Here is a 56,723-nt window from a genome sequence, read left to right as displayed (position 1 = left end):
CACAGTGGGGGGTGTTTATCTGTTTCTGTCATCAGTAACGCCACAATTCCTAAAAAAAAGCATGACTGGGAGATTTTTAGCATTATTTTCTTAACACCTAAAACACATCATCCCCATTTCAAAGTGCTGGTAGTGGCAGCATTATGCTGTGGGGAGACCTCTCTGTCCCAGAGTGCCTCTGGTTAAAGCTCTTCCTTCAAACCTAGTAAAAACTATATCAATAATCAGAGATCAATCTGAGTTGAACTTAAAACGAAAGAGCCTATTTTGTTGCTGAGGTACTAAATTGACTGCAAAGAATGACATGAATTATTTTCTAATGACTCGGGGAAACAATTACAAAATGCTCCTAAATGATCTTCGTCATCATTAATTTATGTAACTCCTGTTTTTGTTTGTGTCTTCATGCTGGGGGTGAAAACACTACGACTCTCCCAAGTGTTTTAAGGGGAAAACGCAAGCGGTTAAAATGAAACCTGCTACTTTCTACCAGTTTTTCTTTCTTTTTAAATCTGGTTTTAGTCTCTTTACGCCTCTGTAAGGTTTTCGTACTGTTCCTGATTTCTGGGAATCAAGACGTTGGACTTAAAACGCGTTTGGGGACTCATTTGTGTTGTGTGTCCTGTCCTCCCATAGTGACATATCAGCCCACATACAAAGCAACAAAAGGGGGAGGGGGGGGGAGTCTGATGCCATTTTTTAATTGCTCATCTCAGAGGTGAAGGAGAACAAAAAAAAAAAGATGAAATAAAAATACATTTTACAGATTTGTGTTTATCGGAACTCCGTTATTCCTGCTAGTTAGTAAGTAAAACTATTTATTCAGCAGCTTTCAAGATAAAAAATCACAAACAAACAAAATGCATACATTGAAAACAAAATTGAGTAAAAGCTGATTTAAAAATGTTTTAATTAAATTAATGGCCTGATTGCAGCAGGAGGTACAAACTTACCTAGTTATTGATCATGGCGTCTCCTGAAATGATGAGAATTATCCTTGGATATTTATATTTTCTTTTTCTTTTAATTAAAAAAAAAAAAATTCTGTTACATTTTTTACATTAAGCCTAAAACGCATAAAGCCCAACTAAAAAGCCAGTAGTGGCAGCATCATGCTGGGCGGTCACTTCCTTATTTCTGTCAATGAGCAACGTCTTCGCTAAAAAGAAATGCTTTATTTGACAACAGTAGTATCTCTGTACAACTTCACTCTCCAGTCTGAAGTGGTCTGGACTTTGGCACCATTAGTGATCCTTTGCTGCATAAATATAAGAATTGTTACTTAAATTTATCATTAGCTATTCGCAAAAAACACAGAAGAACAGACAACATAGAAACCCTGCAGATGAAAAAAGGAAGAGACAAGGATTAGGGGTTAGGGTGAAGTGGTCACGCATTGGCACAAAATGTTTAAACCTCATGATTTTCTCACAAAAGGCCACATTTTCACATTTTGATTAAAAAACAGGTATCAGCTGTAGTGTTCTTTGCTGCAGTAAATATTGCTGAAGAAAACATTCACACCTGAAGATTTTTACAGTCTCACCATTTGAGCTGTTCTTGGAACAACTAGAAAAGTTTTAATTTTATTGTTAATTTCACCCTAATTCATAAGGGATCAAAATTATACATACCCACCTCCAACATTTTGTCAAATGCACTTCAACCACAGAGAACAAGGTTTTGGTGTAACTTGAGCAGAAATTTTGATCATCCTCCTTGGCTGAACCTGTAGGGTTCATTCGAATAGTTTGGTTCATTCGAATAGTTTGGTTCATTCGAATAGTTTGGTTTCTTGTCGACGATGTGATTTTAAAACGTAGTTCAGATATTAATAAACAAGATTCAAGTCGTCTTTGGGGAAAAGTGTTCTAGTAGGTTAATGTTTTATCCATTTCAACATCAGTGTTTGGTATAATTTTCCAGTTGGAGACAAAAATCTGACCCAAACTGTTTTCCTCAGATGAAAAATAATTTGTTAGGGTGTCTAAGTGCAACCCTGAAACCAGTAGAGCTCAAGCCAACCAGTAGCTAAAGGAGTGAGGGCCAGGCTTTCAAACCAAACAACAAGGAACCAACTGTGATGCATGGTAGTGGTGGAGTCATGCTAGTTTTTGTTTTGTTTTTTTTAAGAATGGCTTCAAGCTTTCTGAACATTAATGAACGACGGCGGGTCTGTGCCAGGAACGCAAACACTTTAAATGAGAGATACTGATAAGAAGACCGGTCCGATATCCAGCCAGAACCAAACAAAAACCTTGAGGATGACGAATCCTGCAGTTCCGGGGTGTCCAAACTTACTAAAATTAAGCAAACAAAGAAGTTCATTTTTTTGTTTTGTTTGGCAGAAACTTTATCGTAGATCAAAAACACAGAAAGGATTTTGTGCCTTTGTTGTCTTAAAAGAAAGGCATCTACTTTTTAAAAACCTTTGGCTTGAATGAAAAAATCTATTCTCGAGTATAAGAACAGGATTTGGATCACTTTCCATCAAAACGCTCACTATATTTAGCCAAGTTTAATAAATTAGTTAAAAGCAGCTGATTTGGCTGCAGCAAAGTCGACTTTTCAGTAAAAGGTTGTCGACTACTACTACACTTTAATACTTTATGTTGTATGTAACATCTCCCACTGTAAGGAAATGTTGTTGTCCAAATGGGGTCAGAGGTCAGGAGGGGCATTTTGGACACTCCAGCTGTGGTTTTAAAAAAATTTCTAAATTTTAGTGGAGGTGTATGTATATATTTGAGCCTGTGTGCGTGTGTGTGTGTATGGAGAAAAGTTTGAATTTGTGCTCCTTTTCATGCTTTTAGGAAGTCATTGCATTGGATGTTTTCTGGGTAAACGTAAACCATCAAAACGATCAAAGTGTCGGAGTCGTCCTGATGCAGAACCAGCAGGACTGCAGGTCGTAATTAAGGCAGTTTTTAAACATCTGTTTAACAAAGTGCACACATTGTCTAGCGCTGAGTCTCCTCAGACCCACAGGTCCAGGTCAGTCCGTCCACACAGAAGAGCTTCACTTGTCCTTATTTTTCTCCAGTTCTTCCGCCAGCGGCGCCGTCAGTCGCTTCATCTGCTGGTCCACTTGAGCTCGGCGGTGTTTTCGGACCAGGCTGCCACCCGCGAAGCCCAGGGCGCCCCCTCCCACAGCAGCAGCCACCCCAGCAGCTTTGAACCCGGCCAGCAGGCCGAGAGGGCCTCCCAGCACGCCGCCCAGCAGCGCCCCGGCGACCGGCAGCACCGCCAGCTTGTAGCCCGCCGCCTGGAGAGACATGAAGACGAGATACGCTCCGGTTTAATTTACCTCTCGCACCTTTAGAGACGCCAGGACTTTGTGGCTTAAAGGCGGGCTGCGACAGGGCGAGCGTGCATCTGGCCTTTCATGATCACTCATCAATCCGCACGCAAGGTTGAAGCCGAAGTGAAAATAAATAAATAAATAAAAAATACAAACAAGCCTGCATGTGTAAATATAAACGGACGCATCAAAGCCTTTTCATTATCTTCATTTAGGAGAAATCAGAGAGATGTGGGGCGCGTGTTATTACAGCTGTTATCATCAGAGTGGAAGGTGCTTTTTGCTGATGGCAATTAATGATTGATTCTCTGACCTCTCCCACACAGACACCCACACGCACCCACACACACACACACAGACACTCACTTGATTAACACTCGCCATTAAATTAATCTAGTTCAAAAGCCAGCATTGCTTGTCCACATCCCTGTGGCAGTCGAGGGAATTTTAATTTCATCTGAGCTAAGTTAAAAGGACTCTGGCTATAGAAGTTGTGGAGGAAGGAGGAAATGAGCGGGTTGTATATATATATATATATCTGTGTGTGTGTAATACGTGTTTGACCCGATTACAGATTACAAGCTTTCAAACAGGTTAAAACATCTGACACCCTTCTCATCTGTTTCATCTGCTCAGCCTCTACGCCCACCAACCCGGCTCACAGCAGGTGGGAGTTTGTTTGTCCTCTCCCTTAATGCTAAATTTCTTTTAAACAACCAAATTAAACGTAATGCTTTATTTTATTACATTCAGCCATAAATTACATTTAAAATGTTCCCAGTTGTTATTAAAAACCCACCACAGACACATTTTTGGTTTATTTTCTCAGAAGTTTAGTGTACTATTGAAACCAAACCGCTACTGAAATAACACTGTTAAATTGACCTGCTAGATGTTTTCTTTCTGTTTTGTTTTTTTATGTTTTTTTTTAAACGTGGACTATATCCAAGCAGTGGTTCAAATCTCATCTACTCATTACTCATACAAAGCCAAAAAAAGCACTGCCAAAAACTAAATTTAATGAACCAACCCTGTTGTTTAGCCGGGGTTACTGGCACCCTGGCTAAAAAAAAAAAAAAGAAGACACTTGAAAAACACTTGAAAACACTTGAAACTTTTATTACAGCAGCATAATCTCACACTAAGAAATAATGTTGGTTTGTTTTTTTTCCCCAGAAGCACTTGGTGCTCACATTCATAGAAACCCTAAAATCCCAATAAAGTAAATACAACTAAACAGTTTTTATTATTATTTTTGAGAATTTGTAGTCATCAGTAGTCTTTATTTATTGCATGTTTTAAAAGGCCCAGGAATCAAACCAGCGGCTTGACTTTGCGTTAACGCTCATGTTCCACAAATATGAGGCGACACAGATTCCTATTCTCCTAGTCACTCTTCAAAATGGGAAAGTTAAGAGAACATTCAAACATGTTGATTTTCATAAATCAGTGAAAATATTGTACTTATTCCCTTTACCATTAAAACAACTGGAACTGTGACAAACAAGGCTGGACTGGGACTTACATCCAGCTTAATGTCAGGACGAGGGAAGAGAAAAAGTCTCCAAGGATCATCTTTCTATATGGGATTATGTTACAATAGAAGATTAATTTAATCTCGACTTTTCTGCACGTCTTTAACAGGGAAGCTTTGCCGTGCCACATTTATTTTGTTCATTTCAGAGAGCTTTACACTAATAATTTCTCATATTTGTAACTTTTACATAGGCAACAAAAACTGACCATTAAACAAATCCCTCAGACGATGAGCAACTCAAACCTTTTTAAAAAGTTTCACTTAACCTTTTAACTGCCATGAGGACGCCGGCGTCCCCATTGACCTGCATGTGACTGTATTTGGACAGTTGAAGGGTTAAGAGGAAAGTTTCATGAAGGAATGTTCTTCTGTTTTTCTATCTTTGATTTTAAAATAAATACTTCAACAGGGATATAATTAAAAAAAAACAAGATTCATTCTGGATAACAAAGGGAAAAAGTTCAATATCTGTAACACAGATAAGGGCCAGTGACTTGTCCTCTGATTTATACGGTGGGTTAATGTAGCTGAACTGGGAAATGACAACATATTTATTTAAATCAAACACACACGCGCCAACATGTGGGTCCTGCCTTGCTCGCCTTGTCCAACGTCTTCATCACTCCCCCGCCCCCGTCTTTCCCCTCTCCTCTCTCTATTTCCTTAATTGCAGCTTTCCTCCATGTTGGAAGGGATCGATGGGGACGAACGCAGTGGAATGGCTGGGAGGCAAAGTGCCATCGATCTCCCAAACACCACACACACACACACAGGGGGATCATCGGGACATAAACACACAGATACATAAACACCCACCTTCCCCAGGCTCTTGGTCCCCTCCTCCACGTTGGCCGCGGCTGTGTTGACGTTGTCCTCTATGCTGTCAATCTTCTCCTGCTGGGACTGAAGCACAGAGGAGCACATTAGCACACACTCATATTCCAAGGTGCACCGACACACACACACACACACCCACACACACACATACACGCGCACACACGCACCTACACACACAGGTGCAGCGACCACCTGTTGTGTTCAAAGATTTATTTTCTGACTGACCAAACTCTGCTCTCCTGCGCGATGGAGGCACGTGCGTTGGTATATTCGTCTGGGATTCGGTCACACTGTGTGTGCTATTGTGTGGAGCTCATGAAATATTCAGAGTGGCAGCTGCGTCTCGCTCCATGTGAGGACTGGACGGACACAGGGGCCAAACAACAAGCAGAACACAGAGCTCTGCCCTTCGTTTCCTCTTCCTCCTCAGAAACAAACCCGCGCCTCCTTCGCCTGCTCTTACTGCTCCTCTTACAACACAAAAAGGGACTTCCTGTTGCTTTCTGATGATATTCTGCTCATTCCTGCAGAGGTCTGCAATATCCACCAGCCTCAGAGTTACGCTAAGCTGCTTTGTCGTCGCTCTCTCATCTTCCAGGCCGTTATTGTTTTCGTCTTCAAATCTGAAACTTTGGAGCCTGGCAGAAGAACTCTGGCATAAACTTGTTTTATTACAATAACTAGTTTGATTTCTTCTAAAAGAAGTGACGAGTTCCTAAAAAAAGCTTCACAAAGCACTCTTATGATCTTTTTGATAATATAAAACAAGGCAAAACGTGCACACGCAACTTAGATTGCACATAACACAATAACTAAGTGGTTCAAAAATATACTCAATAGTTTAATCTATAAAAATTTGCTTGAAAACACGAGTCAAAAACATTTGTTAATATAAAATGAAAAAAAAAATGCAAATTTTAAGTACCATGAAAAGAATTGCTGAATTTAAATATTTCCCAAAATAATTTAATATTAAAAAAAATATATTCTGTAGATTTGAGAAAATTGTAAACCTCATAAAATTGGCGTAGGTAAGTTTAAGATGCACAAAATCTAAATAACAGAGAAACACTGGGATAATCGTTTGTTTGTTTAAATACTTAATATTTAAAACTGACAATTTGTAAATAAAAATAAAATAAAATAAATGTTTTGCAAAGGAGTCAGGTATTTTAGAAATTAAGATTTATAATTTAGGCTGCACTAAAGATGGGGCAAAAAGAACCGTTGGGCGAAACTTGTTTTTTCAAATCAATCTAAAACACATTTTAATATTTTTCCGAATTGATTTTGCTTCATAACACAGCAGGTTTTAGTTTAATAACTATTGAAAAAAATCTAAAATTTAAGTTTGTAAGAAATTTGAGATGTCTGGAGCTAAACAACGCTGGAACTTTTACACACATTTTTAATAGTTTTATGTTTTTTACAAAATAAAATTCGATTTTTGTACATAAATCCAAGATAAATCCAAAGATATTTAAGGTTAATATCAGATTAGAAAAAAATACAAATGATTCCTCTTTTAGTAACAAAATCAGGAAACTATTCAACTTCGCAAATGATGCAAAAAAAATAAATAAACAACCCGTAAAATGACACAATGGTAAGTAAATTTTGACGAACTGTAGATGGGCTGATTTTATTTGGTTCTTTAAACGCATTTGTTAGCCAAGTAGATCATTCAACGCTTAGAGATCGGTGGAAAGTTCTGAAGAGAAGGCAGACGAGTAAAGAAACTCAGCCGCTAACGTGACAAAAACAAAGGAACAACCACACACTCACTCAGTGTTTCCACTGTGGCTCAGCCTGCTGGAATATAACTCCCCAAATAACATCTCTCACCCGAGAGACGCCACAACATGTCTATGCTCTTTTGCCTCCCTCTGTATTATTTTTTCTCACACTGCTACATCCTCACTCTCTCTCTCTCTCTCTCTCTCTCTCCTTTGCTAATCTCTTCTTCTCCCTGCTCCTCTCACTCTTTCCCTGAGGAAAGAGATAATCTGAACCGTCTGTTCTCCACCTGCTCTGTCGCATCCCTCCTCTCCCCACATGACAACCTGCCGTCCTCCCACCGAATCCCCCCTCCTCCCTCCCTCTCGTCGACTCCTCGGCGTCTCCCCAGGACAGGCCCTCCGGGGCCCCGGCATGTTCTCTCCTGAGCTGATCTCTGAGGACGCCGCTCAGACGCGCTTCCAGGAAACGGTGCGGCTGAGCGGCTGAGCGGCCTCCGTCACTCTTGAGTTTGCTGCATGTAGACGGGACAATGCAGTCGATGCGGAAACGTGAACGTAGGAACCTGCAGAGTGTTTTTACTCACATGGACAAGCAGGGAGAACTCCGTCACCAAGCCGCTCAGTTCCTTCAGGTCCTGAGGGAGAGAAGGGTTAAGGTTTTCTTTTATTTCAGTTAATTACTTATCAGACAAATCTACTGCAATATCTAATGAAAATAAACTAAGCATCCTTCTCACTGCAATCGCCTCCATTTTTCCTATTTTCAAGAATCAGTTTCCCTTTTTAGAGTTATACCTCATTACACCGTGCTGTTAAAAAGAAATCACCCATATTTGCTTTTAAGCCTTTCAGACCATCAAACTAATTTTTAATATCAGATAAAAATGCGACACGCAGTCTCAGAATGATGCACTGCAGAAACACAAAATCCAAAAAGTATTTTGGGTTTCTGTTATGTTTGTACTCTTAAAATAAGACAAAACTAACTTACAGGGAAACTTTTTAGCAAGATGTAGGAAAAGTAAAAGTATTAGTTCCACTGGCAGATTATTTCACTTATTATAACACATTTTCCCATATAAGTGAAATAATCTGCCAGTGGAACAAGAACTTTTCTTAACATCAATATTAGGAATTACTGATTTAAATCGGGCTCCTACACATAACTTCAATGTTACCTGTAAGTTGGTTAAAAAGTGATTAGCCCTTGTTAAACAATGACTTAAATGTGGTTAAACACATGTAGGGAAATGTAGGTTAATTTTCGCCCGGGCCTAATTACTAGCAGACCTGTTGAATGAAGAAATCACTCCAACAGAACCAGTCTGAGGACTTGAAGCAGGCCGTACCACACATCACGTCCCACATTAAAGAAACTTTGGTACAAACTAGAAACAAAGTAACTGACTTTGATTAGTCTGGAAATGGTAACGGAGTCACATTTACTTAAAAAAAAACATCCTGATGATCATCAGCAACTTTGGGAAAATATTCGGTGAGCATTTCAGGTAAAGAACATCACTACCAGTGAAACATGGTGGTGGCAGTGTGATGATCTGGGCCTCTTTGCCAGTTTGATCCTTGAATTTTGCTCTCCAGAAGAAAACCCTGTGAGCAAATCCAGCCACTATTTCTCGACCTCAAGCGTCCTTGACCTCTACAGTGGGATGATCTAAAGGAAGTTCACCTCTAAACGGCTCAAAGTGATCCTCAAAGTGATCCTCAAAGTGATCCTCAAAGTGATCCTCAAAGTGATCCTCAAAGTGATCTAAAACAGACTTCAAGCCTCTACAACGTGGCTCAATTAAAACAATTCAGAAAAAAAAGGGGGGCCAAAATTCCTCCACCGTGATGCAAAACCCTCATTTTCAGTTATTGCAAACGCTTGACTGCAGATGTTACCACAAAGTGTGGCACAACCTGTTCTTAGGGTATGAAGGTAATTGTTCTGGGTTCTTTTGTGACCTCCTGGGTTGATGAGCAATAGTTTAGTTTTGTTAGCCTGGACACCCCTGGAAAGGCTCATCTTGATACCATGTTTTCTCCATAAATGCATAATGGCCCTCAATTCCTCAGGAATGGCTTCATATCCCTTTTCCGACTGACAAGTCTAAAGTCATTTGTTCCTCAAAGACATACAAAAAAACAACAACAAAGGAATAAAACTGAAGACGTCTGCTAGGGGGTAAATACTTTCTCACATAAGAGTTTAGAAACGCTCGTTTGTCCTCCAGACAATCTGAATAAAGATATTTTCTGTCATGAAGTCGATCTTTTTAACGAACGCACCTCTTCCAGATGATCCCAGGACTCGGACGCATTCTGATCGGCCGGGATTTCTGGAAGCCGGAGTTGAATCTGCAGGTCCGACAGCGGCTCCTCGTCTTCCTCCTCCAGGTCGTGGCAGCTGCTGGACCGACTGACGGAGGGCCGAGTGTCCGGCGGCGCCGCGGGGACCGGTGGGGGCGGGTTGGAGTGCAGGAGCAGGAAGTCCTGCGCTGCGGCTGACGCTCTCTCCCTGACCGGCTTTACAAGCTCCTCCAGAGCTTCGGCGTCTTCAGATCGGACCCGGCTGCACAGCTGCTCCATCTCTCTCATGTTGGCTCTCAGTTGCTGCAGAACCGCACATAACTCACAGGTTACTCAGAGCGAAATCTCGCTGTGGTGCTTAGAGGAAACTAAAATAAAGTTAAAAGGAATTAAGTACCTGAATTTTACTAAAAATAAGAAGCAAGACAAGCACAACTTTTGGTTGTTACGGTTCAGAAGTAGGAAAAGAAGGAACCTAAATTACGTTTTGGTTCAAAAAATATTTTTACTACTGATTCCAGTTTTGCAACAGAGCCTATTTGTTCAAAACATTGCATCTTGCGTGATTCCACTTGTTTTTAAATATAAAACACCGAGGTGCTGAATTCGTTCAAAGTTAATTTCACCTGTACCCTTCAAAATAAGACTCATTTTAGGGCAACTGAAGGAGGACTCAAGCTTAACCTGAGTTTTCAAAACAAAATTATAAATGTGTCCCATCCATAACAGGCGGTTAATGTAGATGGAGACTTTTTTATCTGGAATCAGGGTAAAATTATTACCAACATGATTTCCTTAAACTCTTAATTACAACACAAAGTATTCATCTCTTTATGACGAAGCTTTTACAATAAGCAGAGCCAAGTCTATCCAAAGGTTTTTACTGAAAAGCAAACAAGTTTTTATATAATTTATTAAACTTGGCTAACTATGTGGCACTGTTGCCTAGCAACAAGAAGGTCTTGAGTTCGAGTCCCAGCCTGGGGTCTGTCTACCTGGAGCTTATGTTCTCCCTGTGCATGCGTAGGTTCTCTCAGGGTACTCCAGCTTCCTCCCACAGCCCACAACACGACTATCAGGCTAACTTTCCTTTAACAGAACTAAACCAGTCATACCCTGTCCTTTAAAAATAAGCCTTCACGTATCTTTATTATGTATTTTTCAGACATATAGTGTCATTTTATAGCATATTCAAGAAACTATGCTACTTTCAGTTGTCATAAAAATGTTGTATATATCAAACATGGCTTGAAGACATGCGGCAAATATGTGGGTCGCGTTATCCCATACGCCACCACAGCACGCCCAGGCCTCTGTCTCTTTAAGAAGCTCCTACTCTCCGTATTCACTTTGCTATCACAACGCTTCTCCATGTTGCCGTTTACAACTGTTCTTAGGTCAGCAGATGAGCAGTTCCACCAGATGTTTGCTAATTGCTGCTGCTGCCGCTAGTCTGGAGGAGCTGAGTGGCAGAAGCTGGGCTGCAGACTCCAAGGAGGAGCTTTTGATTGAGCGAGCGTTTAGGCACGCTGAAGATTTGTCAAACATGCATGAAAGAATCAAAGCAACACTCCAGGCATGTTTTTGATGAGGGAATAACGTTATAACAAGATATAAAGTAAAAAAAAAAAAAACAAACAAACATAGATTTTACGTGATACCGCCCCTTTCATCAAAATAAAAGCCTTGATATTTCGAATAGTAGATTATTGCAAAACGAGATCTCACATCACTAGTGGATGAAAAATTTAAACTGCTGTCCTTTCAAATCAAAGCTCATTGGGGATCTTCAAAATAAAAGCCTTTCCATAATTCATTCATTACAAAGATGAACTCCTCATTCCTTGTGAGCTTTTGCTCATCGTTTACAATGTTTGCTCAATGTTGTGTGTGTGTGTTTTTATACGTGTCTGTGTGGGGCTGTTTGCTTATGAGTGAGGAGCTTAGTAAGGTTTAGATATGAGGCAGGGGAACACGGGAAATGGCCCGAGGGTGACAGGAGGATTACATCGCAGCCATCAGCCCTCCTGGCCGAAGAGCGACCCGGCCTTGTCGGGTCAACGTCCTGCCGATAACACATTCCTTTAATTACAGAACATGAATAAACATACGCCCACACCCATGTCTCCACACGCACGAAGCCGAAAAGACAGACTGATTAACATGGAGGCAGACGGGTCGGGCACCTGTCAGCCTGCAAATGAACCGGGTTGGTAACGTGAGCACAAATCCTCACCTAACACATGAAAGACGAGACATTTCATGGATTCTGATTTAAAGTCCACCCATCAGTCCACCTACCCACCAACATCCAAAAAAGAAAAAAACAAACAAACAAACAACACACGCCAAAACACACACAAACATCTAAAGCAGCAGCCCCTAAAACCGACTCTGACTTAATGACTTGAAGACACAGGAAAGCACTCCGTGAGCACTCCCCGAGGGGTGAGAGGAGAGGTGTGTGTCTGTTTGGAGTTATTTCACCTTCAGAGACACAGAGGCTTCCAGGCAACAGCATCCCCCCTCGGGGGTCTTCACACCAGCCAGGTGAACAGGAACGCCAAGAACTACTTACCACACGCAGGAATTGAGGTTCTGGTGGAAATTCACTCTATCTCTTATTTAGCTTTTTAGTTTTTTTTCATGTGTGGAGAATAAATGCAAATTTATTCTTGACATATTGTAAAAATATATTTACACGAACCACAGTGTAAATATATTTACACTATGTTAACATATTTACAATTATTCATTTATTAATGAATAAAAAACAATTCATTAATACATTTTTGTTATTATACTTAAGGGGGCAGTATTATGAGTTTTCCATGTTAATAATGCCATTTTATAGCACAATCAAGTAGCTACGTTATAAAGATATAAAAATGCTCTAAACATCAAAAAGGCTTAAAAGAAATTTGCCTTCTTAATTTGACGCCTTGAAATTGGGCCTCTGTCTCTTTAAAAACTCCTGCTCTTTCTGAAACTCCGCCTTCAGGAAGTCAAAACAACACGGCTCCTCTACTCACCTTTTAACAATGTTTTTACCAGCGTTACACTGAGAAGTAGCTCATTTAATGAGCTCAGCAGATGTGCAGTTCCACCAGGTGTTTGCTAACTGCTGCTGGCTAGTCTGAAGGAGCTGAGTGGGGAAGTGGTGGAGAAGGGCTGCTCTGTGAGGTGGAAGTTCAGTAGCTTGAAAGGCGCTAGCTCTAGTCAGGTGTTTTGCCCAGCTGAATAGTTGCCACGGGAGATTAAAGGATTTCTCAAACATGCATGAAAGAATCAAGGCAACACTCCATGTTTAATTTTTAAGAAGGGATGACAGTATAACATGATGTAAAGCTTGAAAAAAGTTGATTTTTCATTATACTACCCCTTTAAAATGAGCAAAAAGGGTAAAGAATGTTTGAAATTTGATTCTGAATCAGAAAACAAACTTTTCTTTGACTTGACTTCAGAAGGGAAATTTAATCCTGTTTTATTGGAGAACTGCCTAGAGACTGAAGTTGGGTTTTGAGTTTCAGTCTCTAGATGTTAAAGCTAATAGAGCCAGATCCTTGAAGACCTGCAGCTGTAATTGCAGTGACCTTTCTACAAAATAAAATGTGTCATTTTTTTGTCTATCATGTAAGGTGCTGTAGTTTGTGGTTGCACTATGACAGAGTTAAAGCCACGCTGACTGACTGTTCACTTTACAGATATCAAACTGGCCCTACAGCAGAAAACTAACCATTATTTCCTTCATGTAGATGCTGTCTGTACTTAAATGGATAAACCCACCAATAGCTGCCCTAAATCTGCTCTTTGATCTTTAAATCGGAAAACGTGATTGAGACAAATGTGGAAAATGTCAAGATCTAAGTTTAGGAGGTCACAGGCCTCAAGTGGTTTATTAAACAAATACACTCTGATGCAGAGACATATGGGGTTAAGGGACTCTAATTGGCAGTCAGTTAAATTATCTTCTAAATAAAACCGGTTATTCATTTAATACGCATGCTTTAGATGCCTTCCCTGTCCGTTTAAAAAGTTCTAACATACCTGAACAGTTCTGCTGGCATTTATTTGCTCCTGATGGAGGCGCTCCCACTGCTGGCCCTGTTGATACTGGGAACACAAAAGAGAAAACATGCACCTCTCCCCACTGTGGCAGCATCCTGGTGTGATCATGTGTCCAGGCAGACGCGAGTCCTCACCTTCAGTATGTTACTGTGGTGTTTCTGCAGCCTCTCCAGGTCCGTGGGCAGAGCTACTTTAATGAACTTGTTGATGGGTCCCTCCAGGCGCCTCAGTGTCAGCTTGATGCCTTCCTCTGCCATGTGTCCCGCTGAGTGTCCACAGCCGACGCCTCTGTGTAACTTCCACGCCGTACCTGCTCGACCGAATCTCACTGCGCCTGCACACTGCAAGCACCAGCACAGCTCGATTTTTATTAAACACACAGTTCAAGTGAATTAACTTCACAACATTAGTTTATGACACTGAATCCTTGACAACTAATTTAAAGTATGAAACAGAAACATTCGTCTATGGCAGGTAACTGTGTGGAGAACTGAGTTTACATCTGGAAGGAAGGAAAGAAGGAAGGACAGAAGATGTTATGTTTTTCTTTTAAGAAAGAAACTGAACTTTTAAAATGTAGTGCATTTCAAAGTTTGTTATTTTTAGTCAGTTATAAAAACACATTCAAATTTTGTCCTTCTCAGTTCGGAGGTGCTAAAAAGACGTTTAAAGTCAGGCTTTATAGCCCATTTGATCAATCCCAACCACCTTGTAGCCACCTGTAGGCATCAATAGACATTTTTATGTGCTGCAAGGATTCAGTAAGCTCTGCACTGGTGGCAGCATGTGTCTTGAAATGCCCTCCTCAATGAGAAACAGTCATTGAATACCCTGAAGATTTCTTGATGGCTACTCACATGCAAAGTCATTGCAGTGCAATAAAGTTTGCTCTGGTTTCTGTGGGTAACCAAGAACACAACCAGTCAATGATTTTAAGGACATTCAAACCTCTTTTATGAGAATTTGCCTCTATATTTGATTAATAGAGCAATTTCAGCTAGACTTATCAAAGATTTACCTGTTTACATAATGACTGTATTATAATTAAGTTAACCAATCACTTTAAATGCTTCCATAAAAACCAAAAAATAACACAAAGCTCTTGGTCATGAAGGTGTCATGGTGTCACTCTCAACTGTTGCGTTGCTATTTTGTCTTCCAGAAGCCTGTCAGAGATTTCTTAGCTTAATGTTTGCTTTAAACCAATGTGAATCAGATTTATTGGAGGTCATCTAACAGTCTTTTGTTATACGGATGTCTTATTCCTCAGCATGTCAGAAAGAGGACGCTCTTCTCGAATGTGGTTGCTACAAATATGAACTGGTTTATGATGGTTTTACGCTACATTTTCTGAGGATGCCTCTATAATTTTACGCTAAAGTTTTATTTATGTTCTTGCGGCATCGGCAGAAAAAAGGTTATTATTATGGATTGTAAACCTCAAATAAAAACATAACTGTATTCTGGTATTTACACAAAAATTAAAACCAAACAAATGTAGCAGAATCTATTTTCAGTGTTTTGTTGGTTTGGGCTTTGTACAGTACCACCTGTATAACAGACTGATACTAGCTGGTTGTTCAATCATGGTGTCTTCTGTTTTTCTTCCACTCAATTTTCCATCATTCTGTTTGGATACAGAACTAGGCATTAGTTTTTCTGGCTGTCTACTGGACCGCTGCCCAGTCAGCAGTCTTCCCCATGATTGCGTAGGCCATAACATAGCATTTTTGAATTAACTACACATTTTCATTGGTCCTATGTGATATTCTAACGTTCCAGGGACTGATCTTTGTGTTTTTATTAGCCATAGTCACTAAAATGAACAGCAACAAATCCTTGAAATAAATTACAGTGTTTTCTAATAATTCTGAACATAATTTGAGTTTCATTAAAAATTATATTTTTAATCATGCTCTAATTTATTCACATATTTTTTCAGCATCATGAATTTCAAGCACACTTTAAGGACACTGAAATGGTTGTGATGTGTATTGTGATGTGTATCAACATTTTATATGCTTAGTACATTAATATATCAGAGATTAATACTATGACTATGAATATTAGTATCCCTACAAATAAAACAATATTGTATGACTACTATAGTATGTAATAAGCTACTAGTTATATATGTGGTTATATAGTGGGTTGTTTAGACAACTACCAATAAAACCGAGTGATATCAAACATAGTTTTTAAAACACTTTAAATAACCACAATGGTAAAAATATAACTACTGTGAAAGTGTTTGTATATTTGCACTTTTTAAAGAATGCTTTTCGCTCTTTCCTATTTCACAGAAACACCAATCACTTAGAAAGTTTAAGTTAAGGGCTAAGAAAGAGGAAAAGCTATTAAGTGAGAATTGCAACCTTAACTCTTATTGGTCTGAAAGTTGATTGGAATAAGAAAATAATAATAATAATTCATAAATCTATTCCCAGGTCTTTCCTAGCAGAGGTGGCAAACGTCGTATACATACAGAAAAACTATTGGATTCTTTTCTTTTGTTCATACCTTTGTTCTGTCGCCAATTATTAAAAACTAAAGTATGTTCAGGTTTATTTTAAAGCTACAAAGTTGTTATACGTGTATAAAAGAGCACAGTTTAAAAGACAATATTCCTTTGGAAAGAACGTTGTAGGAATAATTACTTGGCCTCAGGTATTTTTCAGATTAAGCTGAATTAAGCAGCAGTGAGAAAAGAAACCTATTCTGATAGATTATTTTTTTAGAGACCTAATTATGCAAACAGCAACGAAAATCCGTAGCAAATCATTTTAAGAGGCGAAACATTCCCTGTTATTATTTTTTCAGTTTTTATTTCCTGAAGCTAAATCAGGTCACATTTCATTAGCCTGACTGTCGCAAAAAGGTTTAAACAGAAAGTGAAATTAAATTATATTCGCTGACAGCTCAGAGTGTAAGCTTAAAATAAAGGACCATATCAGTTTGAGGCAAGCTTCCTGAAATATTTAACTAGCATCTTTAATAGAGACAAAAAGGCGTTAATTAACCCAAATTATCCTGGACAGATTGTAAACATCAAAGTTAAAGGGCAAAATGCGCCACTTACCTGTCGGAGTACAGATCAGTAATGTGACTTATACAACCGAACCTCGATGTGAGCCTTCATACTGATCAGAAAATTAACTTTCACATACAATAGGATTGATCAAAAAACTATTTCGCCCCAAATCAGCAAGTTGTATGTAAACAATTCTCTTCCCGGTGCAGCACAAAAAAGTTACCGACCTCAAACGGCGCCCACAGCCAGTTAGTTCCCAATATATTTTCGGGCAATTTTGCTCCTAAAGCTTAGATTTTAATTATTTATTTATTTGTTTCTTTATTTACTTACATATATAATTGTGTGACCTTCATATTAAAACACATATAGAGAACTGCAAAACTAGTAATATTTTTGAATTTCTTCTAATTTTGTCACATGACAAACACAAAGCTCCATGTATTTTACCGTGACTTTATGTGATATTACAACGCTAAGATCTACATAAATGTACAATTGAAGAAAAATGACATGAGGATGTATTCAGTTCCTTTCACTTGTATATCTTGAAATAAAAACAAGAGTAGCCAAATGCCATCAGTAGTTCTCTTTGTGTGCACTGATGTTAGTATAAAATGTAGCTGTTCTGTGACGCAAGCAAGCAACTCCATAAAGACCAAAGAACATAACAAACAAGTCAGGGGTAAAGTTATGAAGAAATTACATCAATGCTCTGTACAGCACAATATGGCTCTACAAAGAATTGACTCAGGCAAATGAACCCTATGCACTTCAAATTTTCATTTGCAACCATCCATTATTTTTCTTCCACTTTAAATTTATGCACATCAAAATCCTATTAAAATACATTTAAATTTGTGCTTGCTGAAAACCACGTTTTCACCTCTATTTTCACAATTTGTTTTGCATCAAAAGAAGAAGGTAAATCCAAATCCGCAACAACAAATACGTCCTGCCCCCTCTAATTTAGTACACAGTATTGCACAAACAAGAGGTTAACCATTTCTGATGATTTGCTATTTAAACTTTCACTGTCAGTTTTGATCCGCCCTCTCAGTCTGCAAGTCTGGGAGTCCCCCAGAACAATTGTCACTCAAATGGACAAATCGCACTCACAGACTGACAGACAAACGCACACAACAACTGCAGCAGATGGGTACAACACCAGGGGAAATCCCCTGCAGCTGGGGACGGCGTGCTTCACTGCGGCCCCTCGCATGGAGCATCCGCTGAGGGAAGAGTGTGTGTGTGTGGGGGTTGGCCTAAATGTCAAAGGTAAAAGGTGCTGAAGAATGGAAACATGCAATAGACCCACTCACACAGACTGATCTCAGAGTAGAGGAGGGGGAACCCCAGCCCTTCTCTCTGACTGTCTTCAAAACACAACACAAACAAAAATCTCACACTTAATGTCACTTTCCACAAGATTTATACTGTTCATACACACAGTAGGTTGAGACAGCGTGACAAAAACAGAAATGTCATGTGAATATGACTTTCAGTGCTGAGTTATATTGGGTTTGCCCTTTTATGTCAGCTTGTTTGTGCTCATAAATATGAACGAAACTGAATTCTTATCACCCTGTCATGTGTCCAACATTTTACATGTATGACCACACAGAACAAGAGTGGAAATTCTGTGGTTGCAACGTCTCAAGATCTCGAGCCAGACGCCGCCCACCTAAAGTAAGAAGCGCTAGACAGCGGCAAAGAGCTACCCCTTCCTTCTGTACATGAGTTATTGCTTCTGCTTTTTCATTTCTTATTCAACAAAACATATGTACAACAATTTAATATGTTTTAGATATTAATTTTTGCTCTAAATAATCTGGAAAAATCTGCAACTAATCATTAATTGTTATGTTATGCTCTACAGTCACTTTAAAAGATGTATTGGTCCAACTCATATCCAATAATATACTAATGCTGTCATGGTAATAAAAAATAGATTTCCTTTAAATTTAGTTCATGACGTTTTAATTAATATTTTGCAGCAATTTTGCTTTTGTCGTTTTAATCTTTACTCATGTCTTCATTTTCAGTTTTGACAAATTAAGATTATATAATAGTTGTTTGAAAAGGAAATGGTTTTACAAATGTTTATCAGGTAGTTTAATGGTCATCATGTCATTTTGAACATCCATCCATCCATTTTCTGGTCACCCTGGTCCCTAATGGGGTCAGGAGGGTTGCTGGTTCCAATCTCCAGCTGCGTTGTGGGCGAGAGGCGGGGTTCACCCTGGACAGGTCGCCAGTCTGTCGCTGGGCAACACAAAGACATACAGGACACACAACCATTCACACACACACACTTACACCTAGGGAGAATTTAGAGAGCCCAATTTAGAGAGACTCCCACAGTCCAAAAACAGTCATGTTTTTGGACTGTGGGAGGAAGCCGGAGAACCCGGAGAGAACCCACCATGCACAGGGAGAACATGCAAACTCCATGCAGAAAGACCCCTGGCCAGGAATCGAACCCAGGACCTTCTTGCTGCAAGGCAGCAGCTCTTCATTTTGAACATGTTGGGATAAATCAACACTGTGCATTATTCCGGGACATTTATTTTGTTAAAGCCTGCAATCAGGACTTCTTTGAACTTTTCTTTTCCTGGATTTCCTCATTTTTAACGGTATATGTCTCGTCATCAACAGCTGATCTGTTTCTGCTGATGAAAAACGTCCCCACAGCATGATGCTGCCACTGCTTTATTGCGGGAGCGTGGTGTGTTCACGGTAATTATATATTATAATATTAAAAAACACATAGCTTTTAGTAAGCGTTGACTAGAGCCTCTTTACTTCGCATGTGTTTCATTCATGACTTTAGTCAAACTTTAAAGGAGACTGCTTGGCTTTCTTCTTTCTGCTTTACTGTGAAAGCAGATTTTCCATCTGCACTGCAGCTTCCCAGATGTTGACCTGAGCTGTGCCGTCTGAGATGGTCAACGCTTAGGATATCATTTATTACCCCAACTCTACTTTAAACCTTTTCGAGACACAGGATGTGACACAGGATTCACTGAAGAGTACCAGAGTTGACGGGGTTGAATATAAATGAAAGCAAATACTAATAAATGTTGAGAAACTTCTTTCTTTCCTTCACAGTTACACACTCCTTTCTGTTGCTTCATCACAGTAAACTCTAATAAATTAAAGATTGTAGCGTGACTAAAAAAAAAAAGGTTCCGTCCATATGTGTGTGTATACGTGTGTGTGCGTGCATTAGGCCCACAAGGACTCAGGTGTGGTTTGCTGCAGTCTACTCCGGGAGGTTCATCAGCAGGAGAGGAAGCCAGCAGGGAGCTCTGCTCACTTAGTTCCTCTTGAATCTCTGTTTTTGTAGAAAGGTGTGATTAACACACCCTGACGCCTCACAGGCGCTTTTCCACAGCAGACGCATTGACATGTCGTAGTAGAGGAAACACAGGTGTTACTAATAAAATTAGAGAAGCATGCTTAATGCGCAGGTGCTCTTGTGTCTAAATGAGCGTGTAGCACTAGGGATCTGAATCAGCAGCATCCATTATGTTTTTCTCTTAGACCAATGCAGAGGCTTTAATGGTGAATTTTTTTAATTTTTTAATTTTTTATTTTTTGCAACATCCAGAAAGAATGCAGCTCTTTTACAACTAGTTAGTCAAAAAAAAAAATAAATAAATAAAATAAATAAATAAAATAAATAAATTCAGCTGCATTAAAGATTGCATTAGTCTCTGCGTAATAAATTTGTATGCTGTGGAAATATTTATAGGATGTTTTTAATAACTTTTTAAACCATAAAAGTCTCTAGTAAATTTATAAACACTAAAAAGTCACTAAAAGTCATACTTATTTACAGATTTATAGATTTCATCTCTCAAGTTGTCTGAAAAATGTCTTATTTAAGAATAGTAGTCCTGTGACACAACTTTCTTTGGTTTTAACTGAGTTTTAATCACTAACTTGACCTTATTTAAAGTTGATTACTTCAGTTTTATTTCAAATCAATTAATTTTCTTCTTTAATTTGTTCTGTTGTTGTGAATAATGCACTTTTATTCAGGTGTATTTTATGTTCATATTATTTGTGATTTTAGCTTAAACACACATTTCTTTCCTAGGCTTCTTTCTGTCTTAAGAGTTAAGGTTGTCATTGTATTTTTTTATTGTTCTCTTTTAAATCTGTTGAAGATTGTGCATGAAAAAGTTTCATGCACAAACATTGTAAAGGTTTGGTCCCTCTATGAACCAAACCTTTACAACTTCTTTTCCCCAGATACAGTTCTTTTAATTTTGCTGATGTAGTTTTATTTATTTTTTTTTACAATGGTTAGCGTTATGTAAGTTCTGGATACAATTACACTCTTGGTAAAGTTTTGTATTTTTTCTATGTTAGATTTTTAAAAGTTGGAACAAGTTTGTAAAGATTTTTGAGATTCAGTTTTACTTCCAGGCGATAATCTTTAAGTGCTCAGTATCTGGAATATGCATTTATTTATTTGCATATTCCCTCCATGAACCAAACCTTTACAACTTTCTTTCCCCAGATACGGTTCTTTTTATTTTGCTGATGTAGTTTTATTTATTTATTTATTTATTTTGCAGTGGTTAGCTTTATGTAAGTTCTGGATACATTTACACTCTTGGTAAAGTTTTGCTTTTTTTATTGGGAGGCTGGGGGGAATTCCATACTGAGAAATAATTATTTTCAATAATTATCTTTCAGCAATAAAAAAATATATATTGAGTGCCAAAACTGTAACTGGCACTGCAGGTACTTATCTTTTCTGGGACGTAATGTTGCCTTCTGAAGCAATTTGATCTACACCTTTTGTCCAAAAAGTTTTATATTAATGATGAGATTACAAATTATAGACTTACAGCTTTAATAACCCTCCTCTGAATGTGAGTGTGCATGCATAATTATTATGTATATCTGAGGGGCCCTCTAATTAAGACTCTGGGTATCTGCTACCTGTCAGCGCAGATCGATTGGTTGGAAGACTGGCAGCTCTCTTTCTTTCTGTGTGTGTGCGTTTGTGTGTGCGTGTGTGTGCACTATGCAAATTTCAGCACAGTAAACTTTAGTAATATTTTTCCAAAACGTGGAGGATTGTCAGCTTTTTGCGGAAACACTTTTACAAGACATCACAAAAATGATCTTGGTGTCATTGCTGTGTTTCTGCATATTGATGAGACTCAGTGGGATTGTTAAAACGTTGCACATATTATTTTATAAAATACAGCCACAGAGAATAAAAACGGGCATAAATATTATACTTCCTATTATTAAAAGCCACCTGATATTTCTACCTTCTATATAAAAGGCATTAAACTACAAGCATGTAGATTATGATTTCAGATCACTCATTTTATATTTTGCACAAACACAGAGGTCTCTTGTATCCCTTCCAGCTGAGACTTTCTTACTGAAGGATCTGTTCACTATTTCCCTACCAGTTGGTATCCATCACTGCACCATTTGAGAGAGAAAGAGGGAGAGGAAGAGGCAGCGCGGCTGCGTCTGTGTAGGTGCTCTCAGTGCTGCCAGTGAGTGATGGCAGTGACAGTATAGACGGCGTGTGCTGTGAAATGTCACAGTGCCGATCGATGTTGTTTAACGAGGCTAGAGGCTGATCTGGACCTCATGCTAACATAAAGCTCTCCTCTCCTCACTCCTCCTTCCCCTCTTCTCTCCCTTAATCCCCCCTCTACTCTCTGTGAGCGTCCGAGGGTCCCTGCGGGGGGAGAGGTGAGGCCTGTTACCTGTCAAGAGGGTTTGGCTGTGACAAGAGAGGCACACACACACACACACACACACATATATGCAGTGCCTTGCAAAAAGTATTCAAACCCCTGGAAGATTTTCCGCAGTTTTAAAAACAAAAACTTCAAAATATTTTATAGGGATTTAATGTGGTAGATCAAATCAAAGTAGTCCAAAGTTTCAAAACGTTGTGAGGTCGAGTCTGATGGTTTGCTGTGAAAAAGGCTGAAAAGAAAGGTGACAAAGTTTTGAGAAGCATCGGGACTCTGGAACTACTGACTCCATGTACTGATTAAGGATGCACCGCCTGAAGTTTTCTGGCTGATCTTCGAAAAGCCTGACCCCCCGATTCTGATTTTGGCCAATACTGAAAATATAGGAAGGAAGTCAACAGTGGGGTAACTATTGTTAACTGCAAACATGCAGACATGACCTGGAAGGTCTGCCAGTCTCTCTCAAGGCAGAACAAAAGAGGACAGTGATTATTTTTAGACCTTTGCTGAAGCAGATAAGATCAGTGAATAAGATCAGCTTCAGATTTAAGTATCAGCCCATCACTGATTTCCAATAATTAAGGAAATTGGGGCCGATTTATTGGATGACTGATTTATCAGTGCACTCACTGATATTTGATATTTTGACATTTTTGTTTTTCTTCTGTACAGCACAGATTTGTAACCTGTGTCTTGAAATGTGCCTCATAAATAACAGTTCGATTTTCTTTTTTTCGCTAACATCCCTAAACTTCAATCTAACAAGACATTGCCTTCAACATTGAAGCAAGGAGGGCATTACAAAAGACCCGTGGTAACTTTGGAGGAGCTGCACAGATTTACAATTAAGGTTAGTAAATTTGTTGACAGGACAACCATTCAGAGTAAAAATGGAAAAGCGGTGAAATGAAATCTGTTATTGATTGAAAGCCAATAAAGTCTGCAGGGGAGGAAGTTACTGTGGTCAAATAGGACCAAAACCATTTGGCCAATCTGCAAAACACCACAATATGGATGAATAAACTCTCCCAAGAGTGAAACATGGAGGTAGCAGCGTAATGCTGTGGAGTTCTTCTCCCTCAACAGAGGAAGGGAAGCCAGTCAGAACTGAATTCAGGATGGTCCTGGGAGAAAGGACTTTTACAAATTATTGTCTCAGGCGGCTGGTTACAACCATGTGCCACAATTTTGTGATAGATTGTATCTCTGTTCCCAAATTAGTTTGTAATTTGCACTGCATCATTGGGCATTAAATCTTTTTACACATTGGGTCTGGTTTCACCTGCAATAAAGGTCTCTGGGTTGCGCAGACATTAAAAACACAACAAAGTGTTACTAAGTGACAAAGTGAGAAACAGTTCAAGGGGTATACATCCTTTGACAAGAAAACAAGTTTGTGTTTGTGCCTTGAAATGCAAATGTTAAAATGTTTTTGTATTTCATGAAAGGTTAATAACAAAGAATCACAACACAGGACGCAACGGGTCAGAATAATCAGAACTAGTTTATGATTTCAAAGTGCTGAACAGAAAATCCAGTGAACAAAAGAGAGGAAAAAAAAAAATATATATATATATCGAACAGGAAACTCAAACCAAAGAAGTACATTGAAAAACAGCAAGTTGTTTTCTTTTCATTTCTCTTCTTTTTAAGAAAAAAGAAAATGCACAAGTTGTACCACAATATTTGAAAAAGCTAAAAACACTTCAAAATATTAGTTTTTATTTATATATATATATTGTGTATATATATATATTTATATTATATTTATATATCTATAATTTGCTTCGTTCCTTTTAAAACTGCTGCTGTGAGGGTGTGAGTGGGCGGTGGAGGCCTGGGGAGATCCCCGCGCAGCAAACGCAGCCAGAGCCGTTTTTTTTAAATGCGATGGCAGCTCTCGGCAGCTTGCACCACGATCCAGACCGCTCTCAGGCTCAGGGACTCCTGCACAGCATCCATGACAGAAATGTAAAGGAAAAAACAAAACAAAAAAAAAAAGAGCACAAACGTGGAATGTTTAACCAGCGCCTCCACAAAACTCCTCCCTCCTGGATCTGTCGAACGCCCTGCGGCCAGAGCAGCCAGGGCGTGTGTCTGCATTCGTAGCCCTTCCTTCTCTGTAAGTGCTTTACAAGCCAATCTGTGACCATGTGCGCTCCTCCACATGTTCAACCCCAATCTGTGATTTTAAAATGAGATAATAAGAGAAAACAAGAAAAACAACAACAACAACAACAAAAAAAAACGACACAGAAGAGCGTGTACAAGTCTGGGTGACTCAGTCATGGATCGTTTAGTGCACAGTTTGTCCTTTGCTGCGTAAAAAGCCACACGCAGAAACAAAGTCTTTGTATTAAAATAATTTAGAGTTTGAAATTAGACCTTCCCTCCACCGTGTCTTCCTTTTTGTGGTGAAATTGCACTTTGTAATTAAGAGCCTTCCTCGTTAGCCACTTCCACATGTTTACGAAATACTTGTACGTGTTTCTGCCCTTCATGTCTGACCTCTGACATTTCTCTGCACTTCAGTATGAAAACACCCCCCTTCCTCTTATCAACAGGAGCAAACTTGAGTCTCACAGGGGCACGAACAGCTCAGCAAACTTTCTGCCCCACAGAGACTTGACCTTTTCTGAAAAGAAGAAGTCCTTGGACAGAATGAGCGAGGCCAAAACACAGATCAAAACAGTACTCATAAACCCTTCTCTCTCTTTTTGTTTTTGCAAAAGTGAGCTGCCACCCAGATGGAGAAAGGACAGGAACAAGTCATTCTGCTGTGCAACTCAGCTTCATCATCCTCCCCCACAAGACAAAGAGTGGAGGATCAAATAAAAGGTTGCAAAGCGTCTTTGAGTTATTGTCTATTTTTCTTTCTTTCTTTCTTTCTTTTTTTTTTTTACAGATGAAAAGCGTCTTCGTTGGTTGTCCGTTTGGTTCACACACCCCCCAGCCCCCCACTGAGCAAGAGGCTTTCGATTTGCTCTCTCAGCTCTGCGTCGGCCAGAACGGAGAGTCTCTCTTTTTCTCTCTCTCTCCCCCTTTGGGGAATCGGGGGGTTAAAAGGCCTGAACAGGACGTCGACGTGGGTTTATGTCACCGCGCTCAGCCCGAGTCCTCAGTAGGGCAGGGTGTCCAGGAATCTGTCGATTGACGGCGGCGGCGGCACGAGGTCCTCCAGCTTCAGGTAGAAGATCCGCTGCAGGCCCTGGGTCCTCTGCGAGCGGAGCTCTGCCCTCAGGCCCAGCACACGGCTCAGAGGAGGCGCGGCCTTGGTGGAGGAGGAGGACGCCCCGCAGCCCAGGTGGTCCCTGAGACAGCAGATGACTTTATTCTGCAGCTCCTCCACGCGCTTCGAGTCCTTCAGACCCGGGACTTGATCTGCAGTAAGAAAACAGAAAACATTAGAGCTGCAATTTACACTGCAGAAGCAAACTTTTTTTTTTTTTTTTTTTGCATGCAACTTGCATATATTTTATCTGAATTTTCATGAAGATATGTTGTTGTGATGCATGGTTTTCTAAGATTTTTTTGGAAATAATAACAGACACTAATAAAAACATGATACAGAGAAAGCTTTATCTCATTTGGAAACTTTGAAACCGCAGCCTCTTGCAAAATTATCCATTCCCTTGAGCGTCGCTGTTATTTTTTTTTACCAGGGTGGAACCACAACGAGCCTCTACATCCAGCTTTTAAAACCTACAGGCTCACTCTCTCCATTTCCCATCAAGTATCTTCTGCAGAACAGTAAGAATTCCCGCACTATGATGCTGCCACTGCCGTGCTTCAACGTGGAGGCAGTTTGCTCACCGTTGGTTTTCCCCTGCTTTTAATGTATCCCATGTATGTCAAAAAGTTTAGTTCAGTCTAATTTTCCACATGTTTGCTGTGGCCTCCTGTGCCACACTTTTCAGATTTTTATTTGTACATGGATGTTGAAAAGCATTTATATCTATTTTTTTCCTCTTCATAATTTTGAACTACCCTGTGATGGTCCATCACAAGCGGCCATTTTTGTTCCTAAAGTCATTTTTGTTTCTGTACAAGTGTTAAAATGCTACAAAGAAATGACAAAAACTAAGCCAGCGGAAAACAAAACCCACACATTTATGTATACATCAGAGGGTAAAACAGCATTAGCCTCATCTTGTTTTATATTGAATTGCGCCTCATTAGCCCGTATAGCTCATGTTCTTAACAGCCTTACATTGTCTCATTCACTGCAGATCAATACGTCGTCTAACCTAATAAGCCTCCTCCACATTGTGTAGACAAACACACACACACACACACGCAAACACACACACCCAGTGACATGGCATAGAAATATAGCACAAACATGGAAATAAACGCATGCTGCGCATTTACCGCTCATAAATACTTTAAATGAACACATGCAGATGCTCTAATAGGCCCTGCAGTTTGGAGAATTTAAGTCACAACAGTGCTCAACAATTAGCTGATTATTTGGCCTTGTGAGCAGCCAAATTCAATTAGGAATACACACAAACACACACACACACACACACACACACACACACACAGAGGCCGCAGACTGCTGCCCATAGCAACTCCAGTGGCACTCGTATCAGACTTAATGTGACGCTAACTCATTCTGCTGAGAACAGGGTGTCCACCCCCCCTCCATGCCCCACAAACACACACACACACACATGCACACACACACATGCTGCGGGGAGGCTGCTTCTGAGACCAGTCTCACTTTGAGGTATCCATTATTGGAAGTGTATTTATTGTTTGTTTATGTGACCCTTTTGTTTGCAGTGTTTGCGGCTGCAGAGTTACTCCAGCCCTCCTTCCACTGCGCCTTTCAGACCTCTTGCACTCCTTTTTTCTTTCTTTATTTTGCTTCTCTGCTTTTCTCCCTGCTCTCTTTCCCCCATTCCTTGTTTCACTCTGTGCGGCACTTCCTGGGGAGAAATCGATGAGGGCCCTTTCTGCACAGGCCACTCCAAAGCGGTCGATCGGCCGGTGGCCCCGGTGGCTCTGCCGCGGCTGCGCGCTGTGTGCTTTGCCGAGGTGGCGGAGTGCCACTGCGAGAGCCGCGGACGCCGTTCCAGAGCCATGCCCCATGGTGGGCTGGTCGATGGAGAACAGAGTTAAGTGCTCCCCCAGAGAGAGAGAGAGAGAAGGAGTGAGGGAGGACGGGGTTTTAAGGTGGAAGTGGAGGGAGGCAGGGCGAGGGGGGTTTTACCAGCTGCACGTTAATGTCTCGCTGCAAAATTGAGCTTTAAAGAGTAAAAACTCAACATAATTTTGCTGCATCCTTTGAAGCTACGTCTCTAATTCATTCTACAGACTGTTGCATCTTCCCGAGGTCCGTCCGTGGATAAAGTGTCGATTTTTCAGCCGTGGACACTGATTAAAGGGGCCAGGTGTGTGGCAGGTGCAGCAGGTGCTTCTGGGTATCGGGTTCTTGTTTCAGGCAGAGATGCGTGACAAGACGCGCTAACATGTGTGTCTCTGAGCGTTTGTGTGACGTCAGCGGATGTAAAAAAACCCCCAAAAAACCCACAATCAAAGCTTCTAATAAATTGAAATATATATATATATATATAAACAAGCACTTGCGTGGTGGATATAAAAAGTTTTAGTACCTCTGTTTAAATGTCAGATGTTTTAGATTATAAAAAAGAAAACATTTAACCAGCCCATTTCAACTGAAAAGCACAAATCTGTTAGCACAATGAATACACAATTAAAAGGTATAATAAACTGGATTTATATGTGTAAAATAATTAAAGAACTTTGTGACTACAGTTCCACATAAAAGTTTATTTTTTGGAAATCTATCCACATCCCACTTCTTAACTTGCTAATGTTACTTTGGTAAAGTTCTCCATATCAATCAGATTTTGCCCACAGTCTTCTTCAGCTGAACCCACAGGTTTTCCATCAAGTCTATTTTGAAAAGTCTGTTTTGTTTTTTATTCAGATGTGTGCTTGGAATCGCTGTCATGTAGAAAAATATTCATTCCTATTCATTATTCAGCTTCATTTTAATTTCATCCACCAAGAGAAAAAGTCCAGTTCTGAAGAAAAGTAGCCCCAGAGTATGATGCTGCCACCACCATGCATGAAATTGGGAATGAGGCTTATTTTTTTTCTTGAACACAAGGGTGTTTTTTTAAAGAGAAAAAAATAACTTTCCTCTCTCTAGCTCCTACTTTTTACTCCAGACATATAGATGTTTTATCACACATTTTATTATAGATTTACATCCAGGTGACTTTGTCTTGTAGGATTTGTTCAAGACATAAACCACATTTAAGCTGAGAATTTTTTTTTTCTAAATGTCTTAATTGTTACATCACTAAACGTAAACTTCGAGATCCTGAGTGATTGACAGGAAGTTGTGTGGATCAGGTAACCGTTAATGTATTTCTTCCTACAGACGATTCGGGGGTTTTGGTTACCTGTGAGCAGAACGAGGGCAGACAGGCAAGCGAAGGCAGACGCATCGAGGCTGAGGGTCTGAAGGTGGGTAGAGAAATCCCTGATGGAGTCCAGCCACTCTCCAAACCCACGAAGGCACTGGAACCTGTGCAGCACCAAGCCGTTGCAGAACACCAGCTTGTCCTCCAACAGCATAGACCTGAGAGACAGAAACAAACAAAAAAAAAGAATGAAATTTTTCATAAAAATGCTGCATTTTCCCCTGATGCATTCAGACATACGGAGAAGGAAACAATTACACCAGCAGGCCAGAAACAAGACACACATCAAACAGAGGCATGAGGCTGATTAAGCTTGTGTGTTTTTTAAATTACTGCATTTAAAATCACTCTTGCATTTCCTTGTGGCAGGGTGGGGTGAAGGGTTAGGGCAGAGGCCTGCTCTGTGTGTGTGTGTGTGTGTGCAGATAGGTAAACTGTTACAGCTTTAATGCTCCCAGGCTGTGGAGTGCAGTGGAAACACAAAGCTTTAATGAGGAAATGAAAAGGCCTCTCGGATGCATTTAACCATCACTTACTCACGGCACACAACATCCCGCTTTTATTTTTTTTTAACTATCCAGCAGAGCAAGGAAAGGGGGGGAGCAAACAATGAATGACGCATAGGACAGATGGGAGGTTGGAAGAGAAAAAAAAAAAGAGTGAGAGGAAAACAAATAATTGTGTAGATAGAAAAAAAAAATGAGGATTAGGGAAAAGACCTGGAAGCCACTAATTACAGTCTATACAAACATTGGTTTAAAAGTTATGAGACTAAGAAGCAGCAACATTTGTGTCTAATTATCCTCACTACAGATTAAAAGATTTGCCTCCTCAAAGTTTTAGCCCAATGCACATAATCCAGACTTTTAACCATGCATTAAAAAAAACTTTTTCTCACTATGCAAGCTTAGCAAAACATGGAGGTATGGATTCAAGAAACAGCATGTAAAAATCAATTCACATTTTTACCAAACATTGCTTATTTGTCTTAGGAAATAGCACAAATACCCTTTTCCCTACACTCACTGTGATAATACTCTTTATTATGTATTATTTTTTTTAAACAGTGTGCATTTTCTACAGAAAGCTGCAAGTCACTGAGCAACAAATAAATACAGCTATCAAGAGATGCAACGTGAGGAGCTTTGAGCTTGTTTTTGACTTCATCCCTTCACACCATCTAGTCTAGATGAAAGTCCTCAACAGAAAACTTCAATTAGTAACCTTAAAAGGAACCTTTGAAAAGCGTTTCATAACTTTCATTCCTCCTGGTGGTTTCTAAAATACAGAGTGCTCAGAAAGACTAACACCTGTGTTTGGATCATATTTAAGCATCGGCCAGTCATCAGGTTAAGCTGATGTTTTATAAAAGTTACCGCCTTTAAAATCGCTTTTTAAACGTGATCCTGGAGAAGCGTAGTTTCACTTTGTGCTCACTGCAATGAGCACAAAGTGTCCCACTTCTCCCCCTTTCCAAATTGTTGCTGCACACTTTTGGTCAGCAAAGTTAGCGACTACACCTTCCCTTACTTACGGGAAAGACAAGTTTGGCTAACAAATAAACAGACAAAATAACCACCGTTTGATAAAATCTTGTTGTGTTATTCAAAATTTACTGAATCGCAACTGGCATTGCAATACCATTATGTGCAACATCACAGTTGCAAAAGGACTGACTGGATGATGGGATGACATTTTGACTTCTATGCATTCAAACTCTATATTCTAGGCTGTCCTTTATGATGTAGAAGATCTAAACTAGCTGTTGAAGATCAGGGATGATCAATGCTGTAACTGCAACACTTGCTGCTCTACGTCCCTGCAGCCCATAAAAGATCAAATGTCCTGGACAATAAGATTTCTAAAACTAAACTGGAAAGGTAATTATTCTATATTTTTGCTCTTTTTTTCCAAAAACTCCCAAAGCATTTTAAAACCAGACAAGCAAGTGACAAATGGAAACAAGCTAAGAATAATTTAAAAAAAGTCTGTTTTTATTTCTGATCTGATCATAAAGTTGATGCCCCTCAGCTAAACGCTCAGCTGCATTTCATAACACCGCTTGGCCTCCGTCTGGTAGTAGCACATGATCAGCACTACACCGACGGGCTGGCAGTCAAGCAGCCGGGCAGATGCACACTCACGCCTACACACACACACACACACACACACACGCACACACACACGCAGCTGGAAGTCTGCCACACATTCCACTCCCTCCTGACTACGCTGTCACCATGGTTATCAGCCAATAACCACAGAAACTGTTTGGTGACGGAGGAGATCACAGCGATGTGGATCCCACAAGAGCGAAGCAAATTTGCTTTGTGCACACTGAACACACACATGCCACCACCCATCCTCTTCCCACCCTGCACCTGGACCTCCACCGGGAGGAGAGAAACTTCGACATCGTCAGAGAGTCTGAGTAAGCGCTCCTGTGTTGCCTGACTGTGTTGGTCCTCTGCCCTAGACGACAGCTCAGACAAAAGGACGAGCTTGTAGCGCCATCTCCCCTCCTCCTCCTCCCGCCCATAAATTTAACCAGCAGCATGCCTTGCAGGAGCGGACCGGTAACCCAGGATAACTCTGAGGCCGAGTCGGACAGTAAAGGCATTGCGTATCTCTGTGTAGTGCTTCTGCACGTACTCTGACTTGCAAAGGTATTCACACGCCCGGCACCATTTTTTCCAAATTTTTTTCACATTACAATCACAAAGTTCTGTGTATTTTAAAAAAAAATTGGTTTCATATGATAGGATAACACTGGATTTGGGTGCACTTGTATTGTTCCCTCCTGTCGCCAAGTAGAACCAACTTTCACTGCAAGTACAGCTTCAAATTATTTGGGAACTACAAACTAAAATTTTAGCATTTTTTTCTTCAAACTGGATGTAAAGCATCTGTGATCGTTCCAAAACCTGCCACATAATCTGACTTGGATTTAGGTCTGGGCTTTGACTGGGCCATTCTAACAGATGAATATAATTTGATCTAAGCCACATGTGTCAAACTCAAGACACACCATAGCTTTTCATGTGGCCCCCGTGGCTCTAGAGGGCCACATGAAAACAACCTTCAAGATAAGAGTTGTGTGTTTGACTTTTATTCTATTGATCAAATCAAATCTGTTTTTATTTATATACTGCAAAATTAACTCAATGTGAAAAGACGCTTGTACAAGAAGTACTCATCAGTTGCAGAGGCGATTATTTATTCATATACTAACAGATTAATGATCTATTGTAACCCTGGCTGTATGTCTAAGGTAGTTCTTTAGTTGGAAGGTGAATCTAGAAAAGCATCCCTCCATCATGATGCTGCCATCGCAGTTTTTAAAGTTGGGATGTCTTTGGAGGGATTTGCGGCGTTAGACGTCCTCCACACTCGATGTTCTGTTTATGGGTCAATTTTGGCCTCTTCTGACCAAATCATTTTCTTCCCCACACTGCAAAAACACAAAATCTTACCAAGTATTTGTTTAGAGTTTCCAGTTAAACCGTCTCAGTACATTTGAATTAAGAGAAAATTAAGTCAAAAGTGGTTTTTCAGTGAAAAATTGGAGATTGTTTTAAGTAAATTATTCCTTAATATTGATGGAAAAGTACTAAAGTGAAATACGGTGGGACTAGCACTTTTTCATCAATATTGAGGAATGATTCACCTAAAACAAGCTCCTGTGTCTAGCTGAGAAATAACTTGTAAGTTAGTTTTGTCTTATTTCGAGCACAGTGATTTATTTATTTAAACAAGACGAAAATACTAGTTTGCTATTTTGTCTTCGCAGTTTGTTGCAAACTCCAGAGGGGACGTCATGTGCCTTTTTGTTTTTAACAAGATCCTTTCTTTATCGCCATTCCAGATTTTAGGTTTTTGCCCTCATTTTATTATCTTGTCAACAGCTGTGGATCTGTACAGCTCCTCCAGTTACCTCTGCTAATGTGCCGCTCTGTGTTGATCTTCGGCACAAAATCTCATTCAAGCTTTTGGTTATAAAATTAGCAATGGTGATAAAAAAATTCCAGCGGTCTGAGCGGTTTTACAAGACACTGTGTGATCCAGCTCTTTCCTTTCAGTCAGCTGATCTCAACACGCATTTCCTCCCATAGCAACCCTCTCCAGCCTCTCAGCTGACCAGCGTTTCGATGGAATCAATGCTGTCAGTTCATAGCATTTACACAGTTTTAGCCTGCAGAACACACACACACACACACACACACACACACACACAAGGCTCTATGTGCGTCAGATATCAGACAAGCGGAGAGGAACTCTGTGGGTGTAGCTGCTGTCATAGCTGAAGTCTCCATTCATAATTCGCTTCATATGGTGACTACTCAACTGCACTCCTCCTACTCTGGAGATACACCAACACAGCGGCGCACCGGCTTTACAAGAACATTATGATCCATTATGTTCATAAAATGATGTAAGATTTAAAAAAATAAAAACACATACATCTCTCTTACCTGTATGCAAGTCGCAGGACAAACAGCTCCAAAAAGGCTGAGTCTATAAGCAGGTTCTGGTCGTCACGCTGGAGCTCGGCGAAGCCCGGCAGCCGCTCGGCCCAGCACCTTGTGGTCTCCATCGAGATGGTGAGCAGCCTGTAGAAGAGCTGGATGTGCTCCGCGTCTGAGGTGGAGGACGGAGGGTCGGCGGCGCTGAACTGTTTGGATGCAGAGAGAGGAAAGGAGTTGTAAAACAAGACCCAGCGCGAACCAGACTGGGCTTTTCCGAACGATGGGGAGAGCTGGGAGGGGGCACCTGGCTGTAGTCAAGGTCTCGCGGTGTGCAGTGGGAGTAAGCCCTGAGCAGAGCAGAGAGCAGGCTGAGCGGGGGCGACGGCGGGGACGCCTCTGTCTGCAGTGGGCTCTTGGGTTTGGAGGGCAGCCGTCCTCTGCGGCCCTTCAAGCTGTCAGTACGGACCACTGTGAAGCAGAGAAAGACGAGGAGCAAATTAGATTTTTTGTTTTTTCCTCCAACTTAGTGACCCGAACTCGTCAGGAGCTGTCCAGCGTTCCCACCTTTCCCACGCAGCAGGCCAGCAGATGGCAGTGGAACTGCTCTGCTGGCACATGCGTTAGTGTGGCAGGGGAATATGAGCGCTCTGGGTGTATTTGCATTGATGTGCTCTGTGTATGTGGGTGGGGGTATTACAGGACGTGTGAGACAGGTGAGAAACCTCAGGGGAATGAGGACAGTATGAGTGTTACACCAATTTTTCGCATGAGAAAAACTCAGCGTAAAGAAAAACAGAAAGGATGTGTGATTCTAATGGCCAGTCTTAACGCTGTTGTGGTTTATTTTGTATGGTTGGATTTTGTCCACAGGATGAATATGTGTGGTTTGGGTCACTACTGGCCTCCTGAACACCAGCAGGAGGGGAAAAAAATAATAAAAAATCGCAAAAATCGTTACATCGTGGAACATGTTTCACATTTTGTGACAATTTAAACACAAACTTTAATACATTTTCTTGGCATTTCATGTGACAAAGCAACTCAGTTAATTTATATCTTTTGTGAAGGCTTTGAAGGTTTAGTGAACAAACAGAATCACATCCACAGCTCAGGATGGAGAATTTGTCGCCACGACAACTATCAGTGGACCAGTTAAATTTAGAAGAAAACCATGAGAAATACAGTTTACTTGATGCTATTTGTTAAAGATGTAGAAGAATGCACTCCTGGCCATAAATGTACCTTTTGGGCAACATGCAAAACACAACATCTCCATCCTCACTGAACCATGAAGCAGAATGACATCTTTACCCTAGCAGGGATACATTTCTTGCACAGGGAAAGGGAAGCTGATTAAATCAAAGCCTATTCTTGTGAGAATGGCCTAGACAAAGTCCAGATCTAAATCCAATTGAGAATCTGGGAAAAGACTAAAGATGTATGCTCACAGATGCTTTCTGTCCATTATCCCGAAAAAAACCCCCAACAACCTAGCAGCCGCTGCTATAAAGCTCTGACTCAGGAGGGGTAAATACAAATGCATGCCAGACTTTTCAGATTCTAAATAGGAATAAATCTCAAAAGAATGTATCAATTTGTTTCCATTTTACAATCATGCACCACTTTGTTGGTCTACCACATAAAATCCCATTAAAACCCACTGGCAACTGGGGAAAAGAAAGTTGTGGAGACTTTAGAAATCAAGATAATGTTTTATGTAAGCAGTTTCTTTCATGTGGGACGCTCCTTACCTTCTTTCACCATGCCCACGCTTAGGCACTTCTGAAAGCGGCAGTACTGGCAGCGGTTGCGTCTCCTTTTGTCCACAGGACAGTTCTTGCTGGCCAGACACACATACTTGGCGTTTTTCTGCACGGTGCGCTGGAATAACATAAAAAAACAAAAAAAAAAACAAGACATGCCGATGATCAGCCTCCAAACACAATCAGCACCTAATATTTGATTTGTTTAATTCAATTTTTCCTCCCTTATCGAAAAGCAGGAAGCAGAAGCTCGCAGGTCAGATTTTAATTACGCGCTGAAAGGCGACGGTGACATCAGTATAATTAGATAAAATTAATTTTCCAACAAGCCTCGCCTGCAGCAGGGACAATTTTATTACAGCCGGAGCTGACAATGGGGGGCCGGAGTGCGTGGCATAAGGATTCGGGTCCCGCGAGAGGAGGTTGGGTGCGCGCGCAAGGGGGGAGGGGGTGGGGGGTCTGCGTGATCAGATTGTCCGTGAAAGCTCCCGGGTCAGCTCGTGGCACCTTTACGGAGCCACACGCGCTTCTCTCAGTGGGCCCCGTGGGTGCTGTTTTCTCCTCTGCTGCGTGGCCCGCGCTGCTATTGCTGACCTTATTAAAATGAAAACCAAAAACAGCCACATGGGAGGACCGAAAGAACCCGAAGTTTTCATGAATCAGAGGCAATTTATAATATCTGAGAAGACATCAAACATGCGCCAGTTTCTAATATCAGGAACAGGTGGTAGTTTCTGATACTAGGTATTTGGCTCCCTGCCCAGGGCGCTTTTATTTTACAGAGCGGCAGTTTTCTAAGGCTTATTTCATGTCCAGTGTGAGTATGTTTTCACAGTTTGGTAATAGTTATTGGAGACTATGCAGCAATATGGGTAGGCTGATGTCACACCCTCTTACCAGAGGTGCAAGTAATAGCAAAGTAGTTAATAGTAGCTGGAAGGTTGGACATTCAGTCCTTTTTTTTATTATTAGCTCAAACAAAGGATGGTGGAGGTGGAGTGAGAAAGCCAACTTTACTGACTGTTTTTCCATTTAGATTTTTACAGAGCAGAGTGACAATTTGAAGCACTTTTGTTTAAAGTGCTCAGTAATTATTTGTTGGTGCAAACAAGCCACAAAGCAACATGAGATTGTTAACTTTCAGTAAAACCTTCAGGGGGGGATCTTTACAGAAGTCTTTGACACATGGGATTAAAACTCATTAAACCGCTTTTGATTTTTTTTCCCTTTCTCTTTTCTGTGGCCTAAGGTGCAGATATGATAGAGCAAAGAGGTTCCATTGAGAAAAAAAGGGGCAGGATCAGACCAGCCCCGATCATCAGCATGCCTGCCTATGAAGAACAGCCCTCATTTCTATCGTGAGCTTAAATCTTTTCTTCATTTTGATGTTAAACGCACACATGTGTTTAGTACAGGCATCAAGCAATTACCAAAGACACTCAAAACATCCCCTGTGGTAATTCCTGACTTCACATGATCGCAGAGGCGCTTGTTAAGTGTAAACGCTTTTATTTGCAGACTGTTTACATTTTACACGTTGTCAAGCTGTGCCTCTAGAACAAGCCGTAAATTAAACAAACGGAACACACGGAAAGTGCCGCAGCCTCCCATTCTTCTTTTAAACGCCTCTAGAATGTATCAAAACAAATAAATCCAATTAGGAGACCCTCGCGCCACACATGCCCGCGTCCCCAGAGAGACCAATCACACACCAATTACACTGTGGGCTGCGCGCGGCTGCGGAGCCGACGCATCAAAGGAGGCGCCAGGGCCGGATGAGAGCGGTCGCCATGGCACCAGGGCGGATTACGTTCCCTGCGACTCAATGGCCGCTGACCCGTGCGCGCCGGGGATAAGGTAGTTGTGGCTATTAACGGAGTTTATAGGGAAATCAGCATCCGCTTAGTCAGAATAGGAAGAGCGGCCGGGGCGACGCAGGCAGCCTCTGCATGTCAACATGGGTTCACCCCTTTAACAGGTCTACCGCAGGGTCAGCGAGAAACAGTGGCCCCACCGAAACGGGTTTGGAGGTGGGGCTTGAGAGTGTCATGCATATTTTTATTGCATAAATATCTATTATTTTGGTACGCTTGCCTTGGTACATACGTTTTGAGTTGCGTTGTTTATGTAAATAAGAATAATAATAATTAAAAAGTACTGAATGTTCAACCTTCCAGCTACTATTAACTACTTTCCTGTTATTTCACCTCTGCTAAGATGGTGTGACGTCAGCATATTTTGATTCATATCTGTCACTCACTGAAACCTCACTGAGGAGAAAGGCTGTGGGATGCACTCATAGTATTCCTGCTGCCACTGCTCTCTACCAGGAAATCACATTACTGAGATTCAGTGCTGCTGGACTTCAGATATGTGTGGATTTGATTCGTTTCCCTGCAGTGGATCAAGAGCAACAGGTTTAAAGAGGTGCGTAAAGGCTGAGTTAAGTCTGGCTGTTTGACAAAAAGTCTGCTATGTTTGACTGCAAAGTTCAATTTATAAGACTGCTACTTTGAAGAAAATTTTGAGTTTTCAATGATCAATTAAAATCTCAATGAATTGACATCTTGTAACACAGGTTTGGTCTGTCTACCTGTGATATGCGTTGAAGATCAGCATATATAAGGCTGCATTTTTTTCCCCCTGGTTTCCTATGCTCCATGCTTTTGTGATTTAAACTGCAGGTTAATGCCCACCAGGCCAGTAGGGGGCCCTCAAGAGCCCCTACCGTGTAAATTGCAGAATTTGTTTTGTTGTTTGTTTTCAACTTTAGCAAGAATGAACAAACTTTTAAATTTCTTCCATAGTTTTCAACAGAGCAGGAAAAGCACTACTTAGTTAAATTATTTAACACGTAAATTCCTGGGACAAGTTCACAACCTGTGACTGGCTTAACAGCAACGTTGGGTGGGAGGTAGTTTATGCTGCTGCTTTAGTTTCATATTGTATGTCGTTTGAGTCACAATTTATGCACACTGCAGGTGTCAGACAATACGTCTCTACAAGTACCTGAAAAAAGATGTAAATCCAAGCACAACTAATTAAACCTGTCTGCCAGTACAGACTGTATGTTGTCTGCATTGAAGTGCTGTACAAATAAAGAAGAAAAGAGGAGGAAAAAAAGTTCTAATTTTAGAGAACTTCTCCAATTTAACCAATTTACAGCTTCTACCTTAAGATTTATTAAATAAATACTCTCTATGGTGAGCAACAAACTGTCAGTGTAGGAAATAACTAGTTAGCTCACTGGTTACCTTTCAAAGCAGAGTGTGCATGAAAACAAATCAAATTCTGCTCAGAGCCTCATTCAAGCTAGGGTCGGCCCTGACTCTGTTTTCCATTTACCTGACCAAGAGAAAGATGCCATGTATACTGTAGGTTAAATTCAATCTGCCATGTTTAACTCAGATTCCAACTAAGTTCTAGTGAATTCACACTCTGAACCTTTGTAGCCCCAATATGTCACTGGGAACTAAACATGCTTCAAGCTGAAAAGGGCTCAGGTGAAAAATCAACCTCTCAAATGAGCACAAATGCCAAAAAAAAAGTACACTGTGGGTGTTGTGGGGCCTTGATCGAGCAAGCAGAGGCAGATTCTTGACATGTAACATATTTGGTTTAAATTAAAGCCCTGTAGGGACTTTTTTTCCCCCCCACTCAACTTAAATTCTTATCAATGTCTTTGTGGACGAACAAACTATGTTGATCTAAACTTACAAAACAGCAGCCGATTCCTGTGCATGTTGACTAACTTGTATTTCCCATTTATGCATTGAAAAGCACACTTTTCGCAGCTGTTTGTCACATTCTGCCACATAACTAGGTGTGACTAACTTGCTTTCCAAAAGATGGAACATAAAATTTCTGTGCAGCAAAATCAGCTGATGAGCTGTGCAGCACCGTTGTGCATAAAAACATATTTTTAATGCTCTGCACCTTGCAACAAAATGCATTATAAAAACAGGTGAGATGGAGTCAAATTTTTAAAATACAAGCTGAATAGATTCACTTCATTAATGAAATCCCCCCCCCCCCCCCCCACACACACACACACGCACACACGCACGCCCACACACACACACACACACAGTGAATGGCACACATTATTAAGCCAAAAATAATAGAATGAGGGACAGGAAAAGTTGTTTAACATCTGAAATTAATTCATGAGGAAATGTGCTTCGAATTGCATTAATAAACTAGCAATAATTTACAGCTAGCCTGTTCTGTGGATTAATGTGTCATAACTACTCGGAGATAATTAAATATAATCAGGGAAGTATTTCAGGGGACAATAAAACCATCACGATAATGGAGGTAATGTGCATAAAAATATGAAAAAATATACATGTGTATATATATATATATATATATATATATATATATATATATATACACATGTATATTTTTTCATATTAGTATATAGTACATGAAAACCTCCTATTTTTCTTGCATATGAAGAAAGACAGGTGGTTTTCCTTATTAGTGCTACAACCTAGAGTCAAAGTGAACAAAGGAATTTTAACATATATGCTTTCCTTTAAATGTGGTTGCATGCATGTGTCGCTTGTGCATGTTTGCATCTGCATGTGTGTGTGTAGAGGAAGCACAGTGAACATAGACAGACTCTGTGGCTGCTGAGTTCTGTAACAAGCATACACACACACACACACACACACACACATACGCCCATGCAGACACTGACACACACCCTGCAGCTTGCTGCCGTCAGACACTGTTTTCATTAATTACTAAATAAAAACAAATTGTCAACCTAATTGAAAAGAAGGATAATTCATTCCCACCTACCAGAGGCATTATTCAATTACCTCTGCACCCTCTGTCTTGCTGCCACTTCATTTTTGCTCCTGCAGAAAGCCCTAACAAAGTGTGCTGGGATTTTTTTATTTTTTATGCAGAGATATATAAATTAAAATTACAAATAGTGCAAGAGAATTACACTACTTGAATTTAATGTCTTTCCACTGGGAGTTCTTGTGCCCCTCACTTATTTAAAGAAAACCCACCTTGCACCTACTAGAAAAATTTAAAGGTCTGTTGCATTTTTATGACTTGGAAGTTGGACTTGAAACCGTATCTTGCATTAGCACGTGTGCGGTGATATGTGATGTGTGGCAGCCAGAATGAAAGGCGCACGACTGAATCATTTGCGGAGCCCAAATTTCAACCTGACTCATGTTGGACGTGGTATTGTGTCAGTGAAATGTGGTCAATTTCACTGCTGCAATACTGACAAGCAGAAAGGAAACTTTGATTTCAAAGAGGAGACCTTTTTCCACTGCACACTCGCTGGGCTGTGTTACAGACAGAGAACAAGGGCTGTTATCATCCTCTGTTCTCAAATAAGACAAGCCGCCACACACTCCTGGGTAAATGCAGACACTTTGCCCACTTGGTTGCTGGGAGAGATGACCCCCCGTGGGTGTGCTGAGCTTTCACTATGACTGTGAGGATGATTTAGAGAGCAGAGAGGAAGGTGTAAGAGTGGGAGCAAGGCAAGAGCAAGAAAATAGTTTCAAGAGAAACACGTCAGTTTGATGTAAGTTTGGAGGAGGTGACTGCGCGTTTGGTGGGATGGGGTCAAAGACGTTGGCAACAGGAGAGGATAAAGAGAAAGAGAACAATTCAAAACACAGAAAAGCTACGTTGATTACAGATTTTCTGTCGTGTTATCCCTGAATTTAAAGTGATATTTTTGATATATGCTGTCTCCTTCCCTCCTGTTGCACACTGCCTGTCAGCTGGCTGCAAGACAGCTGCTGTGCTTTTGCTTTTCTTAAAAAAAAAAAAAAACGTCAACAAATTCATTTCTTTGAAAAAGTATCCAATTTATAAAAATAATTAATGCAATAACAATTGAGGCAACTCCAACAATGGCTTTTAGGAAGGTAAATCAGTGGATTTAGTTAGTTTTGTGTAAAATGTGCAAAAAGAAAGACAAAAGAAACAAAAGGAAGGCCAAATAAGTCCATACTACTTCTTACCTCATCAGCTCACGTAGAATCTTAATTCTACACTTGAAACTCTGGTTTTTATATCAGCTTTTATCATAGCTTTTAATTTGGGCGTATTGTTTTGTTATTTCTCTATTTTATTACTTTGGCTGTTTTTAAATGTTCTTTAAAAATACACCAAGCAGTGATGCAGTCTCACATCCATGACATATTGGTCCCACACTGTTGACTTGCAGGCTTTATTCAAAAACTTTAGAGAGTTTTTACCTTGAAGAAGCCCTTGCAGCCCTCGCAGGTGCGCACGCCGTAGTGCTGGCATGCTGCGTTGTCCCCACACACCGCGCAGGTCCCCTCTCCCTGTGGGCCCCGAGGGGGCGGCGAGGGCAGGCTGTCCCCTAGCAGGGGGCCACACGGTCCCAGAGCCAGGGAGCGGAAGGCGAGGCTGCTGCCCCCGGCCCCGCGGTGCAGCTGGTACATGGGCTGCTCCAGGTGCTGGCCGTGCGGGTGGGACACTGACGAAGAAGATGAGGACGAAGAGGATGAGGTGCGAACTAGCCCCCCTCCGAGGCTCTCGTAGCCGCCAACGCTGCCGCCGCTGTGAGGCGGGGAGTGCTGGTAAAAGTGCGAAAAGCGAGGGGACTTGAGGGGTCCCGACTCGAGGCCCGAGCCCATGGAGTGAGGGTGAGACTGGGGGCCCAAGGAGTGTTCGTCCCACATGAAGGAGGTCCCAGGCTGCTGTGTCATGGATGGGGTGGTGGGGGTGGATGGAGGGGACTGCTTAAAGTACATGGTGGTGGAGGTCATGGCCTCCATGGGCGGGGCAGTTGGGTAACTCTCCTCCTCCTTCTTAATGGTAGGCCTGTGGGGGGGCATCTGGTAGAGGCAGGAGGACTTGGGCTCGTAGCTGCCCTCCACAAAGACGTTGAAGCTCGGGAGGGAGGTGGTGGCAGCAGCAGAGATCTCACCCCCACCCAGGTCCAGCTTGGTGTAGTCCGGGGTCATAAGGTCAGAGCTGTAGCTGTCACCCTGGTAGCCGAAGGACTGGCCGGAGTAAGCGGAGCCTGGAGGGGCCGGCCCGTACTGAGCCTGCACACAGGGCATGTCTGCAGGGGGGCAAAGGGCATACAGACGGGTCAGAGCTACATGACACAACTCAGTCACGGGATTTTTATTCAAACAGCATATTATTGTGTTAGTGGAGTACAGTAGAAGCCTATAGCAACAATTGTTAAATAGATATGCAACATAGGGGTGGGATTTTGAGACAGATGCTACAATAAATCTAGAGGAAAAAGCAGAATCTATTAGAGGCTCGTGCACATCAGCCTACCAGTCAAACAGTGACTAAAAACTTCTGCACAGCTCTATTGGAACAGGCAGTTTTTAACTGGATGCACCTTTTCCCTCCCTAATTTCTGCCACGCAGTGCCATTCCCTTCATGTCATGCTTTTACACTCCTTGCACTTGTGTTGAACATTTACTCAGCAGGAATATGTGAAGCCCCAACAGGCACAACGTCAAACCTAAGTGATCTGGTCCACGCGGTTAGTCAAGTAAGGAAGAGGGAAGAAGCAGCAAGATTCAGATCCAGTTATTTGTGTGTGTGCGTGCGTGCGTGTGTGTGTGTGGGTTGGGTGAGCGCACTCTGGTTAGTCAGATGGTAAAGCAGATGAGATAACATTAAATAATAATAATGGAACCCTATGGTGGTGTTGGAGACTTCCCACATACACATTCACACACATAGATACACTGATAAAACCAGACGAAAACATACTCAGATATTTCCCCTAACTGAGGCAGACGCCAGCCGGCGGGTCTTGAGTTATCCTCTGATTTAATTCGGCTGCTGTCACAAAAACAGACCACCTTTTCAACCTGGGTTGGTCATCTATTGATATGTATTGACATTAGAGTTACTGCTATCACTATCTACAATAAGTCTTTGAAGAATTTGAATTGAAACATTTAATTTACCTTTGAGATCAATAAAGGATTTTTGAATTGAATTAAATTGAATAGCATTCATGTTGCACTGTTCAGTTTGGGAAACGTACACACTCTGAAATGAAAAAGTGTTTTGAAACTTAGAAGGTCAGAGTCGGTTTTCATGTTAAACGTTCAATTTTTGTATATAAGAAAATAGCCAATAAAAAAACTTGCTAAAAAAATGAAAGGTGTTAGGTTTGATTCGAATAACTTTTCACATGCAATCCAAATCAGTGTGATAGCTGGCCTAAGATGTTTGTCAATCCCTGATGGTGGTTTCCCCCCAAATGATTTCAGATTATTTCACAACAAATGTTATCTTGAGGCACATCCAAAAAAAGGTAATTTCAATTAAATCACATAATCCAGTTGATTCTAGGTATCAAACAGTGCATCGAGTTCAGCTCGTTATTCAAATAAATAGTTTTTGTACTCTGAAGTCAAATTTTCCACGTTTCCAGTTGGAAGTACAGAAAGAACTCAGAATCCCTCTAATTTACCCAGCTGGGAAACCTCAGAGCTCACAGACCAGCACCATGTCTCATATGGCTGCAGAGAGTTTAAAATGGAAAGTATACACCTTGCATCTCATTCAACCAGTGGCACAAGGAGTGCTGAGGACCATTCTTGTGAACATGTTCCTGTTGTTTTTTAACAGTTCTAGAGAAAAACACTAGTTGTTGTCTGATATTGCTAATGCTAGTTGGCACCACAACAGTCGCTGCTGATTTTCTGATTTGGAGCTTTGGTGTGAAATTCCTGCTGGCAAAGTTGGAGGTTGTAAGGGAACCCATCCAATATGGCTGCCACACTTATGAAATGTAGTCTATTTTTTTTATTAACCCTTACGATTGTTTGGACGTTGTTAAACCAGTGGCACACATTAGTAAAGCATCTATTTGTAAACATGTTTCTTTAGCTGCTGTTGTCTTGTACGGCTAATCCCAGCTGGCACAGAAACTGTTAGCAAACCTGACGTGACGTCATTCTCAAATCTTTAAACAAATGGAACGCGACACTAGGACGCGCTCAGCTCGGGAGTGACGTCATTTCCAGGTCCCACGGCGCAGCATTGCTTTCAGTCATGGAATGTGGAGTCTGTTCCTGTGAGTTTAATAAAGGCGGCGCCATCAAATCGATGTCAATTATTTAATTCCACTGCTCACACACTGAATAATTCAGAATAATTTGACAAATCGCATTGTCTTGTATCCATAAATAATGTAAAAATTAAGAAGTAATTTTTCTCTCCTTTTTATTTCAACTGAACGCTCTGCAAGGATGCCTATGGAATTGATTCTCACTAACTCTTCTGTTGTGTGAAAGGAAAAAATGAGACAGCCAACCCCGATCGACCCCCTTAAATAAATAAATAAATAAATAAATAAATAAATAAATAAATAAAAAAAAAATCAAAAGACGTAGTTTTCAGAGTTCATTTTCCGTCTTGTCAGTAATGAATGCCAGCTCAGCCGGAGGCTTGTTGCGTTTGCTCCTTTGTCAACACGTCGGCTGCTCCCAATTGACGCCCAGCATGCACGCACTCTGCCGTAATCACCACGGTTCCCTGCGCGTCACACTTTACCCAGTTAGGCACGGGACATGCAGGACTGAGGGCGCTAACCAAACCCCCTTTTCCAGTCTATCCAAGCCGTATCCTTATTTCGACTCGGTCTGGGGAATTAAAGCTAATTAACTTTATTTGCAGCAACACTGAAAGTCCGGTAACTTCATTAAAAACACTGTTTCTTCTCATCGGGTGGTCACAGACTTCGGCAGAAAGTATAATAAGACACTCTGAAAGCAGCCGGCGTGTTTAAATTTGCGGTCGTAAATGCTCATATAAACTGCTGACGGCAGACAGAGTGACACATTGATTTAGAAGCTCTGCCGCAATTAAAATATACCTGAAGGGCTACCACTGGTTCTGCCTTAAAAACAGATCTAAAGGATTAATTAAGAATAATCCATAAATGTATTTATTTACTTAGCATTTTTTTTAAAATTAAAAATAAGAATTCGAGTATTTAGCAGGATCTTACATTTCTTTTTAAAACGTTTTTATTTTAAGTTATCGCTAAGGCAAGCCCTATAAACCGATATAACAAGCTTTTTAAAAATATATATATATTCAGGATATGAGTCAAGCTCTATGCCTACGTGTCCCTGACGTCATCATTTTTTTCTTCAACGCTATGAGTGACCGTCTCTACAACCCACGTGGAAAAACACGCATGGAGCAATAAGGGCGTCATGGGGCCTTTCAGTGCAAAACCTAAATAGTTTTATTTCTTTCTACTGCATCAGAGGAAGAGAGGAGAGTGCGGCTGTAAAGTTTGAGGCTATTTTGTGTCAGTAGGTCAAACCCCAGATAAGTATTAGTGCGAGTGCAAGTGTGTGTAAAACACTCCCAGCACCTGCCATGTCCTGACACACCTTGCAGCAGCTCATTAGGCTGTCAGGAGGGTTTAAGTTTAAAGGTTTTTCGAGCTGACTTTGCCTCAGGTGAGCTCAAGAAGAAGTGAGAAATATTAAAGATGAAATATTTTCCCGTTGGTCCCTGTGAGTTAGATTAGTAGCTACTGCTTTTGAGGAGCAATTATTATTATTATTATTATTATTATTATTATTATTATTATTATTATTATTATTATTATTATTATTATTATTATTATTATTATTTTAAAATAAAATCAAGCACATAAATTTTTTTATCCACCATTGATGTTCAGGATGTCAACAAGTATCTGTGTGAGCTCATTGTGCTAATAACATGTGCCCTCATCCTGAGGAGAACCTGTAGAACCACTTCTGTCAAGTCTCAACCCTTACCAACACACACCTAGCTTCACAGATTTAGATCCTCCTCCAGACACGTAAGTTTTTTTCATAGGTAAAATTTTGGTTTTCTGTCGACTTCAGCACCAACACTAAATCTCCCCACACTTCATAAAATACAACAATGTGTTGGTGTGTGTGTGTGTGTGTGTGTGCATGTGCAAGCAAAAGGACAGACAACCCAAGCAGAGTCAGACAAAAGGGGGTGCAGCGTACAGTGAGGCAAAGGGAAACAGTCTCTAACCTCGAGATGTGCATTTCAACTGGACAAACTGCAGCTGTTCCAATAACTGAGCGCGCCTGTTCATTGTCAGAATGCCATAGATCTAACAAATAAAAACATGAAGTTGCACACATCAATTAGAAAGCATTTTTTTCTTAATATTGTCAAATAAATAAAATAAAATAAAATTCAGAGGCCTCTTTAGACACATGAAGAATAAAGTTATAGATATGTTGTGAAAACACACAAAAGCAGATAGATGCATTTACATGGTAAGCCTTCAGTTTGAGGGGCTCATTGTAAAGTACTGAAACGAAAGTGTGTGAGGTTCTCAAAAGAATAGTGAAACACCCCACCCAGCACCAATCTCTTATCTTAATGACTGAAATGTCACTGACACCAACACTCCTACGCACACACACATGCTCACAAATCATACAACTCTTAATTCTTTATTTGAACGGGGAAAAAAAACCAGGAGAATTTATTCACGTCGTGTTTGATTAAATTCAGATTTAAATTATGATGTAGCTTCTGAAATATGAAATTCACTATCTGCCATCAAACACACCGCAAAAAAGGGCGCAGGGAGAGCTGTCACTGCAGAAAGCACCAACTGAAAGAGAGAAAGGAAGGAAAGGAAAGAGAAAGAAAGACAGAAAGAAAGAAAGACAGACAGACAGACAGACAGACAGACAGACAGACAGACAGACAGACAGACAGACAGACAGACAGACAGACAGACAGACAGAAAGAAAGAAAGAAAGAAAGAAAGAAAGAAAGAAAGAAAGAAAGAAAGAAAGAAAGAAAGAAAGAAAGAAAGAAAGAAAGAAAGAAAGAAAGAAAGAAAGAAAGAAAGAAAGAAAAACCACGAGTCCAAGTTGTGTACCTGGTGAAAGAGCTTCGCGCTGAATGGTGCTGAGTGTCCGGGGTTTAGGGGTGTCGTGGCTGCGGCCGGGGCAAGGCTCCTGGAGCGGGGAGGACTCGGCGGACGTGGCACAGGAGGGATCCGATCGCCGGGGCTCCGAGCTCGGCTGGGCGCGCTCTTCCGAACCTATGCCTGCAGGGCCACATGTGTGGGTTAGAAGAAGGGAACTGAAAGAAAAGGTGGGTGATGACTCCCCTGTGCAAGCAGCGATCATCAAAATCCAAACACACACATACTCACACACACACAAACAAGGAACGAGGATTTATATTATTATTGCCACAATTTTGTGAACTTGCAAAACTCTACTTAGCAAATTCCAAGAGTAGAAAAATCTAATTAACTCACTTAAAATGTAAACTAGGAAAATCTGCATATCTGCAAAAACAATTAAAAAATTCAACTCAGTTAATCGTTGAATACGAAATTATTTATGAAAAGTCAATTCCAACAGATAAAGTGCAATAAATCACCTAAAAAGACGCGAACAGACATAATAGAGCACGAAAGGAGATGTAGGTAATAAAGCAATAAATTACAACCTGAATCCATGCAAATCTCCTTGGATATCATGGCAGACAAATATTCACATTCCATTATCAAACACTGATTGATTTTAAGACTAAAATCTATGCTGCAAAGTAAATATTAGGAACCACAACTAAGGTCTATCGGCTCATTTCAGAAGTAGCACTTACGTGGGCGACAGGTTTCATTCAAACGCAAAAAAAAAAAAGAAAAGAAAAAAAAGAGCCCTCAAGAGTTATTATAAGATAACCAGAATGTGCGCACCAAAAAAAATAATTCAACAAGAATAAGCTGAAAAAGAAATATGTACACACCTATAAAGGTGAATATTTTTAAAAACAGCGCGTCCGGGCCATCAGTACTCCTGCCTCTGATCTCGGCCGTACCAGTCCGCTCAAGGTTCATCCAGAGCGGCAGACTTAATGAACTGGAAGTGCTGGGAGAGTCGGACCTGAAACCTTTCAACCAGCGGGGCTCCTGTGTGCCGTGCGCCTCCAGCTCCCTGTCAACTGCAAGAGGAGGCTCAGATGCTGGCGGATTTCAAGACCCATAGCGCCCCCTTTCTGTCAAACATCGTCTTATATGTTTCTCGTTCTCTCTCTCCTCCCTCTCTCCCTCTCTTTACAAGCAGAGAAAATCAGTGATACGGTTTAAGTTGTAAGACCACTCACTGTCGTCCAGCGGGTTCATTTGCGCAAGCCACAACAATCACAACCATCATTTGGGTATTAGTGTCAACAATATTAATAATCTCCACGACAACCGTTCATTTTTTTTTTATTTGCACTTTCTCTCAAACTAATCCCAGTTTTTAGAAAAAACATTACAACTATTTTTGTGCTTCTGTTGGTCAGGATGTTATTTTTATAGTCTAGAAACCTAAAGCATCGTATTAAATTATACAGAAATAAACAAAAATAGTTGTATAACATTTATTTGATTAGAGCTGATTTGGAACAATTAAGTCATTATTCAATTAGGAGTATAGCCTTGAATGGGCTTTGGGGGGAAAAAAAGAGGAAAACATTCATGTTTGATAAGAGCATAGCAGGAAAATGATGCTGCTGTTCTTACATAACTTCTTGAGGCAAAAATGGAAACGTGCGTAATTGCGCATTAAATGTTTATTAGCATTTCCATCTCGAAACTAAGACAGGGTCTGTTTCTCAAACTAGTCTCCACTCGCTTGTGCTTCGTTCTCAAAAGAACACCGCGAAGGAGGGGATCTGGCCCCAATAACGCGCTCACCCACCAGTAACCAAGAGAACGACACAAGAGCCGCAAAACACGCGCTCCGGAGCGCCGGTATAGGCCCCGGTAGCCCCTCACACCAATAACCCCGGACAGACAGGGGGCAAGAGAAGGCTTCCAGCAAACAGAGGGAATATAAAGGCGAAAGAGAGAGAGAAGAGAAATATATGAGTACTGTAAATCAGCCCCGAGAGGGGAGGCTGTCAGAAGTGGCTGCCTCTGTGCGTAAAGTGTGCTCAAGCTTGGTGAGTTTTCCCCAGAAATGGCCTAAAGCGCAAAAGATATAGATCACAACGTGCTATCAACACATGTCTTCAAGGGAAATTACTTTAGGTGCAAGAAATGTAGAAATGCCCGTGGCTGTGTGTGTGTCTCCCCCCCGCCCCCTCTTAGACCATATGGAACAATGTGACTGACCACTACTTTAATCATTTGACCTAATTACAAAGTCTTAATGTTTTTTCCGTGTACATAGATAAAAGTTAATGGAAAAACTAACACGGTCCTAGTATTTTCCATAAGAAAGCAGCAAACAATCGCTTCCAATCACACTATTGCCAGATTAATAAAAAACACAATTAGCGACACATCAACTTCATAAAACCCTAAGAGTCTAATATAAAAATGGGGAAAGGACGAAATCAAAGAGTATTAAGTCTACTCTCCCAGACCCTGCATGAATGTAGGCTGGACTATTCTCCACTCAGACCCATTTGTGCGTCTGACTCCGCTCTTCATTGTGCCAGTGACTGAGAGGCATCTCATTTCCATGACAACCAGAAAGGATATGATACCTTCCCGGCGCAAATTAAAATCGAATTCAGCCTCACTTGGAAACAACACACAAAGAAAGAGCCTGGCTGGCAGTGGAGCACGTTCAGATAGCAACAGGTCATATGTACACACAAAAAGTTGAGAAAAGGCAAAACAGGATGCTGGGGTTTACGTTTAGCATGACATGTGGTTGAGTTAATGCGAACGCAAACACGCACAGCTGATGGGTGTTTGTTATCTGTCAGCCTAATAGTCCATAGAAGTCAGAATACGAGGCGAGTCATTCATTCATTCATTCAAAGTTTACTTACTGGTTTGCTGTAGCGGTTCCGTCTTTACATGTGGTTATAACCTCGCATGAAGTATCCCCGTTTCCGTCCAGGATAATCACAAGTAATTGTTATGACAAAGAGGGGGAAAAATAGGTTTAAGAAAAATATTCAGAAGAGGCGCGAAGTCATCGGAGGTGAACTTTCGCGATCGTCTCAGTTTCCTGAAGCACGCAAACAAAGTTTGTTCTAAAAAAATAAAAAATACAAAAATAATAATAGTAATAAAAAACAGAATCAATAAAAAAAATAAATAAATAAAAGCTCAAACTCTTGCGTCCGCTCCTGGCAGCTGAGTGCTGTCAGAGCTGCTGGGTGCTTTTCGGAGTTGTAACGCGGCTTTGTTTATGTGCGCCGTCTGAGGGGAGAAAGTCAAATACTGCATTTATGAGCGCTCTGCCTCCACATTAGAGCTCCTGGTATGCGCTACGTCAATGTGACGCCATGGGAGAGGTGACGTCACTCCCTCTCGCGCTCTCCGTACTGTACGAGACACATAAGCCCCGAGCGCGTGTGCCAGAGAGGGAGAGGGAGAGAGAGAGAGGATCAGTCAGACAGAGAGAGAGCTACACAGAGGCGCTGTTGGTTTGATGGTTAGAGGACAGGAAACTGAGGGGGATCCGCTGGGTGAGCTGGTGTCTTAGCACTGTGCTGCTTCCACCAAGCTCTTTGAAATATATCAACATATCTACGTTTTTTTTCTTTTCTATTTTTTGAAATATGAAAAAAAGTGTTTTCAAAGGTCACCTTGAATCTTTCAAACCACCATGACTTTCAGCTAATTATACTGTTACACTTTAAGATGGTTGCTCATGTTTCCCGTTTGCCACATCAGAGAGGTTAAGAGAGGTCAGCTCAGACTGGGACTATCTGTGGAAACCAGTGAGAGCCCTGGCTGTAGGACAGGGGTGGGCAATCCTGGTCCTCGAGGTCCGTTCTCCTCCAACTTTTAGATGTATCTCTACTTCAACACACCTGAGTCAATAATGAGGTCATTAGCAGGACTCTGGAGAACCTGACTGCACTTGGGAGGTGATTCTGCTGTTGGATTCAGGTGTGTTGGACCAGGGAGATGTCTAAGAGTTGCAGGACACCGGCCCTCAAGGACCAGGAGTGCCCACCCCTGCTGTAGGAGCAACTTCTCATGTAAAATAATCACTTTCATTTTAAATAAATGCATTTAAAATGATTAAATAAATAAAACTTTCAAATGTTCATCATACAAACCAGAAGGAAAGAAGAAACATTACAAAAACCATAAAGATGAGGCTCAAAGGAAACCAAAATATCTCAAATATCTTATAAGAGGGTCATGTGGTAATTCATTATGATAGCTTTTCAGCTAAGATCTTTCTTTTTTCCTCTGAAAATCAAGGTAATCAATTGCCCATATGATCTATTTACTAGCTCACAGTGTGTGTGCTAGCATGTGACAGAGATAAACAACCTTAAATAACCTTTAACGTAACAAACGGTAGAGATGTATGGAAACAATTGTAAGATTGCATAAATAATGTTTGCATATATTGTGGCCACCCAGTGTTACACCACCAATGCAGATGAATCAAACTGAACTGAAATTTTACAGTAAGTAATTGTGGTTTCAGCTTAATCACTTACTAACCTGTCTTCTAAGGAGTAAATAATAGAATTACAGGTTTAAAGTAAGGACGTTGGGCAGTTATCTAACACAAAGCAACCACACAAACACAAAGGTTCACACAGCAAAGGGGATTTTAATCAAGATAAAGCGCAGAACTTTCTTTTTTATTTCTCTCTTATTTTTTTTTTGCAATCTGTTGAGTAAAGGAACATGAGTGGTGGAAGAAGCATTTAGATCACAGATGTGAAACAACAGGCCCCCATGAGCACAGAAGTGCAGAGGGGCCCCCGCCCACAGAGGAACAAGACAAACAAACTGAAAGAGACTCAACGCAACCACAAACCAGGCAGGTACCATTCTCTTTGTTTTGTGCTTATTATTGGGGCAGCTCAGAGTTGTACAGCTTTAACATTTCGGTGTCGTCATTTGTCGTCTTCCTACGAATTTCCTTTTGTATTGTTGCAAATTTCTGCAACTTTTTGTAGTTAAATGTGTGTAAGAGACAGTACTTTGTCTGCAGCATTGAGTCAGTGTCATCTTTTATCTGATAAATATTACTGACTTGTTGGTCTAAATGTTGCCATCCATAAAGGAACATGATATAAAGTACACAACGTATTTAGCTGTTTGGAAAAAACTTTGAAAAGATTTTCTGCATTTAAACGTTGCTGACTACCTTATCACAGCATCTTGAATCTTTAAATATTTAACATTTAGATTAAATTTGATCACAATTGTTTAACACGTCGCTTCGTAATGTTTTCGTCATGACCCAAAATGATCCGAATAGATGACCTCACTCTCCTTTTCTGCTATAAAACTCCTCACAATAGGATAATCTTCTGGAATCAGGCTGCAGTGTGTGCAACCTCACTCTGCCAAAGCACGTGCCAAATTAAAATTTTTTAAATTATGGAACAGCTTTAGGAGAAAAAGGGATTATCTCGAGTTGATTTTAGAAACGCTGACGTTTAAGTCGGATGATGGCTCAGCCCTGAGATTTCTCATGATTTAAATATAGCATTTACTAAATTCTCACAAGTTTAATACCTTTCTAATACTCTTTGGACGCTGGTTACCTGGTCAGAGTGCCAAGACATCAAAAAGAGGACCAGGCTAATTTTAACTTGGTGAAAATGACCTTAGTTGGGATTACATTTCAAAAACATTATAGAATGTATTGAAACCACATCACTTTTTTTTATTGATTTAAATAAATATGACTTTTTTTATTTAATTCAGAAAAAAAATATTTTGTAATATATTACATTTTTTTAATTGTTTTTAAAATCTTATTCATGGGTTTATTTTATTACTGCATTTTTAAAAACCAATTATTTTTGCTACATTTTTCAGAATGAATGAATGTCTAAACAGATTCATGGCATTGCATCCATGTTAGTTTCTGAACAGTTTTATAATATTCCAATACGTTTTTAAAGTTGATTTGTGACTTTGGTTTCACTTATGTGTTTGAATATATAATTATCGTTATTACATTTCCATTTTAATCGTTTTTGACTCTGATTTTAATTGTTTTTATTCGCTTAACTATGTTTAAGATTTTACGGCTGGGCCACATGCTCAGAAGATGCCATAAATTTGATGACCGATATGAAGAGAGGCATTGTCAGACAGCGTGCTCAACAACCACAAAATTAAAACAGTCCTCCGGAGCAGCTCAACTGTAATTTTCAATCGCCAATCACGAGGCGCGTATTCTCGGGTCAACGTCCTCATTCTGACCAATGATGAGCCCCCAGGGGCGGGGCGGTTCTTGACGCACTGAGGTTCCTGATTGACGCAGGCCTAGTTGCTAATTTTAGCCGCTGCCTGTCCGACGGAGGCAGGGTGAGACTGCAGAGAGCCCATTCATTGTACCGGGGCGGGACCGACTATTTTAACGCCGCGATTGTGATCCTGCCAAGCCAAATATAGTCGTAGACAGGTATTTTTAGGCACAGAGTGTGTCCCCGTTTTCTCATCTGGCAAAGCGCGGCATATATTGTAATGTCTGAAATGAGCCGCGGATCTGAAAGTGTAAAGCTGTTTTTCGGCTGGATAGTTTTACAGTCAGCTGATAGCAGCCATACCCCAGAGAGAGGGAGAGAGAGGCGGTGGGAGAGGAGCTGACAGGGGTAAATCCCAGTAACCACACAGGTTTCCCCTCACTCCGGGGGAAAGGATGGAAAAGAGCTTAGATCCGAAGATAAATAGCCCGCAAGTCTTGACTCGGACACAGTCAACAGGTTTGTAAATGTGACGGCTTGCAGCTTCGCATAGCACCGCTGCTTCTCCACACTGCCAGGCGGTTAAAGTAGCCACTCTGCACCGCTGCTGCAGGAGAAGCTGCTTGCTCTAAAAGACTTTAACAGACTTTGCCAAATTGTCCCCCCCCCCCTTCTGATGTTCCCTATAAAAACATGTTTCTAAGTCTTAGTCACAGCTCTGATATCTGAGATATTAACGACTTCACCAAATAGTCGTTTTATTTCCATTTTAAACATGTTGCTTCACTTCAATAAATAGACAAAGTATTCCTTATCTCCATGAAAATGGATCCTTTTAGTGATCTCCGCCGGCTCCATCTGTAGTAATGCAAACACACACACTGCTTGTTGGCTGACCCTTTAGCACTACCTTGTTATATTCTGCGTATGAATACAATATTTCTGCAAATGAATATTTATGCTTTTAGTTTTTCTCACCTCATCTTATCAAATTTTTATTAGTTCCTTTTTCGTGGATCAGTATATAATGGTGGGCAGTCCCACAGCATAATGCCACCATCACCACTTTTGAACCTCAGAGGTAAAAGTTACAGTGGGCTTTACTTAATGGTTTATTTTTGCAAAGGAACAGATGTGTATTTGTGCAACAGTTGTTTTTTTTTTGTGAAAAAATGTAGAAAACAATGTATAGTTGTCCTTAGATGGGTCTGTCTTTTCTCAACAGCAAGCAGATGTCTCCAACTCCCAATTGACTGTATTAAAAAAAAAAACAATCGAAAACTTGCTTCGGGAACAACTGGACAGCCTCATATGCAACAGGTCAAAAACCGCTACCGATGGGATGGTATGTTACACTGTAAACAACCCAACCAAAAAGTAGCAGACACAAATACTCCACACAAGCATCTAAGCACTCATATGGACCCAGATGCCTCCACCTGCTTAGTGCTGCGGCTGCCAAGGAACGTGCAGGAAATCCTACATTCCTCTTCTTTAGCCAAGTTTGTTTGTGATACGGTCAGAGGGTGCAGGGATTAATACGCTGGTCAACAACAGTCATTCATCCCCGTTGTGCCATAATTAGCCGCTGGGTGTGCAGATCACATGCAGCCAGACGTCAGGTATCCAGAGGGCTCATTCAGTTATGATTTATGTTTAACCCTCTTCACTGCCTCCCACATTACTCTAAACTTGATTTCGCCTCAGTTTGTAGAAATGTCTCCTCTGGTCACGGCTGGTTTGGAGGTTAAACGGGGGGGTAGTGTTGCTCCTGTGGTGGATCTATGTTTTCAAGCTCAGGTGCTTGTCTTGGTGCAGTCTTTATCACTAAAGTCTTCAGTAAATTATAAATTTCATCAGCATGATTTGTAGAGCAGAACGTATCCTATAGGCATAGATCACAAGTTCCTCTGCATGTCCCATGTCCACCCTCCGTCCTCCAAGAATTATAAACTGATGCTTGGGTCATCAAAGGGCGAACTCTAGTTTATTTACAAAAGAGTCCTTCATTTGTTGCATTCCTGCTTTTGAATGGTAGTTCCCTTTTTTCCTTATCTGTCATGATCTAAGAGTTTGCAAACAGATAATTCATCTCGCAGAGCGCCTTTATTGGCCATATCGTCCGTTTTCTCATCATCCCCTCCATGTTTCGGTTTGTTTTCACCTGGCTTCTTCCTGCCCCTCTGACCGGTCAGATGGCCCCTTTGTGACTTCACCACGGTGACGTGTAATCCAGATTAACCTGCTTTCTTATTCCGCCAGACATGGAAGTGATTACAGATTATGACCGCGTCGCTTTTATTAGAATCTGATGTGTTGGTAATCAGCTGTGTGCGCGGGCATCACGTGTCAGGTGACTCACTCGCACAACTCTCCCTTTTCACACAAACAGCCACTTTATTTTGGCCTGATCTGGAGGACGAGGCATTGATTTGCATCAATTCCCTGAAAAGCCAAGTGCACTCTGAAACTTAAGTAAAGCAGGCTTATCCACAAGATTAACTGGAGCTAAGTCCAAAGTTATGAACTTACAATAGAATTGTTTACTCTGGAGAAACTGGTCTTTGTTTTCTGAACAAAAAAAAGAGGAAATATAAGCCTTAAAATTGTCGTGGAAAAGCTTTCATGCTCTGCTGCAAATCAGTGTCTTTTTCATGGGGATTTATCTAACTTTTTCCTGGAATCACATCTCTATTCCCTCATCAGTACAATTTAGATCAGAGCAAGAAAATCTTGATTTCATGGTGGAAAAATATTGCTTTCATTTGCAGCTTTATACTCACTCAATGGACTTTGTGTCGCAGTATTCCCATTCTGCTTTCTGGATCATCTTCTCTTTTGCATCTGTGTCAGATTTTCCTGCTATTAAGAGTAAAACACCAGAGTGAAACCCTGCAGCTTCTGTGGAGAACTGTTTAATATATGCAGGCTTGTCATTGTTGTCTGATTAATGACAGAGGAAGTTGATCTTTTGTTTAAAGCCTCCCTCAGGTGGTTCACGTTAAACTTGTTTATCTGCAGTAATGCACCTCTACAAATAAAACACAGCATCTATAGATGTGCATAGATGAAGATTGAGTTAGCCTATAAAACAAAACAATACGCTAAGAGTTATATACTTCTCGATCTGTCATCTCTGAATGAAAAGATAATTGCACAACTGCAAAGCTACCAAAGCGTGGCTGCCCAATTAAACTGGCAGGCTGAGCCAAGAGAACATTTATCAGAAAGGCAGAAATCGATTGTGTTTCTGGAGGAGCTGCAGAGTTCATAGTTCAGGTGAGAGATGACAAAGAGACA

General features: G+C 40.8%; 2 protein-coding genes across 3 annotated transcripts; both read right to left on the bottom strand.

Moving 5' to 3' along the window:
- Positions 1 to 2,335: 2,335 nt before the first annotated feature.
- On the bottom strand, positions 2,336 to 17,044 carry stx17 (syntaxin 17). The gene is made up of 7 exons (XM_044117917.1): positions 16,872 to 17,044; positions 13,927 to 14,133; positions 13,772 to 13,837; positions 9,704 to 10,027; positions 7,999 to 8,049; positions 5,655 to 5,741; positions 2,336 to 3,265 (listed from the first exon to the last, which is right to left on the bottom strand). Exons 2-7 carry the CDS (start codon positions 14,047 to 14,049, stop codon positions 3,020 to 3,022), a joined length of 897 nt encoding a protein of 298 aa, XP_043973852.1. The 5' UTR covers positions 14,050 to 14,133; positions 16,872 to 17,044; the 3' UTR covers positions 2,336 to 3,019.
- Positions 17,045 to 25,339: 8,295 nt separating this feature from the next.
- On the bottom strand, positions 25,340 to 50,659 carry nr4a3 (nuclear receptor subfamily 4, group A, member 3). 2 transcript variants are annotated; one of them, XM_044117041.1, is made up of 9 exons: positions 50,073 to 50,659; positions 47,170 to 47,340; positions 46,302 to 46,383; positions 41,497 to 42,332; positions 35,243 to 35,372; positions 33,796 to 33,959; positions 33,498 to 33,697; positions 29,008 to 29,186; positions 25,340 to 25,948 (listed from the first exon to the last, which is right to left on the bottom strand). In XM_044117041.1, exons 3-9 carry the CDS (start codon positions 46,363 to 46,365, stop codon positions 25,686 to 25,688), a joined length of 1,836 nt encoding a protein of 611 aa, XP_043972976.1. In that variant the 5' UTR covers positions 46,366 to 46,383; positions 47,170 to 47,340; positions 50,073 to 50,659; the 3' UTR covers positions 25,340 to 25,685. The 2 variants fall into 2 exon arrangements, with proteins under 2 accessions (XP_043972976.1, XP_043972975.1); XM_044117040.1 differs by lacking the exons at positions 46,302 to 46,383; positions 50,073 to 50,659 and adding an exon at positions 48,051 to 50,032.
- Positions 50,660 to 56,723: the final 6,064 nt, after the last annotated feature.

Source organism: Gambusia affinis, linkage group LG05, assembly GCF_019740435.1.
Source record: "Gambusia affinis linkage group LG05, SWU_Gaff_1.0, whole genome shotgun sequence".
In the NCBI taxonomy this organism is placed as follows: domain Eukaryota; kingdom Metazoa; phylum Chordata; class Actinopteri; order Cyprinodontiformes; family Poeciliidae; genus Gambusia; species Gambusia affinis.
The sequence above is the reverse complement of the archived record's forward strand: the minus strand, read 5'-3'. Positions and strand labels throughout refer to the sequence as shown.

Coding starts and splice junctions, on each gene's coding strand:
- stx17 (XM_044117917.1), bottom strand. CDS start 14,049: ATGGCAGAGGAAGGCATCAAGCTGACACTGAGGCGCCTGGAGGGACCC. Junction 13,838..13,926: donor ACCACAGTAACATACTGAAG/GTGAGGACTCGC, acceptor TTGTGTTCCCAG/TATCAACAGGGCCAGCAGTG. Junction 8,050..9,703: donor CCTGGGATCATCTGGAAGAG/GTGCGTTCGTTA, acceptor TCTCTCCCTCAG/GACCTGAAGGAACTGAGCGG.
- nr4a3 (XM_044117040.1), bottom strand. CDS start 48,141: ATGAACCTTGAGCGGACTGGTACGGCCGAGATCAGAGGCAGGAGTACT. Junction 42,333..47,169: donor GCGCGAAGCTCTTTCACCAG/GTACACAACTTG, acceptor GCCCCCCTGCAG/ACATGCCCTGTGTGCAGGCT. Junction 35,373..41,496: donor GCTGCAAGGGCTTCTTCAAG/GTAAAAACTCTC, acceptor ATGTTATTCCAG/CGCACCGTGCAGAAAAACGC.